The sequence below is a fragment of the Abramis brama genome, assembly GCF_963993115.1.
Source record: "Abramis brama genome assembly, chromosome: 22".
NCBI lineage: Eukaryota > Metazoa > Chordata > Actinopteri > Cypriniformes > Leuciscidae > Abramis > Abramis brama.
Window position 1 is genome coordinate 6,950,132 of NC_139984.1, and position 67,189 is coordinate 7,017,320.

At 36.8% G+C, this 67,189-nt stretch overlaps 3 protein-coding genes and 1 long non-coding RNA gene across 5 annotated transcripts in view; 3 read left to right on the forward strand and 1 right to left on the reverse strand.

Annotated features, from left to right (window-relative positions):
• The window catches only part of tgm1 (transglutaminase 1, K polypeptide), a 9,483-nt gene extending 5,882 nt beyond the window's left edge, over nt 1-3,601 (forward strand). For both annotated transcript variants that reach the window (XM_084099424.1, XM_084099425.1), the window contains 7 exons: nt 1-80; nt 276-468; nt 554-707; nt 1,843-2,127; nt 2,233-2,393; nt 2,583-2,722; nt 3,181-3,601. The exon at nt 1-80 is cut by the window's left edge and continues 59 nt beyond it. In XM_084099424.1, coding sequence (XP_083955550.1) covers nt 1-80; nt 276-468; nt 554-707; nt 1,843-2,127; nt 2,233-2,393; nt 2,583-2,722; nt 3,181-3,325 — 1,158 coding nt within the window. In that variant the 3' untranslated portion in view covers nt 3,326-3,601. The remainder of the gene's footprint in view (nt 81-275; nt 469-553; nt 708-1,842; nt 2,128-2,232; nt 2,394-2,582; nt 2,723-3,180) is intronic.
• A 10,209-nt stretch (nt 3,602-13,810) lies between these two features.
• Nucleotides 13,811-26,584, forward strand: LOC311073146 (alpha-2,8-sialyltransferase 8E-like; the record flags this gene model as incomplete). The annotated part of the gene is made up of 6 exons (XM_084098629.1): nt 13,811-13,890; nt 14,082-14,239; nt 18,516-18,628; nt 19,587-19,699; nt 19,982-20,065; nt 26,122-26,584. The coding sequence occupies 6 exons, from the start codon at nt 13,811-13,813 to the stop codon at nt 26,582-26,584; spliced, it is 1,011 nt and encodes a 336-aa protein (XP_083954755.1).
• Nucleotides 26,585-31,163: 4,579 nt separating this feature from the next.
• Nucleotides 31,164-32,461, reverse strand: LOC311073769. The gene is made up of 3 exons (XR_014604211.1): nt 32,395-32,461; nt 31,700-31,877; nt 31,164-31,279 (listed from the first exon to the last, which is right to left on the reverse strand). It is a non-coding gene; the product is annotated as an uncharacterized lncRNA (long non-coding RNA).
• Nucleotides 32,462-32,936: 475 nt separating this feature from the next.
• Nucleotides 32,937-60,704, forward strand: LOC311073190 (protein NLRC3-like). Its single transcript, XM_084098679.1, has 14 exons — nt 32,937-33,109; nt 33,201-33,279; nt 33,598-33,711; nt 34,120-34,177; nt 34,306-34,510; nt 38,285-40,040; nt 40,420-40,593; nt 40,775-40,948; nt 41,123-41,296; nt 48,352-48,525; nt 57,924-58,097; nt 58,570-58,743; nt 59,216-59,389; nt 59,509-60,704. Exons 2-14 carry the CDS (start codon nt 33,227-33,229, stop codon nt 59,513-59,515), a joined length of 3,411 nt encoding a protein of 1,136 aa, XP_083954805.1. The 5' UTR covers nt 32,937-33,109; nt 33,201-33,226; the 3' UTR covers nt 59,516-60,704.
• The last annotated feature ends 6,485 nt before the right edge of the window (nt 60,705-67,189 follow it).

Sequence of the window (67,189 nt, forward strand, 5' to 3'; positions counted from 1 at the left end):
ACAGATGTTTCCTTGACAACAGATGTGTATTTAGATGAGAATTATGAGCCGATTGAGGAGCTTAATCGAGATTCTGTCTGGTTAGCTCAAATTTCATTTACAATATTTTAAGCAACTTTAAACAAATCTAGACAAGTACGGAGTACACTGTAATGTTAAATAGCTTAACCTATAACTGTTACTCCCAAATGCTGCACCATTCAAACCTGTAATAGGATCAGCGTCAAACTAAACATGGCAGTAAACTTACAATTGTCCCTGTCTTGTCTCTGCAGGAACTTCCATGTGTGGAATGACTGCTGGATGGCCCGTCCAGATCTACCCGCGGGTTTGGGGGGGTGGCAGGCAGTAGATGCCACCCCTCAAGAGACCAGTCAGGGCGTCTTTCGCTGTGGTCCCTCTTCTGTCGCAGCTGTCCGGAATGGACAAGTGTACCTCAAGCATGACACGCCATTTGTATTTGCCGAGGTATACCTAAAACTTCTGATTTATCACTTAATTTTTAAAGGAGGCCCAAAGAGGCTTACTAATCAATTCTTTTCTTTTTTTCAAGGTGAACAGTGATAAAGTCTACTGGCATCGGACTGCTGATGGCACCTTCACTCCTGTCCAAGTTAAGAAGAACGCAGTCGGTCACTGCATCAGCACTAAAGCAGTTGGCTCTGATGAACGAGAAGACATCACGCACCTCTACAAATACCCGGAAGGTAAAAAAAAAAAAAAAGAAATGAAAAGGGTTGTCAATTGAAAACAGTCTGACTGATGGACAATTATAAACCCTGAATAGAAGATGGGTGGAGAAATGTTGAATGTTCCTGATGTTATAATAAGGGGATTTTTTTTATTTTATTTCCAGGTTCTTTCACACAGCTGTAAATTCTTATCAAGTTTAAATCTAAATCTAGTTAAAAACACATGCGCAAATATCTTATACTTGTATTCATCAGTGGTGGATGATCAAGTACTTGAGTAAAAGTACAGATACCTTCATAAAATGTTACTCCAGTAAAAGTATGTGCCAATTTTCAAATTGAGTAAAAATACAAAATTACTTTATTTTTAATCTGCTTAATAAGACATGAATCAGTGAGTGAGTTAGCTGGAGGAGACTTGCTCTGACCAGATCACTGAATCAGTGAGTTGTTGACTCAAGAACAGATCAATCCAATTTTCAAATGAGTCAGTGCAGAATCAATGGGTTCATTGAAAACAATTGTCTCGTTCATTTGAATCGGAGAGGGTGTTGGTTTCTTCGAAATAACAGGGAAGGTGTGATATTAGTGTCCTAAAGAAATCAAAGTAAAAAAACAAAACAACTTAAGTATAGTAAAAAGTAATAATATTGTGTTATTCTCCATAGAAAATATTTTACACCATTTTCAAGAAGTTACAATTAGTGTTACAATTAAGTGGCTCTAAAAATGTCATGTGGTGTAACCAGCAAGTAAAAAGTAATAATTACATTTCCCTTTCACCTTGAATACATGCAAGAGCAAATACCTTAATCATTAACAGTTTTTAAATATGTATTTTTTATGTTTTTGTTAAACAAATATAAATATTATTAAAAAATATAATTTTAGCATGTAACATAAATTATTAATTCATTCAGTTTTTGGGAAGTCGCTCCACATGACACATCCTGAGCTAACCATGCCTTGTCATAAAAAGTGTTTACGTCATTTTGAATTTTAATTCAGAAAATAAAAACAAGCTCACCATACAATAGTTATATATTCAAGTCTTTGTATGAATGAAATGCATTTTTTTAATGTACTTATGAATAAATGAAAAAAACCCATACATAACAATGAGCGTCACATCACTATGCCTTTGTTTTAGATTCAGAGGAAGAACGCATAGCTGTGGAAACAGCCTGTCAGTATGGCTCTAAATCAGGGATCTACGACATCTCCAGTGCTAATGACGTCACCGTCCAGATCACCATGGATGGAGAAGAGCCTCAGCTTGGTGCAGACGCTACACTGGTCGTCACGGTGAAGAACACAAGTGCAGAACAGCGCACTTTCAACCTCCACAGCCAGGTGGCGGTTATGTACTATACTGGAGTGTATAAATCTACAGTAAAGAAAGACCAGGTACCTATGGAACTCCAACCTAATGAAGGTGAGAGACCTTAACAGAGTGCATTCATGCAATAATGCAGCGTTTAATTCATATTGGATTATTGATGCCAATTAGAGATTAATTTTTCGCTCTTACTCATCATAGTCGAGACTGTGGAGTGGTGTCTGCCCTACGATCACTATAAAGACCATCTGGTGGACCAGGCCATGCTGATGCTCACTCTCACTGGACGGGTCACACAGACCAAACAGGTTCTGGCTACCCAGTTTCGCTTCAGACTGCGCACACCAGACATAATCATCAAAGTGAGTTTAAAAGACGTCTCTGTTTTAAACTCAAAATGATTCACGTGTATATATGGAGACTAATATGTGTGGTAAATTAAGGTTAGAACAAGCAAAGCCACTTTTAGGTTTTATTGGGTGAATTAGATTCATGAGATCTCACTTTATGTCATGACACTTGTTGTAAATGTGTGCTCCTCTACCTTTCAGCCTGATGGGGATACTGCAGTAGTTGGGAAAGAGTTGAAGGTCGCGATCATTTTCCAGAACCCACTTAAGCGCACACTGAAGAATGTGAAGTTTCGCATTGAAGGACTGGGATTGCAGAGTGTCAGGGAGGTTTCCTACGGGTAAGATGCTCCATATCAAATGTACATCAGATGTGGTTGTCCTCATTATGGTCTGTGACTGCTTTCAATACACAGTTGTTAGAACAACTGTCTCTCAAAAGTTTCGGGTCCGTAAGAGGTTTTAATGCTTTTAAAATAATTATCTTATGTTCAACAAAGTTGCATTTATTTGATAAAAAAAAAAAAAAAAACAGTATTACCATTTAAAATAACTGTCTATTTGAATATATTTTAAAAATGCAATTTATTCATGTGATGGCAAAACAGAAAAAGGCAAACTATATTTCCAAAATCATACACAAGGTATAAATTTAATACATTTTGTTAACCGTTTCACAGCCTAGTAACTGATATAACATTGTAAGAATATTTAGAAATTTTATGCAGTGTAACAAATCAATTCAAAAACATGGAAGGATGTTTTTTTCTCACTCTCTATTGTTTATATTTTTTCTCAGAGATATAAAAAGCTTGGCCACGGTGACACTGACAGAGAAGTTTATTCCCTCTGAGGCTGGGCCACAGAAACTTCTAGCTTCACTTGACTGCCGTCAACTTCCTCAGGTGCATGGAGTCGCCAACATCGATGTCAAAGCAATGTGAACAGTCTCTTCAAGAGGAGAATGCCGCACTGCACTGGAACCTCAGTGGCTCTGAATCTCATCTGGAAGATCTCCGTCCAGGACATTCTTTCCTAGCCATGTCTGAAGATTTGCTTTTTTCTAGAAAATGCCTTTTTGCTCCAAAATCTCAAGACATTACATAATACTTGAACCATATAAGACCAAAAACAGCTGACTTTTTAATAGTGTAGTACAATAACCACCTGTTAATGTTTTAAATGTTTTTACTTTAACAATTGAGAATATAATTTATTTGAAAATAGAAAAAACTATATGATAAATATGAATATGTAACATATTATTATTATTATTATTATTATTATTATTACACATCATAAAACCCTAAAGAAAATGACAGATATCAATAAAAACATCAAAGAATATTTGTACTTGATTCAATGAATCGATTCACTAAAAACATTCATTTATGGATTTGTTAGGTGACTTGTTTTTTTGTTTACATCATTACACCAGTAGGTGGCAGCCAGTGTCTTTTGTGTGTGTAAGTCATCTTTCATTCAAAAGATTTATTCAAACACTCTTTTCCATACAACAACAATTCATAGCCATCACTTCTGGCATCCTCCAAAACTAAAAACATACCCTAAAATATTGCACAAGTACACATGACTCATGTGCTACAGTATATTTGTTTTAAGACATACAATGGATTTGTGAGAATAGACCAATGCTATGTGCATGTGCTAGGTATTTTAATTCAGGGTGTTATTCCTATTTATTCCTGTTTAGTTTTTTGAAAAAGTGTACTCTGTGATCTCTGTGAATTTTTCTTTTTTCAAAGATGCAAGTTTTACACATTAGGAAATAAATTGTGATTGTGAATAGTCATGTTAACGATGTGCACTAATGAAATTCGCTATGTTGATCTGTTTCAACCTCATTCTGACAGTCATGCCCGAGACCACTGGAGAGAGAAGTGTGTGTGTGTGTGTGTGTGGCCTGGTAAACCTTACATTATGGGGACAAAATGTCCCCATAAGGATGGCAATATCCGAAATCCTTGTTCGTGTGGGGACATTTTTTGGCCCCAATGAGGAAAACGGCTTATAAATCAAAAAAGTGATGTTTTTTTGAAAATGTAAAATTGCAGAAAGTTTTCTGTGATGGGTAGGTTTAGGGATAAGGTTAGTGTAAGGGAATAGAATATACAGTTTGTACCGTATAAAAATCATTATGTCTATGGAAAGTCCCCATAAAACATGAAAACACAACATGTGTGCGTGACCACTGGAGGGAGAAGTGTGTGTGTGTGTGCGTGTGTGTGTGTGTGTGTGTTGTCGAATCAACTAATTGCATCTAACATAAACGTTTTTGTTTACATGATATATTTGTTTGTATATATATATATATATGAAGTATGTGGGAATATATATATGCAGACATGCACATACACACACACATACATGTATATATATATATATACACACACACACACACATATATATATATATATATATATATATATATATATATATATGAGGGGAGACCGGGTATGGTTGTCCTGTGAGTCCTATGAACATTTTATTATTTAACCACCTACTCCCAGAACCCATATGAATGGTTCTCAAGGCAGTAAATAGGTTTGTGCAGATTTTATGAAAAAAAAAAGTTTGGAAACCAAAAATTCTTTGGTAAGAATGTAATTTTTTGGACATTGTTTAGTACTTAAACTTTTGCAGATAATATCATACAGTTTTAATCAACCCCCATTATTCAACCCCCAATTATTCAACCCCCATTGCAAATCAGGTTTACTGGCAAAATGTACAGACTTTCAGCTGTTTGCAATGAACAAATCAAACAAAGGTAATTGAAATAGCTCAACGCAACAAATGTTTCAAGTGGTTTCCCCAAATTCAACTGAAAATGCAACTTGTAATTGTACTGAAATATTGTCATTATTCAGCTCAACTTAGTTCAATGTTGATTCGATTTATTTGAAAACAATGTGAATGTTGCAAAGCTCATCTCTGTAACTCCTTTCATTAGAAAATTAGCATGTTTTGGCAAAATAAATATTTGTCATTTAGCTCCAATCACATTTAGCTATTTTTCAGTTTTTCTTAACCAAAAGAAAACATCTCTCTGAATAAAACACGTATTTTATTTATATATATATATATAGAGAGAGAGAGAGAGAGAGAGAGAGAGAGAGAGAGAGACTTTTTCAACCATAGAAAACCTTAAAGAAAAGGCTTTATGTACTAAGACAGTTTTAAGAAGACCAAATTCAGTCATGTCACTTGACCCCTCCCATCTCTGACCCAAACACTCTGAAAGAGGTTAAAAAAAAAACCTCTCTCTCTTTCTCTCTGAAAGCTGCACCTGTATCCTCCCTTACACAGACATGTTACAGAGGAATATGGCGTATATTAAGTGGATCTTGAGGCTGTTTGCTGTTTTAATCATATTGAATTGCGTGGTTTTGGTCTATTACAAGAACCACAACACCTCTGGGTAAGTAATACATTTGATCCTAATGATTTTACAGATGATAGCAATCTCCATCAACAAAAAGGGAACCCGTCGGCTTTTTGTTTATTGCAAACAAGAAGCTCTGTTATCAACAAAAGTTTATGATACTTAATCATGATTTATCCATCAATATAATTTTCAATGTTTTAAATTTTCATTGGTTTATGAATTCTGCCCAAATACAATTAGTAGAAGTTAAAAAGCCTAAGGTTAACAAACTGGGTGAAAGGTTGCCTAACTAGTTTGCTCCATTTTTCTAAAATTTTTCTTCATTTTTTTCTACTTTCTTAGTAGCCATAGTAGCAAACTACACTTTCACATGCATATGACATTTCACTACGCACTGAAATTGCGTAGGCACCTCTTGAAATCGTTGTCATTCTTATTTTTCTTCTTCTTCTTTATGGAAGTCTATAGCAGCCCATAGAACCGCTTGCGGGAAAATTATGAAATTTGGCACACTGATATAAGACAGTCTGAACAGTAAACATAGCAAATTTGGAGTCTCTAACTCAATCCCTCTAGCGCCACCAACTGTCCAAAATTTCACTCATGTTTATGCTAAAAACTTTTGAACCATAAAGAAACACAAATCTTGTTTCCTCTGATTACGTGGCTCAAGACGATTCGATTGGGTGCCTATGATGTCATTTTCTGTCATGGAAATCTTTCCGCCATTTTGAATTCTCAGATACTCCTCCAAGACGGTCGCTCCAATTTTCACGAAAACTAAACCAGATCATCTTCAGACGATGAAGACAAAAAGTTAAGGAATTCAAGTTGATTCGTCAAACCGATCTCAAATACAGCGCAAACTAATTTTACGTAGCGCTTGTGAAAACAGACTTAAGGCTGTATGTCCGCAACGCTTTATCGTATTCAGACCAAACTTGGTACATGTCTTCACAAGCATGACCTGAAGCTACATGCTGCGTTTCGGCGCAGTGCCAACTACTGATCCGGAAATACGAAAAATGGCTATTTTTGCTTATAACTTCTGAACGATTTGTCCAAAAATCATAAAAGTGGTCTCGTTAGATTCAGGGCATCATGCCGAGTTGACTAATATCCAATGTTCCCATATCGCCCATTTTGAATTTTGTACTAAAATGCTGTATTTTACAGGGGGGTAATCCAGCACCCGGAAAGCGTACCATGCCCGGGGGCCGCGATTGGCTAACAAGCCATCACCTGCTGTTAGCATCCCATTGACTCCCATTCATTTTGGCGTCAATTTGACAGCGAATAACTTTACATCTGAGGCGTTTAAAGACTCCATTTGTCCATTGTATATTTCTAAAGAAACACGACAATGTGTAAAAGGCTCCATTACCTTGTATCTTACGTTATGGCCCCGTAGAAGCAGTTTTTGTAAAAATAGGCTAACGATTGCGTCATAACCACGCGACTCTCTGGAAATTACCATATAGACAGGAGGAGAAGCTTGCAGTCAATCGGGGGGACGTGGAGGCATAAAGTCCGATAAAGTCAAGGGAGAAGCCCATAGAGAGTCATAAAGTTGCTCCTGCTCCTAGCTCATGGACAGCTCCTACTCACGCTCTCCGCAAGATTCAGAAGGGAATGATTCAGATTTCTCTTGGCACAGCTACTAGAAGACTTACAACTGTCAGACAGGTTGCTCACGTCACATCTACGTCATCAAGCTCAGTTTGAGTCTGTGCAGTACGCTCAGCCATCAGGAAGTGAGTGCTTCTAATTTGCGTCACTTTTCTCTGTTGAATCCTATGGGGTCGCTGTGTCCATTTCTTTTACTGTCTATGGTATTTTATGAACACATGAACGTATCGTTACGAAACTCAGTATGGGTCATCAATACGATGCCCTGAAGGAGCCTGAAAAGTTTTGAACCTGCGCCACCTGGTGGTAAAATGTATTTTTCAAATGCTTATAACTCTAGGTGTAGTTGACTTATTTTCACTCAAATCATCTCCTTAGGTTTCTGAATCCTTGTCGAATCCAAAGATTCCAAACATGCTAGGTTTTGCCTTACTGTTTTTGTAGCATTGTAATTTAGCACTTAAAAAACATTTGCCAATATCTTCAAAACCGTTAGACCGATCGAGGCGAAACCACCGTAGGAAGTTTGGAAACATGGGTCGTTGGCTAAATACTAATACCCAAATGTCAAAATATTAATAGTAAGTGGCAAGAAAATGCAAACAAAGTCAGGTGTTGGTCATTTTTTATATGTTTATACATATAAATGTCTATAACTCCAAACGAAATGAGATATTTTCACCAAATTTGACACACCCATGTATGGGCTCACTATGAGGACACTCTTGTTGGCGCTATAATAGAACAAAACATGAAATTGCTATTGACTTCAATACAGTATTGTGATATAAAATGCTATACTTAACGAATGCATTGGTGTCACTTACATTCACTAAAATATTGAAACGTTATCGATACTGATTCAAAACGCCAGTGCCAGTGATTGAATGTCAAAGCAAACTGGAAGTTTTGATTGGTTTTGCACCCGATTCAGACCTGTCTGCTATTGGCTGAAGTGCAGGGCTTTTTCACGGTTTGAAAAGGTCCATGGCACTTTTCTGTGTTTTAATCCCCATAATGTCTTTGGTCCTCTCACTTACCCTTCTTTGCTTTTGCCCTTCTTGCAATCAAATGATCTCACTTGGACTTCATTTTCAAAATTATTAATAAATCAATCGCTCTCGGCAACAGGGATTGCTTATGTTTGCTCAGCATAGCGTCAAACATGACAATTTAACCAGACATCATCTGACATTCACACACTCACACAAAACACAGCATAACAAGTGATTTATATAAGCTATTTTTTGTAGGCCGGTCATTTTTGACCAGGAACACCACATGTGTGACTCTGTGCCAATTTTTAAAAAAAAAAAGGTTTTTCAAAACAAACTTCCTGGTGAAACATTAAAGTGGACTCGTGTGATTTTTCATATTTTATTTAATATTTCCAAAATCATTCAAAAATAATGCTTTTTTACTAAAAAAATTAGATGCCTACTCTCAGATAAATGAGGACTATGATTAATCAGATGCAAAAATAAATATAAAACTAGTCCTAATTGAAAGAGAACAAGTTGACAAAAAGATTGAATCCAATATTGGGTGATGATATAGCATAACAAGTGTATCATAGGAACCCGCCCCAGACCCCCAGACTAGAGTGTTACCAGTCCTAATCATATCAGCATAACTATTCAAAGAATGGGACTGGAGCTCCAAGAGCCATTAAAGACAAAAGGTGAAAGTCTCAGTAATCTGACTCATTTGACAATAAAGAGAACAGGACTGACAGGAATCTCTTGCTGGAAACTTTTCTTAACCCCTTAGCTGTCACCCCCCTTTTTGAGAATGGACATTAAAATGCACTATTCTTAAATGGTTGTAATTCAAGAATGCTTTGGAGTATAGACCCAAGTTTGGTCTTGTTTTAAAGGGAAAAAAATGCAGATTATTTATAAATGCAGAGGTGAAAGCACTTCAAAAAATTAAAGTATGAAAAAGTTATGGAAGTTTAAATTTACATTAAATCAAATATAATTTATTTAATATTTTTCTTTTATATAAAATATATATTTTACAAAATATGTTTTACAAAAAAATTACTATAAAATCAAAGCTATATATCTAACCAAGTTGTGTTCCAAATTTGAAGTTGATAGGTAGGTGATTCTCTGCAATCACTCTGTTAAGTTGTCTAAATGTATTTTTGTAAATGGGTCAATGACGTATAAGGATTTTCGACAGGTCAATTTTAAAATACAAAAATTGTTCAAACAATTGTACACCTAAATGTTGTGTACACCTAAATTCATTAAAAAAAAATAATTTAAGTGATTTTAGTGTTTTTTCATCTAGATGAATTGTCCGTAGCCTTAAAAAATGTCATGTGGTGCGACTGTGATTTATCTTTAAATTAATTAATTTCCTTAACATGCTTAAACATTTTTTTTACAAGTTCTTAGTAATTAAAGTGTTTAGAAACCAAGTTTTGCATTTCTTTTGAGTTTTTTGTTCTATAATTTCTGAGTTGCCTTCTTAAATCTAGTTAACAGACTTTTCCTGTAAATCACATAAAACTGATATAAATGTTTTAAAAATATCATTTACTAAAGCATACTGTATCAGTGATTCATATTTCAGCCACAGAAATAAGATATTTTATTTTACATTTAATACAGTGATTACTTTTATTGGCCGCACCACATGATAAGTGGTCGCTCCAAATGACACGAAGACCTTATATAGTTAAAAATCTATTTAAAGAGATCAATGAACAATACATTTTATACAAAAAAAATGATTTAAACCAGATTTCATACAAATTTCACAGAATTTTCCTGAACATAAACTTTTTTTTAAAATAAAAATCACATCACAAACACAAGTGCACCATTTCTTTTAACTTGACTTAGAATTTCTTTCTAACAAATAATAATGTTATAGATATAAATTATTTCATAAAATTATTGTATACAGGTAACATTTGGGGTCAATAGTTTTTTTAAGTAATTAATACTTTTATTAATCAAGGACACATTCAGTTGATAAAAAGTGACAGTAAAGATATTTAGGCTATAATGTTACGAAATATTCTATTTCAAATAAATGCTGTTCTTTTGAACTTTCTATTCATCAAATAATCCTGACATATAAAATGTATCAGAGTTTCCACAAAAATATGAACATTGATAATAATCAGAAGTGTTTCTTGAGCAGCAAATCATTAGTGTCCCTGGATCACAAAAACAGTCACAAGTTGCACAGGATATATTTGTGGCAATAGCCAACAATACATTGTATGGGTCAAAATTATCGATTTTTCTTTTATTCCAAAAATCATTAGGATATTAAATAAAGATCATGTTTCATATTTTGTAAATGTCCTACCATAAATATATAAAATATTTATTTTTGATGAGTGAATATAGCAATATCGCAAACATAAATGGACAACTTTAAAGGCGATTTTCTCAATGTTTCGATTTTTTTGCACCCTCAGATTCCAGATTTTCAGTTGTATCGGCCAAATATTGTTCTATCTTAACAAACCATACATCAATGGAAAGCTTATTTTTTCAGCTTTCATATGATGTATAAATCTCAATTTAAAAAAATTGACCCATGTGACTGGTTTTGTGGTCCAGGGTTACATATTAGAATGATTTCTGAAGGATCATGTGACACTGAAGACTGGATTAAAGATGCTGAAGATTAAATTTAGCTTTGATCACAGGAATAAATTACAGTTTACTATATGTTCACATAGAAAACAGATATTTTATACTGTAATAATATTTCACTCTTCTCCTGTCAAGGTACTCCGCTCTTGCTGCAGGGTCAGAATTTTTTCGCTTGGCAGTGGCATCTGTAAAATAGATTCAAATAGTTTTAAATAAATAAATAGGCAATAATAAATACACTACTAATAAATGCATAATTACTAAACTGAAATAACATGCTCTAATTTTTTGTTGTTGCATTTTTCTCATATTGTACAAAGAGTAAACAAACTTGAAATATATGAAGAAAATATCCCAAATTGCATAAAAATCTGTTCCAAAATCTATTCCAAATTACTACTGTACCAAATATTAACATTGATTTTCTCAGGTGTTCAAATACTTATTTGCAGCTGAATCATACAAATAAATAGTTAAAAAAACATATATTGTGATTTCTGGATTTTTTTTTTTTAGATTATGTCTCTCACAGTGGACATGCACCTACGATGACAATTTCAGACCCCTCCATGATTTCCAAGTGGGAGAACTTGCAAAATAGCAGGGTGTTCAAATACTTATTTTCCTCACTGTATATACATATTAATAAATATATATATAAATAATCCAAATATAAATGAAAGTCAAAAGCACATTTTTAGTACATAGTCATACCTGGAAACAAATCCTGTTCAAATAGGCTATATGGCTATAAAAAAATATATATATATATTTTTCCACAATTGTTTTATACATGCAAATTTTATAATATCCAAGGTAAACATTTCTAGTAATTGTGCAGTTAATTCTCATACTGTATTTTCAGAAAGTTTTGGAATATATCCTCTCCCCAAATGTGTCACTTATAAAAAACAATAATAAATAATTTAATGAGAAGGCTTATATTGACCTATTAAGATTTTTTTTACATCTACCTTGTAAATATATATTTTTTGCTATTTTATTAAAAAGTGTTCACATGTAAATCAACAACAATTACAATTTTAACAATATTTCAAGTGTAATCTTTCTTTTTTTAAAGTATACATTTTATCATACGTATTTCAAAGTTAAGGATTCATTAGTTTGATAATAGCCTACATTGGAACAGACATTAACATCTTAGTTGATGAGTTTATTTTTGACAAAACATACTATATATTTAACATATGAGCAGAAACTGGCAAACAAAAGCTTATTTGATGTGGCAGTAGTCTATTTTACAGTAAAAACTTTATAATCTATCCAAAACTAGTCAACGAAATGTTGTCTTTCATATTTCGTCTGTAACATCACAACAGTGCACCTGTGCCGTTCATCATTCACACACAGAAACGCGATTCAAATTTAAACAGTCTTTTTGCAGTTTACAGACACTATTCCATATCGCGATTAGAACAGAGCACTTAAGAAAAGAAAAAAAACGTACTATTCACAATCCTCAGCGGGATCTGTTGCTCCTCTAAATTAAACAAGCACTTCTGAGGTAAATTTCCCAGGATTATTCCTCACAGCCTCGCAAGAAGACATAAAGTACAATAATCTGATTAAACTTGATGTGTTGTATTGAGTTGATGTGGTCGTTGATAGGTTTGCATGGATTGGGCTCAGATCATTTGCGTTTGAATAGCACGCTCTCCGTGGGCGTGTTCACATTAACTGATAATGAACTAATGAGCTGAAATGAGAAGGACTGACATCTCTCTCTTTTCATATAGATTACATAAACAGAGAATATTTGTTTTCATTTCGAATTAGATAATTTAAAAGTACTTTAAAGATTTTAAAGATATGTGAATCACACCTAATATTAAAATTGAATCAAATAAACATCTTTACATTCACCCCCAGGGTCCAGAAACCATTTTATACATTTTAAAGTAAGCCCTACAAACCACCATTTCAAAACTGCATTTAGCAGGAATATTAAAGGGATACTTCACCGATTAGCATTAAGCTTTGTATCAGTAGAAACCCAGTAGTATTTTCGAATGACCGTGCTTCCCTCCCTCATGTCCCCCTGAGACGAGAGATTTCTGTATTGTGTGTCTGGAAAAAAAACTTAGATGACGCAAAAATCTTCATTTTGCATAATCTGAGGCTTTTTTTGGCCAGAGGCGAGAGACTACAGCCAGTAGGAGGAGCTTGTTCCGCATGTTTTCAACCCGCCCATAGGGGGATCTCACGATAAAATGCCGTCTTTTCAGTTTCGAGTCAGCTAGTAGCCTATTGTATCATTTCTTCCAATACTGCCCTCTGTAACCGGTAGGCGTGGCTTGGGAGTGGCCTCATATAGGGCAGCGAAGAAAGTGCATTCTGGGAGTTGTTGTCTTTCATCCAAATGAGCCAAAAATTTATTTTCTGGCTTTTCTCAGTCTAGAAGGCACCAACTTCTAAAATAATTTCACATTTCTACTACATAAATTACCCATTCAATACACATTCATCTTTCCAGCTGTGAAATATCCCTTTAATTTTGTCTAATATTGTTATGAGTGTGTTTGTGAGATGTTTGTTGTTCTTTTTCATGAGAGATGAGACGGGAGATGTTTCACAGTTGCGCTGCACAACAGTCCGTAAGATATTTTCCATCATCACTCCAGCAAGGTTAGTCCAATTTCATTTCCATGCCTTTTCACACATTATATCAATGTTTTCATCAATTGACAGCTAACATCCTACAGATAATTTCTCTCATTATTTATGATAGCAGTAATTTTAGTACTGATATGACGAGCTTCTCTGAGAAAGTCTCTGAGTTACTGACCTGCCCATACAAGTCCAATATCACCCAAAAAGAGCTGAATAGGTGAGTGGATCTTCCTCTCTGTCTCTCTCTCATGTAAACATGCTTGGTTCAATTAATTTATTCACCATTTCACACATCAACACACACTGACTCTGTTTCAAAAGCTACTAAGGTGCTGCCTTCAGCATATTGGCAGCTACTTATTTTACCATTTACTGCACTTTGTTATCCTTCTCGTTATTTCCCTTTAGTCTCACACATTCACAGAAAATAGCTTACTTCCGCATTGGAAAAAAAGGTGGATATATAACCGTGTTTCCACCGCAGGAACTTCCCCTGGAACTAGGGACTTTGGGTTGGTACTTGGTGTGTTTCCAGCGCAGGAACCAGGGTCTAAATGAAGTTCTGGGTAAAAATCCCTGCTCGCAAAGTAGTACTTTTTCAAAGTTCAGGAACTTTTGGGGATGGGACTGTTAGGCCGCTGTCGGTAGCCTAAAAGAGGCCTAGAAATAGGGTTTCGTTCCACCAAGTGGGGCACTAACTACTTTTTTTTATATTTAACATCAGAAATATATAGAGATTCCTTAGGAAAAAGTTATCCACACACAACCTTTTTTTTTTTTTTAGAAGTTTTTGAGAAAAATGATGCTAAAGGTGCCCATTTTGAAAAAAGGGAAAACATAGGGAATTTTGCACTTTCAAACCTGTTTATCATATAAACCCAAAAATGCCGAATTACCACTTGAAGTACAAAATAAACCAGTTTGAAATGTGTTATATACCTGAAGTTGCTATCTAGGGACAGTAAACATGATAAGATTATTAAGAAAACTTCTACTGTAGCATTAACATCCCAATTACTTCTCATTATGTTGTTCCAATTCAAAGGTAATATTTGAGGTAAAATCTGAATAACAAATAGAATTAAGCCAAAATATAATAATATTCAGAGCTGCCAACTCTCACGCAATCACCGTGAGACACACGCACGCTCTCACGCCACACATCCATTTTCTCACGCACAGAAAAATCGCGAAGCAAAGAGGACATGGAGACCAACAGACTAGACAGAGCAGGTTAGTTATGATATGAAAAAAATCTCAGCTCTCAGATTCTGTCAATTTTATTACGAAATTCAAACAATAAATACCGTTTTGGCGTTTGTAATTGTGACGCGACAGATCCCTAGTGGCACGTGAACCGATCATCTCTAGCTAATAGTAAATAAACACGAATGAACAATGTTGAAAGAAACATTACAGCTTACCGAAATGTATATTCTTCATACATAATATCGATCAATCAATCAAACAAACAAAGGGGTCAATAAAACAGCTGGAGAACAATTATGTCACATAACATTTACCTCAGGAAAGCCATTTAATGACCATAATATAGGCACGTTATAGTTGGCTAGAAAAAGAGCTATAGAGAGTATTTTGCTAAATATGTGTACTATATTACATATTTATTATATTTGTACTTATATCATTAAATAAAGTTGTTATTATAATAAAAAACGCATTATATTTAATTTGAGTTATTTTTAACCTTAAATACTACCAGCTGATAGGGCTGTCTGTATGTAGCCTAGCCTATGTATTTTTTTTCTTGAGAAAAATTAACGCCTATCTTGTGTACCTAATATTTATCCAAATGAGTCAGTATTAAATCAAATTACAAGAATTGAATTGAAATCGTGAAATTTGTTTCAAGAAATTTGTAAAAAAAAAAAAAAAAACGTAGCTTACCAGAAATTTTACCATATAAACACTGTAACATGTTGTCACTAAACCTAATAAAATTCAGTTTAGTTACTAAAATGTTTTGTCAATCACAATACACTTATTGTGATGCAAGTTTTTTTTGCAAACCCCCCCTAATCTCCCCAAATCTCACTCCAAGTTAAACTCAAAAGTATTAAAAAAAAAAAAAAACTTTTAAAAATGACACATTTAATGGTGAATTGTTAATTTGCATACACGAGCAGTAACTGCACTATATGTACATATTCACAGGAATGATTATTGTAAACAAGATTTAATTTTGATTTATTTATTTACCTACCCATCTCTCTCTCACACACACACACACACACACACACACACACACTAACCCGACCCCTAAACCTACCCATCTCTCTCTCTCTCACACACACACACACACACTAACCCGATCCCTAAACCTACCCATCTCTCTCACACACACACACTAACCCGACCCCTAAACCTACCCATCTCTCTCACACACACACACTAACCCGACCCCTAAACCTACCCATCTCTCTCTCTCTCTCTCACACACACACACACACACACACACACACACTAACCCGACCCCTAAACCTACCCATCTCTCTCTCTCTCTCTCACACACACACACACACACACACACACACACACACTAACCCGACCCCTAAACCTACCCATCTCTCTCTCTCTCTCTCTCTCTCTCTCTCACACACACACACTAACCCGACCCCTAAACCTACCCATCTCTCTCTCTCTCTCTCTCTCTCTCTCTCTCTTTGTCCAGGAGGGCAACATTAGCAATAGCTAACGTTAGCTCCGTAGTGTCCGTTTTGAGCCATTCCTACGCACATTGCTTGATTTTTTCCCATCGGACTTCAGTAAAGGGCTGCGGACCTTTCCCACCATCTTTTCCGACATGAAGAATACACTTTACGGGTGTTAATCGAGCTTGATCGCCGCTATCAGATGAAGATGCGCTGCTTACGTCCTCCTCCATGTTTACATGTGCGTAGTGATATTGGCTTGATTTCGGCTCTGACCTACTTACATTTTCGATGCTGATTGGTTGAAAATCTAGCTCAACAGTTTTATATCTCTCAATACGCAGTCAATATAGTGCGCCAATAAATTACACTTTTCTCATTAACTGCAGGATAATGCGTGGAGAACTTTTTGCTTGGATACCTTTTATTAACGTTGAACATATTGAGCAAAAGAAAAAGTAGTGCCCCATTTGTCGGAATGAAACTGAACGATACAGCTCACGTACAGCGGCCTATGTGGCCTGTATAAATATCACTGCCCCACTGTCTGCGAGTACGTCTCTTTGGCCCCATTGGTGCAGTGTCTGGGGTTATGGCTAGCGCTCCCCAGCCCGTCCTGCTGGCTCATTCGCACCATCAGACTTGGCTATGCGTTTCAGGTCGCTTGGCGTCCCCCTAAGTTCAGGGCCGTCCAGTTTACCTATGTGCAGGATGCGATCAAGCTGGTCCCTCCAGTTGTTACAAAGGGTTTTACAGCCCTTACTTCACTGTACCCAAGAATAGCAGTGGGTTAGGGCCAATCTTGGACCAGTGAGTTCTGAACCGGGCCCTTGACCAGCCACCGTTCCAAATGTTGACGCAGAAACACATTTTCAGATGCAACACCAATATTAGTTTGCAGCGATCGACCTGAAGGACGCATACTTTTATGTCTGGATTCTCCCCTCAACACAGGCCTTTTCTACGCTTTGCGTTCAAGGTTCGAGCATATCAGTACAAAGTCCTACCCTTTGGGTAAAAAAATTTCCAGATAATTTCGGTGGAAATGCGGTTTATGCGTGATCTCAATCGTGAAGATTGACTTTTCACAGATTCATTATGCGTCAGGAAGCTCACGCTGCAGACTGACTGTCATGAATGCGCTCATTTTTCTCAATCCCCTGTGGATTACAGGTAATAATGTTTCTTGCACAGAGCGATCATTTCACTTCATAAGACCCCATTGTATCGTCAGGAGCCACGGGTATTGATTTTTTTTTTTAACTCTCAAAGTGATGAATAAAAAATGTGAAGAAAAAATGTGGGGGGGGGGAAAGGTTCAGTACAATGTACTTGTAATTGTGTTGATGTTGTATTACAGGTTTGGTGGTATGGTTAGGTTTTTTATGCATTACAGCTGTAATTACATGCAGGGATTTTTATATTTTTTATATTTGTACAATGAAAAAACATGCATGTACACATAAGTGCATTGTATCAAATTATTTATTTCAATCTAAGTAGTTCAACCACTTCATATAAAGTGGCACCCAAAAAGCACAGACACTTAAAATAAATATAAATATCTCCTTTTGTGTTCATTCAAGAAAGAGGGTGATGACAAAAAAAAATTATGTTAGGATAAACTATTCTTTTAAAATCCTGCAGGAAGCTCACTAGTTTGTAGTTTATGGAAAAGAGTGATAGACAATATGCCAGTACATTGTTGTAACACATGCATGTAGACAGGCAGATGAAGACAAGGATGAATAAATTTCCAACACACGGTTTAATAGAATAATCCCAACAGGTATGAGTCTAAACAGGCAGCAGGGTACACACACATAACTTGAAACGTAGACCGAACAGAGAATGAATGTGAGGGATGAACTTATAAAGCAAACACAAACGAGGATAATTAATAGAACACAGCTGACACGGATGAACTAATAATGACTGTATCCAAGGAGATAGATGAGTGGCGGGAATCTGAACAAAGACATGTGACAAATGACAACAACCTGAAAGTCCATGAAAACAACACTAAACATAATCTGACAATTGCAGGGCAACATTTGCTATTTTAAATTATACATTTTAAGCATTATATGTATTTAATTTATTTTTCTCTCTTGCTCTCTCTTCCTCTCTCCATAAAGAGTATTGTTGCGTTTTTGTTGTAATGCCTCAGGCCATTTATACCTGACGAAGCAAAACACAGCCGTGCATCAAATAATTCCCTATGAGTCTGACGTATATCCCAACTACACAATGAATGCAGCACTTCACAACATGCTACCTGAGGTATGTGTCATATACAGCCAAAATAATCACCAGCTTCCTAAAATATGAACTCTTTTAAACTTAGTAGTATATTTATATTTATACAGGCCACAGTGATAGAAAATGTATATAATGGGCCCTATCATATACCTAGCGCAATGCGGCGCCAGGCGCAAGTGTTTTTTGTTAGTTTCAGCCCGACGCAGTTTTCATTTTCACGTCCTGTGCCACATTGTTTAAATAGCAAATGCATTTGCACCCATTTGTTCACCCCTGGACGGCTGGTCTGAAAACGAGGTGTGTTCAGGCGCATTGTTGGCGCGTTGCTATTTCGAGGAAACTGAAATAGACTGTGCCATTGAGCAACTGAAACCTGGTCTAAAGTCAATGGAGCAATATTTTTTTTAAATTATTATTTGATTATTTAAAGAGCGCGTTAGTAATGTGTGCCTATAGGCAGGTCTACAACACGAGAACACTCAGCTTATTACACACTCTGCTTATTACACACACAGGGACGCACAGCAGCACACAAACTAGCCAAATATAAAAAATAAAAGGATAACAATGTAAAAGATTAATATTGTGTACATAAAGATATGATGGAATCCGGCTTGTCCCATAGATCTTCTGCTTGCGCTTTAACCTCGCGCACAGGCAAATCCGTTTCCTCTCTGAAGAAGCGTTCAGTCTTTCCGCTTACAAATCCACCATGGCGCGAGCACAACTGGCTTTTAAAGGGAATGGGAGATGAGACTCTGATTGGTTTATTGCATGTTACGGCCAAAGCACACCCTTTACTCATTAAGATAATAGGAACAACCCTTTTAGGCCGCCGACCATTTTTCCTGTCATTAAACTAGCAAAAGTGGATTCGGACACGCCATAAGTGCACTTGCGCCGTGCGCTTTAGACCATGCACTTAGATCATTAAAACAGAGCCCAATGTGTTTAATGGACTCATTGATTTGGTCTGAAGGCCTTTCCCTGGAGTGAGCGTCGTCTGGGTCGATGTGCTGTGGTGGGCAGTGGAGGGATTCTGAAGAACAGCAATTGTGGAAGAGAGATTGATAGCGCTGACTATGTCATCAGGTACTACCCATCTGTTGCACTCTACACAGAAAGTGTATAAAAGTAGCAACTAACTTGACTACATTTTTGAGTATGTTAGCCCAGCTTAGTTTCTGAATGACAGCAAAGGTCAGTTCAACAACCCCCACATTTTAGTGGAATGTTTGGTAAAGCAGGGTGTAGCAATGATGAAGTACTCGTCTCTTTCAGGCATTAGTCTTTTGTTGAAAGGCTTTGTTGTTTTGTGCAGTACTCTCTGGCATTTGATCAATCTTAACCAATGAACTTTTCCGTTTGTTGCAGGTTTAATATGGCACCCGTTAATGACAGTGATGTTGGGCTAAAGACTGATTTAATCACAGTCAATCCCAGTCAGATCCGGAGAGGGTGAGAAACCATTTACAAAAGAATATACACAATTTAAACATTTTATAGTTTATATATATTTTTTATATTATGTTCTTGATAGTGAATCTAAAACTTAGTGAGCTGCTTACGAAGGTTAAATGTTAAAGATATAGTTCACTCAGAAATTTAAATTCTGTCATGATTTTCAACGATAACTCAGAACTTTTACTACTGTGAGCTATGAGGCTGTTATCAATGGTAAATGCCTCGGGTCAGCAACCTTATGGCACGCGGACGGATCATTACTGAAGCGAATGGTTTTGTCGGGTCTGTATGCTAGCGCAGGTTAAAATCTCACACTGTGGTGAAAATCAAGTTTTTAATGTTGTTTATATGTCAATGTGGTGTTTTAATATGCCTTAAAGTCCCCCTGTAGTCAATCATTGTATCCCTTAAACTTCCTCTTTGATCACCAAAATGGCATATTTAAACTTTTTATTTAGTATGCGTGGATTCATGAATATGCAAATGAGCCCCACCTCCACTCACTCATACTTTCTGCACTGACGTTCTAGCAAGCAAATTTTATTTATATAGCTCTTTTCCAAACAAATCAATGCAGTTCAAAGTGCTTTATAGGCACATAAATTAAAAAGAGAGAGAGAAAAAAAAAATACAAGAATAAAAAATAAAATTTATGAGGATTTATTAAAATTCAGAAAAACATTAAATAATTAAATTAAAAACTATTAATATTAAAAACTAAAAATATTATAGGAAGGCCAGACTAAAGAGATATGTTTTTAAATTTAGACTTAAAACTATTTATATTTTCAGCACGTCTTACTTCTTCTAGAAGGTTATTCCAGAGGCGAGGATCGTAGCGGCTAAAAGCAGCATCACCAAATCTTTTAGTTCTACTGTGTGGTACTATTAAAAGAAAATAATCTGATGATCTGAGAGTCCTTACAGGTTCATATAATGTAAACATTTTTAAAAGATAGTCTGGAGCAAGTCCATGCAGTGCCTTATAAACTAAAAAGGTTTTTAAAATCAACACGAAAACTAACAGGTAACCAATGTAATGATATTAGTATAGGTGTAATGTGTTCTCTCTTCTTGGTCTTTGTCAATACTCGAGCAGCAGAGTTTTGTATTAATTGTAGTTGATTAATTGTAGTCTTTGGTAGGCCAGAAAAGAGGGCATTACAGTAGTCAAGCCTGCTAGTTATAAATGTATGCATTAATTTTTCTGTATTGCTCAGAGAGAGAAATGGTCTTATTTTAGCAATGTTCTTTAGATTATAAAATGCTATTTTAGTAATATTACATACATGCGCTTTAAAATTAAAATCAGAGTCAAAGACAACACCTACATTTTTTACCACTTTGCTTGGGTTTAATCCCAGGATATTTAGTTTAGGGGTAATTTTTTCTCCCTGCGCTTTTGATCCAATTATCAAAACTTCTGTTTTGTCTTTGTTGAGTTGTAAGAAATTTTGCGACATCCAGTCATTTATGTCTTGGATGCAATTTTCAAGTGAATCAATTTGCCCAGTGTCATCAGGAGATAATTCAGCATAACTGTGAAAAGAGATACCATGTAGGTAACATATATAGATTAAAAAGTAGTGGTCCTAAAATTGATCACTGAGGAACTCCACACATTACCATTATGTTCAGAGAAGGTATTATTAATAGATACTACAAATGTTCTTCCGCTAAGATATGATGAAAACCAATTTAAAACGGTTTCAGATAGGCCAACAGACTCGCTAAATCTATTTAAGAGAATCTGGTGATCCACTGTATCAAATGCAGCGCTCAAGTCAAGCAGCACCAGAACTGAAGGCCAATTTCTAGTTTATTCTTATGTCATTTACTACTTTAATAAGGGCGGTCTCTGTGCTATGATGTTTTTTAAAACCTGACTGAAACATCTCTAATATTGAATGTGTATTTAAAAATGTATTCAACTGATTAAAAACAATTTTCTCTAATATTTTACTTAAAAATGCGAGATTTGAAATGGGTCTATAATTACTAGGAGTTAAAATATCTGAATTCCCTTTTTTATGTACAGGTTTTACTAGGGCCAATTTAAGATCACACAGAAAAATGCCAAGCTGTAGGGAGTGATTTACTATCACAAGGATATCATTAGAATTAAAGACCAATTTAAAAAGAGAGGTAGGAATTGGATCAAGTGGACAAATGGATGGTTTTAGTTCTGTTACTACCTTTCTTAGGGTCTCAACATCAACCAAAGTAAACCTTTCCATTTGGAGAGTATTCTGTGCGCTAGGCAAAGGAGGGAGCATAGTAATCTTGTTTTTGTTTACTGAGTAGATTCCTGATCTAATATTTATAACTTTATCTCTGAAGTAGCCAGCAAACTCTTCGCATTTGGAACTTGGTAATGCAGAACTGCAATAAATTTTGTGATTTATTAGTGAATCTATGGTACTAAATAAGAATTGTGGGTTATTAATATTTTCATCACAGGACGATGGTAAAATATTCTTTTCGTAAGTCTTATAATGCATTGTGAAATTTTCTGCTACTTCAGAGGTAATAAAACGTTTTTTAACAATACGTTCAGTTGTGTAAGGCACAGAAGGATCAATACTATTAAAGAAAACACAAAAGTGATCAGATAATGCCAGATCAACAACAGAAGTTAAATTGACGTTTAATCCATATGCTATGACTAAATCCAATGTGTGACCATGTTTGTGGGTCGGTATGTTTACATGCTGTTTAAACGACATTCATTCTAGCAGTTCCAAGAATTCATTTGCTCTGATATCTGACAAATTGTCATCATGTATATTAAAATCCCCAATTAAAACACAGTTGTCATGATTCATATGAATAACAGATAGCATGTCAGACAAATCCTTTATGAAGGGAGATATAGGTAATTTTGGAGATCTGTATAGTGTCACTGCAAGAAGACGTGGTTGGAAGTTTAAAAGAATAGCATTATATTCAGAGGTACTAAATGTCCCTTCCCTTTAGGGTTTTTCTGTAGATTGCTGCAGTCCCTCCACCTTTTTTTCCCTTTCTAGTTGAAAATGAATAAGTAAAGTCGGGTGGACAGGTCTCAATCAGTGTGGCCGGTGCATCTGTGCCAAGCCATGTCTCAGTAAGAAAAAGACAGTCCAAGTTATAATCACTAATGAGATCACTGATACAAAATGATTTGTTTGTTAATGCCCTTACATTAAAAAGAGCCATGTTAATGTTTGTTTTGTTTCCATAGGTGATAATGTGCAGGAACATACTACTGGAATTTTCAGTAAATTGTTCATATTTATTCCCACTGTGTTTTTCTTAGCACTAATGTGACAAACTGATATGATAGGTTTTATAAAATCTTCAGAAGTGCATTTGATAGGTAGTCATGTTAAAATATGTTGTTCGATATGATGTGCAAGCATGTGAGAGCCCCTGTGATTTGGGTGCAGGCCATCCCACCTAAAAAGCTCTGGACGGCCCCAAAACAAATCAAAATGATCTATAAAAATGACCTTGAAATTTCCACATGTAGTTTTTAACCATGAGTTCAAGGAAAGCTGACAACTACATTGTGCACTATCATAGTGTTCGCATTTGCATGTTTTCCAAGCACGTCAGAAAGTTTTGTGTTTATGTCCAGTACCTTAGCTCTGGGAAAACAGTGGATTGCTGCTTTACTTCGGTGGGAAGGGAGTGAAAGTCCCCGGATGATAGAATCACCGATCACCACAGTAGAGACAGGCGATGGCAGTGAAAGTGGAGGAGACGTAGGAGGTAGAGCAATAGGAGTTTGGTCATGAACAGGGGATGAGTCATGAATCAACACCTCAAAACGATTTGCCAGCTTTAGTTCCTGAGTTGGCCACGTTCCACATATTCCTCGTTTTCCTCCGCCAACCACCCGTTTCCATTTTTATCCCCTTGAGCATGGTGTTGAGCAGGAATCAGTTGAGCTTCTCACAACCGGGGCAGTAGCGTTGGAGATCAGTGGTGGTCAGAGTTCCTCTGCCGATGTCCCCTCTTGAACCGGAAGAGTTGATGCGAGAAGTGCCGAGTTTTGCACACCCATGCCAGCAGATCCAATTAATACAGTAGAATTAAAAGTATCTTGTATTTTTGAAGCCTCATTTAAAACGCCGTTTAGCTCAGTCATTCGCGGGAGTTTCATGTGCACGTCGATTAGTTTCTCTTGTAATTCTTTAATCTGGTTACATTTGGAGCAGATCAAATTTTCCACAAAATCCTCTGCACTAGTGATTAAAAACATCTCACAAAGTTCAAATTTTTGAGCCCTCCTGTCCTCAGATGTAGGTTGCTCTGCTGTAGTTTGTTTCGTTACTTGCTCCGCCATAGTCAATTCAAAAACGGTTTGTCATTTCAAGAAGCCTTGAGTAGATGGATCTAGGAATGAGTGCGGTGGAATACAGAGTTGTTCAAAGCTAAACTAAGAATACTAAGTTGTTCAAAGCGTTTCTAAGGATGCTGATTTTTATAAGGCAGACGGAGATGGCGAAGAAGAACATTGTTTGTGTGTAACATTAGCAACACATTATTAATCATATGTGGCTAATCATATGAATTACCATTTGTCTGACGTTGTAGAGAGCGGTACATAAAACGCATTACCATTCTGATACATATAATTATATTATTTGTATAATTCACTCTTCCACTTCTTCTTCTGAATCAATTTCTTGTTCAAACATATATGGCTGAATTAAACCAGTAATTCCACTTGCCATTGTGCAGTGTTTACTACAGTAAAATTGGCCGAGTGGATCAGGCAGTCCAAGCTGGTGTGAGTGAGTGGAGGTGGGGCTAATTTGCATATTCATTAATTCATGTATACTAAATGAAGCAAGGGTGTAGAGTTAAATTCAAGCTATTTTAAGGTATGAAGAAATGTTTTTGACAGGATTGTTTTTTGTCATTTTGGTGATCAAAGTTGAGTTTTAATGGATAGAATAATTGAGGAACTTTATTTAATTAAACATACACCTCTTCAGCTATTGTCATGTGCCAGTGATTATCCCTCCCTACATAGGGTGCCAACCCCTATTATATGCTTTTGTTGAAGCCATCAGCTGCATTATAGGGCTGGGCGATATGACGATACTATCGTATATCGACGATGTCTCGCAAGTATCGTGAAGTCGATTATAACAGTCTGTTTCCAGGCAATAATCATCAATACCAAAAAATGACATTTCTTCCATAGCCCTATAGTTATACACATACAAAATCGATTCTTCTTGATAGCATTCTTTAAGCGCAAGACGCAAGAGGACACGTCTGCATGCACGCTGTTTTCTGTGCAGCGTTGTTGTTTTCTAAGTGACGCACGGCCAGGCCAACCACAGGTAACTAAGGTCATGTATGCTGTAGACTGCTGTGGCTTGGTGATGCTCACAAGTAAGGTAAATAAAACACCTGTAATGATGGTGATAAATTATTTGTTATTAAAGCATAAACATTCACAAACCACTGTTAATTTAACATGAAAGCAAGCATAGGCTACTGCGTGCATGGTTTGGCATGACAAAAATACTGCAAAGTGCGCTCCCTTAATAATTCCTAAAAAGCTGATATCTCAGTTCATCGCGATCTCACAAAGCTCCGTTATTATCAATGAAGCTGAACAATAAATCATTCATAATGTCAACACAACCAAAACAGCTCTGAACGACCGCCCACTTCCATGAAGCACTGCGAATGAATTTCCACAGAATTTCAAATGACATATTTGTATTCATAATATGAATATTTAGCAGTAAACATAACATATATTGATTTTACATATATAATCAATATTTTTAAATCAATTATTTTATATTTCTCTATCGTTTTTAATTCATTTGCCATTCGCAATGTTTTTCACATTGTAGTTCTTTTTCTCATTAAAGTCATTAAGTACACAATCTTGTACTTTTTTGTTTTGTTTTTTTTTCAAATCAAAGTTTGTAATGTGATTTAACCTGTATCTGGTTGATTTTATTCATAACTTACCATTATAATGAAAGAAATTGTTGTTGTATTTGCCTTAATATGTTGGTTGTTTGTGTGTGTCTCTGCAGCTACAGCAATGCTCAAAAGAAACCAGGTCCATTAATGCGGCGTGTGAGTGTCTACGGTAATGCATCTCTGATCATGCCTGCTTTTGCAAGCCCGTTAAACACTCGATTGTCAGTCAGCACTCTCAAAGCGCTCTGGCCTCCCAACCCTGAGATGCGGGTGGTCTTCTTTAGCTCCAGCTACCTCAAGAAATTGGACCATTTTTGGAAAGGGCGTGGCCTGAATGGGAGACGCCTCTCCACAGGTTTTATGCTGATTAATGTTGCACTAGAGCTGTGTGATCATGTGCACGTTTATGGATTCTGGCCGTTTGAGATCAATCTGGAAAAGCAGATTGTTCCACATCACTATTTTGACAACATAGGACCCAAAATTGGTATTCACTCCATGCCTGAGGAATTTCTCCGCTTGCTACAGCTCCACAGCCAGGGGGCGCTAACACTGCACCTGCAGCCCTGCTCATAATCTGCATGGTTTGCATTAGTGATGCGCGGGTCGGCTTTTTTTCCAACCCGCGGGTCCCGCTTTTATGAAATTATTTGGCCCGCCCCAGCCCGCCCCAGCCCGCCCCAGCCCGCCCCGCACCACTGTATCTATTTTTACAACCCGCCCCGCCCCGCACCCGCGATCATTAAATAGACATACTAGGCATTGTAATGTAAATGAAAACAGCCTTTATTTCAGCCTGAAAGTGCTTGGAAACATCGCCATGTAAACTGGCAATAACAGACGATTCTGAATATGAACCATAAATCAGGTCATATTAATAAGATAATGATTTAAGCATTTTCAATATTTACAATGCAGTGTTTGTATTCATCTAATTCATCATTCACCTTTTTTTCTTTTAATTATGTAAAATCCCGACCTCAATTTCTCCCGCACCTCATCTTCCATCTTCACTTTTATTTCTCCGTCTTTGTTGTTGTGGCTGGCGGGGGGAGCTGCTTGGCGCGAGCTGCTTTGCGCGAGCTGTGTCACGTGACGCCAAAGGTTTGGGGAAATCACGCAAGTTGCATTGCTACGGCCTTATCAAAGAACCTACTAAAATATGATTAGATTGATATTCCCAAATATTTAATATAGGCTGGACATTGCATGCAACATATATGGATTTTTATTTTATTTTGTTTTTAATGACCCGCCCCGCAAATAAAGTGACAATTTCTTTACCCGCCGCAACCCGATCCGCGGTTATGAGACGACCCGCGCATTTGCATATAGACTGAACTGTGCTTTGTCTCTCATCGTTATTTTTAATAATAAAAAATAATTCTTTCTATAAAATTTACAGGGGGTAAATGAGCTGTACATGGGCACTTTATTGGCTTGATGTGTACTTGACCTGTTGTGGTTGATTTTAAACAAAAATGTTAATCATTGGTGTTTAATGATTCTGCTATTTCATTTTTGAATAAAATAAAAAGTCTGAGATTTGAAGTACTTTTGTACCTATTTACTACAAAATTTTTCAACTACACCATTAGCATGCATATGAAATATTACATTTTTATGAAGAAAAAAACCAAACAAAAAAACATTAATGATGATCCAAATAAAATATGAGTTGTTTGTGGATATTGATCTAGGTGTTACATGCATAATTCTGCCATCGGCTGGTTAGAATTTGTGCAGATAATACTTCCAGCAGAGGCCCAATAGTGATCCATTCATTTTTTCTGGATGTGACTTACTGCTCTTAAAACAGCTTTTGTGATGACTCTATATATTTAAACATTTTAAAATAACATAAAAAAATATATATAAAAAAGTTTTTGTCAAAGTTTAGAATTTTTTGTTGTTGTTTGAGGTCTTTTGAAGTCTCTTGTTATTGTAATAATGCCAAATAAATTTGCAATAATGCCACTTAAGTTGCCACTAAAAGAAAAGACTTGATTGCAATTACATATTATTTATTTCAATAACACAAATGTATAAAATGATTATCATGTTCATTCCACATTGCTTCTGTGTTCTAGTACCAGGCCTTCATTTATGTGTGAACATTTTTAGATTCATGGTGGAATTATTGATTTTATTTGCCAATTTCAATAAAAATGCTCTCTATTGCTGTCACATCTGTTTGTGTGTGTGTGTGTGTGTGTGTGTGTGTGTTCGTTCCACATTGCATTTGCTCTAGTACCAGGCCTTCATTGTGGTATGGACATTTTTAGATTTATTCTAGATGTATTGACTTTTTTTTTTTTTTGCTGTTCCTAATCATGTCAATGTGGGGTCATATTGACCCCAAAGACCAGATTTGTGAATTTTTTTTTTTTTTACATACCTTTAGAACAACGGAATGAAGGGGGTTTTTTTTGTGTGTGTGTGTGTGTGTGTGTGTGTGTATAGATAGATAATGTAGACAAAGTGACAACATTTTATGCAACTAAGATGAAGGGAACCATGTATATTAACTATGGAAAAAGTCGATTGGGGTCATATATGACAGGATGAGAGTTAACACTCTTGAGTGTGGAGCCAAATAAACTCCCAGGAGAGTGTGTTTAACACTGGAGTGTTTGCTGTGCATAGTGTCTGAACAGGTTAGTGTTGAGCTGGTTTTTAGATTTGTTTTTTTGCAAAGTGAGTGATATACTCGATAATGTCAGCTTCCACACTGTTACAATTGTATTGTAGTTGATACATATTGCACACCCCTATTTTCAAGCTCCAAAAAGGACGCAAAAGCACCACAAGTATGATAAAGTAGTCCTTGTGCACCACAGTTCAAGTTTTCTTAAGTATATGATAGCATTTTTGAGAGAATCCAGTTTTAACAAGGTGCTTTTCTAATGTATAATTGGGTCATTCCATGAAATCGGTGCCTTTTGTGTCCCTAAGATATAATAAGACATAGAATCACTATAACAAAATATAAAATTGTGATTTAAAAACATAATAATACTATGTATTATTTCCTCAATACTACAGTCACTTTAATATTATGTTAAATAATTAAAATTGCATTTATGCTGATAAGGGTAGGTTTTTGGCCTGTCCCTCGCTATGATTGTTCTTTTTCAGCAGGACTTTTAATTAGCAAATTGAAGGCAAAATGATACAAAATCACATTTGCATATTGTACTAAGTAAAGTCTCATTGTTAAGCAATGTTTTGGCATAAGTATTCATTATTTTTTATAAAATATAAATCATTTTATCCGTGTCCCCTGATTTCATGTAAGCCCTGTTACCCTCACCAAAAACCCTTGTAAAATAATGGTACATTCCAGTGACATCAATTCCAGGAAGTTACATCATCTCTCGATCATGATTCCAACAGTTAAAACACAAGGAAGTTTCTCTCTCTCTTCTATAATGTCCTATTTTTGATGATTTATGAGGTTTGACTGAGGTGGGGACATCATGCAATGGCAAAACTGTTACTATTTTTAAAGTATAAATTTGAACAATTATTTAATTAACTTGATGTAATCAATATCTACAAGTAATATCCTTTCATATAGTGTACAACATGTGCTTTGTGCCTTGCCCTATTATCTAGCAATTTGCAAATTAGCTTGAATTCGTCAAACCTGTTACTTTTCTATAGTAACAGGTTTTGACGTGGGTGACATAGATTAGGTGTCACCTTAGCCACACTGTTTTTAAAGTTTATCTGTGTAAAATGCAAACATTTTTAAAGGTCATCCTGGGTGTATAATTGAGCTAATGCCTATATCATTCAGTGTGGGTGGCATATGAGCATCAGCTACATTTTTAGTTAGTATTGTGGGTACATGCACTGCAAAAAAAATACTTTTTTTTACATAGTATTTTTGTCTTGTTTCCAGTCCAAATATCTTAAAAACGAGAAAAGTAATCTGAATTCAGATGGAAAATAAGAAAAAATAATCTTCATTTCATTTATCTTAATAACAAACAAGAAAGGTGACTGCAGACCCTCGCCCCAATCTTGCAATGTTCAAGAAAGTGTAACCAAATTTTAGCATCAAGATCTTGGGTCTTCAGATGATCATAGGAAGACCAAGATCTGATCATCTTTCTTGCCTAATAATTTAACCAGATCTGTAGGCCTATATTTTAAGTTCTGTGAGGGGGCATACTCACACAGACAAACAGATGGACAGGCACATGGGTCTAATTATAATACAATTAAAACATTAGATCTCTTACAAATGTAATGTGCTTCACTAATACAACTATACAAAGTGAGTGCAAAACATTTAAATGCTATTTAAAATTGTAAAACTTTACAATATTATTTAAACAAATATGTGCAGTGTATGCTGAAGAATGTGTGTCCTGTCATCCCTGTTACTGTCATTAAAAGTTTTTCCATTGTAATCTTATCTACAGTATATAGTATCTTTGACAAAGCCCTTTAAATATCTCTCTTGCAAAAATATATATAGGTTATTTTCTTAATTGACATGTGATCACCCTCCAAAATGTAAATTGTATGTTCTTGGTCATCTGAATGACAAATATAAGACTAAAAAAAAAAAAAAAAAAAAAAAAAAATTCCAAAATTTGAAACAATCCCAGTGAAAAGAGGGACTAAAACACTGCGCATATATGTGAAAACTATAACATAGTTCTATACTTAAAACTATAGTATATAGAAACGCTTGTGTCTGTAACAGGGATGACAAAAATATCAAAACATGAGGTAGATAAATAGTCATAAAATCAAAAATGACATAGCCTAAGATGGCACAATACAATTTCTGGTCATTTTAAGCTGTCTTCATTTCATAGATATTAAAAAAATAGATTGAACTTATTTTATATTTCAATTTTTCAAAGTTGAAAAGTCACCGATTTCGTGGAATGACCCAATTATGATAAATCAGTGATGGCCCACTTTACCTGAAATGACCATTTGTCTGGAATGCATGGCCCCAAAATGTTTATTGGTCGGCATATATCTGCCAAATAACAAATAACTGATTTTAAATAAATTTAAAATATTTGTCTACAAAACTGGACCTTAACGTTAACAAAGAGAGTCAAGAAAAGAAACAAAATAACCTTTGGGTATCTAAGTTACACGTTTAACAAAAAGTGTCCCACTTTACCTGAATTCACCCTACCTCAGTGATGGTTCTGTCAGGAGTCAAGACGGGATTTAGTTGCAGGCTCAAACAAAAGTTTATTGACTGAACAACAGCCCCAAAAATATGGAGGACCAAACCTACAGAAATGAATGAATGAATGAATGAATGAGATAATAAGTATGGAATGCCAAACCTGACTAAATAAATAAATACATAAATAAGTATGCGAAGAAATATGGCCAAAATCTTATATCACGGTTTATGTCCTTGGCTTTAATATCACCCTAACTGTATGTTCATGTGGCAAGTGGCACTAAGGGAACTGACTACGCCACCCGCGGAATTTCACCCCGGGAAGTAGAGTTAAATTAGTTGGATAATTAAACCTCCAAATTTACAAAAAGCTCACAGGTTCGATTCATGCACGAAGCCAGAGACGTAATTCCAGTAAAACAACAATAATTTTATTTATACCATTAAAATGAACAGCAAGAATAAAACACCATTCACACTAAATAAAGAGAATAAAGAAAAAAAGGGGAGTGCTGAGGCCTTACCAGTGGAGGAAACCGGGTCAAAGGTTTGGGATCTCAGGGGTTAAGGATTCCCTGATCACACATAAGCACACACAAAAAAATAACCAAACTCAAAATACACCAAAAAGGGAAAAACACAGCACACAGGAGGAGACACCACCACCGAGGACACCGACACCACCACTTCCGGCACTCAGCACTAAAAGAAAAACATTCAGTTAATAAAGAATAAAAAAAAAAAAAACATCAATCAATGAAAACAACCACAAAGAAAATCTTCGTTATAAACACTTGAATCAAAAGAAAATATAAACTAATCAAACGTCACTCAATCAATAATAAAGTAAATTTAAAGAATTAAACAAGAAACCATAAGTCAATGGAAACAACCACAAAGAAAAACTTCTTTATAAACACTTAAATCAAAAGAAAATATAAACTAATCATAATCACTTAATCATAATCAAACAACAAAACCCTCACAAACACACACACACACACACACACACACACACACACACACACATAAATAAACACAGGCGGGCCCCAGAAAGGCAAAGTTATCTTCTGTGTAACAGTCACTAAAATACAAACAGGTCGAACGCCCAATTGCGCGTCGAGTCCCGCGCTGTAAAGTGCGTCGAGGCACATTGTAATGCCCATCGCAACACTAACAAGGTCTCTAAGCAGTGAGAGAGTTAACCACGCTATATTACCCGTCCAATAACCACGACTGCCCCACAAACGCGAGAGGACCCACAGCGGAAGTACGCCTCTGACAACAACACCGTAGTGTCACGAGCGCTCACCCTCTGCCCATATAGCACGCAGCTACGTCCTGATTGGTCCAAAGGGTGTGATGACACCACTACAACCAATCAACCTGCTACATTAACATGTTTACTAGGCTACTATGGGGCTGTTACCATTAAAATAAAATGAAGATGTGGTGCAATTCCTTATTATTCCTTATATTGTTGTTCATTCCTTCATAAAAGTATACAGTCTTGTTTTTTGTTTTGTTTTTCTTAATTTTTATATACTTTTTGCTCTAGTGTGGTTCATGGCAAAGAGTACTTTAAGTAACTTTTTTTTAAATAAACAACTTTTATTGAATAATTTTCTTAAAAAAACCCTATAGGAAAAATGAATATGAAAAATACTAAAGGAACCAAGGCTGCTGAAAAAGTGCTGTGAACAGTGAAAAAGTCACTGTTGTACCCTGGGGAATCTAAACCGGTCATACCACCTTAAGGTCGAATCAAAAGTGAAGAAAGCATGAGAGACATGTTTTCCTTGTTTGTGATCGAAACAAGGAGAGACACACTGAGGGACAAAAACAGTGAAGATATCTTTGATGTGAACACTGGACAACTTGCAAGATCAAACAACATATCTTTAATTCTAGATTTCTGCTGAGGACTAGCAGAGGTGAGGTGATGTTATTCAGCTAAACTGATGTATTATTCATATTGTAATAGTGTGTGATTAATACCTACACAATGTTTGCATGTGATTGCAGGTATGCAGTCCAGTTAGCAAGGAATCATGACCTCCAGATTTAAGCTTTCATCGAAACATAAAAGTGAATCATTGAAGAGGTTAGAATATGATTTTTGTACAGTGAATATAGCACCCTAAAAAGTATTTAGACTTTTTTTTTTTTTTTTTAAGATCTATGTCTCTTATTTTGGACAGTATATCTATTGTTTCATCATTTGTTCTTCATGTAAAAATGTTTGTTTGAAAAGTGTGCTTGTGCTATCTTTCTTTGTAATAAATGCCATGCAGTTTGATGTTTTATTTCACAATAAAGTGTGGCTTAAATACTTGTTACAAAGATAAAATTGAAATACACACACAGAAGCACACATGTATTTGTGTATGTCTGCAAATGTAATGGATGTTTTCTATACTAGTCCAATTCAGGTAAAATCATACCAATCTGACCGCAGTTGTGCGTCCCTGAAGAGTGACCAGTCAAGGGATCTTGATACTAATTTCAGTGAGGAAAACTCTTCTGCTAAGAAGAGGTCAGAATTGTGGTTTAATGGGTTAAATATGTTTTTCTAGTATGTATTTTCTGAGGTGGAACCTGTGGTATCTGAACTGTGTTGTGAAGGTTCCCAAATGTAAAAATGTTTTAGTAAAAGGACTGAAATATAGATATGCTTATCTTTTCATTATTGACTGATTTTGTTTAGAATAGATAGAGCCACTATTTTTTTTTTCCAAATGGGTTTGTGGCTTGTGGAAATGTATATTGCTATGTACACATACTGTACATATGGTATTTGTGACAATGATCTACAAGCATATACATTACAATACCTATACAATTTGTAATATAGATAGATAGACTGTAGTCTGCAGACATACAGCACTGTGCAAAATGTTTTATGAAGCATCTAATGTGTCTAAGATAGTTATTTTTGCTTTAGTGACAATCAAGATGGACTTCATTCCTCAAGAGGAAAGCTAAAGAATGTCGTCTTTAAGGTGTGTAGTTGTCTGCCTTTATGTGTGATTGCCTATTTGTAATATACAGTAATAAACACAAACACCCACACATTTTATGTAATTATATTGACTTTAATTGATTATTGTTCATTGAACTTTAATTTTAGAGGCTTGAGCACAAAGTAATTTCGCTAGTGAAGAAAGAACTAAAGAGGTTCAAGACACAACTGAGCCCAGATTACCCAGCACGCTCTGAAAGAGAGGAAGAGGAGGATGAAGGTCAGAGCAATGTCAGAGATGGGGTTCTGAAGATCACACTGCATGTCCTGAGGAAGATGAACGAGACAGACCTCGCCAACACACTACAGACCAGTAAGAGCTCTGGGTCATATAATCAGTACATCTATTTTACTTTATAGGAAGGATCACAATTCACAGTCTTACATGATTATTTTCATATTGTTTTTTAGGACTGTTTTGCAAGTTACTGATCAGTACAGCCACACTAATTTCCCTATTAAAAAAAATATAACCCTACAAGGTAACAAAACATAAAAGAAAAAAAGAATGTGACCATTTAGGCCAAACTAGGGGTGGGTGATTTGACCAAAATCATAATTCACTTTATTTTTCACTTATTTCATTTTTTTTATATTGTATTTGACATATATATATATATATATATATATATATATATATATATATATATATATATATATATATATATATATATATATATATATATATATATATATTACACACACACACACACACACACACACACACACACACACACATACAGTGGTGGTCATAATTAATGGCACCCCTGGTAAATATGATCAAAAATGGCTGTAAAAAAATAAACCTGCATTGTTTATCCTTTTGATCTTTCATTAAAAAAAACAGCAAAAATGTAACGTTTCATTGAAGTAAAAGAATTGAAATTGGGGAGGAAATCACATTATGAAATAAATGTTTTTCTCCAAAACACGTCGGCCACAATTAATGGCACCCCTAGAATTTTTTACGAGTAAAATATCTCTGAAGTATATTCCCATTAATATTTACCTTTATTTAGCACACCAGGGTGACTAGGAACATGAAATTGTCCAGCCATGACTTCTTGTTTCACAGGAGTTTAAATATGACGAATACACAAAGGCCAAATTCCCTTAATCATCCATCACGATGAGTAAAACCAAAGAATATTGTTCTGATGTGCAGAAAAAGATTGTTGAGCTTCACAAAATAGAAAGTGGCTGTAAGAAAATAGCTAAAGAATTGAAAATCCCCATTTTGACCATCAGGGCAATAATTAAGAAGTTCCAATCAACTAAAGATGTTACGAATCTGCCAGGAAGAGGACGTGCGTTCTGTATGGAGGAATGCTCTCTGATCTCTTGTCAGTTATTCTCCAAACTCATCAGGCATTATAGAAGAAAACTCAGATCTGTTATCTTGGCAAAAGGAGGTTGCAAAAAGTATTTCACGAGTTCACATCTACATATAATAAATACAATAAGTTTATGCGTATTTGGCGTGCTGTCCGGGGGGAGGGCTCCGAGCTCGGAGTTAGGCCCGAACCCAAAGTACTCCCCCCAGTTGGTAAGTGTAGATGGAAAAGGAAGTGTAGATGGAACTGGAAGTGAGGAGATGGGGTGGAGGAGGGATGCTGACAAACTTTCAATGAACAGAGATAGGTCTGCTGTGAATTTATACTCTGTCATTGAGTTGATTACTGATTAATCAACAGCTGTGCATGATTTGGTTAATTATCTGAACCTGCTCCTCCCGAACTTTGTTAAATAAAACCTCATTTAATAACAGGGAGTCAATAATTATGGCCAGCGTGTTTTGGAGAAAAGCTTTTATTTCATAATGTGATTTACCCCCCACTTTCAATTATTTTACTTCAATGAAAGGTTAGATTTTTGCGAATTTTTATATATATAAAGAAATAAGGAAAAAGATACAAATTAGAACAATCTGACAAATACGTTATAAGAATGATACAAATGAAATACATGGTGCTTTAAATTTAATAAGGTACAAATTATTTAACAGTAGCATTCATGTAAGGAATTAAATATCATATGTAAAAATAAGACTGTATAGTCTTTACTGTATATAAATATACACTGATTCTTATTAAAGTTACTGAAGTTATTCAGTCAAGAGCAGTGAGTGATTTGTTTTCTATTAGATGCATTAATAAAACAGACGGCAGCAGGTATTAGAGTGATGTCACTTTAAGATCTAATGCACAAATCTAATGTACTGACACACAACTGCGAATATGTTTTTTGGAACCTTGTGTTTTTGACATTATTAGTATTAGACAGTTTAAGCGTAATAATTCGGGAAAGAGAACTTAGTTCAGTTCTCACACACTGTCTGACAGCTTGTATTCTGTATGTGCGCTTGTCAGAGTTATGTTCTGTTTTGGCCATGTTTCTTTGTGTTTTGGTTCTCCTTCCAAACTGCTAGTTTGACCCAGTTTCTCAGCTTGTTGATTATTACAGGGATTAAAGTTTTCCGTCGCTACGATGGATTTCCGTTAATTGCAGCAAGTCTATGACGGATTTCTGTCAATTGCAGGGTTCCCGCCTGTCCTTATGTCTTAAATTCACTTTTCATAATTTTAAGGCCGTAAATATGCTTACATTTCTCAAATAGTGTAATAAATGTCTTAATTTCAGTTTGAATAGGTCTTAAATTAAGGAAAGATAAGGTGTATTCACCCTGCTGAGGGGGATGTGATCAAAGCCTGGAGTGGAGCGAAAGCGCGTTCCTCTCTGCACCATAAGCATTCTGTAATCGATCCACTCTGAGTCCACTCCGGTTTTTCCATTCCCGCTCATGGAAAAACTGCTCTGTGTTCACTCCATTTGAAAAGTTATTCTAATATGTTTATTTTTGATCATGAACCTCTGAATTTATAATACTATATGTAACGGTTTGGAAAGTATTCTACAAGTTTAATAAATATAATTACACAAAAATGTCCAAATGTAGTGAACGCGCCTATTGAGAGAAATGCACATTTTATACAGATTACATAAGAGAGTAGTCTGTTTCTATTCATTTTGAATTGTTTTGTTTAAAGGAACACGCCGACTTTTTGGGACTTTAGCTTATTCACCGTATCCCCCAGAGTTAGATAAGTCCATACATACCCTTTTCATTTCCGTGCGCGCCGTAACTCTGTCTGACACACCCACCGCTAGCCTAGCTTAGCACAAAGACTGGAGGTAAACAGCTCCAGCTAGCATACTGCTCCCAATAAGTGACAAAATAATGCCAACATTTTCCTATTTACATGTTGTGATTTGTATCTCTTAGTTACTGTGTTACTGTAATTATCTTAGTGTATTTATACTCCCTGTTCTGCTCAGGTCTTTGTCCTGTCTACGTCAATGATGTTGAGGTGTGTTAATCTGTTTCCCTGAGCGTTTCCTGCCTGTTCCATGAGTTTTGGATTAAAGATTATTTGTATTATCTTCTCCTACGTTGCTTAATTCTGAGCAACCACCCATGGCAACACTTTGGGTGTGTACGCTCAGAAAACCGTATACCAGAACAGTGTGGGAGAAAAATCGTTTGAAAAGCAAATAATAAACTTTCATGATGAATAAGAATTGCAATGTCCCATGGCGTAACCGCAATGTACATGAAATTTCTTCCTGTTGTCACATTTTTCATTTCTACTGGTTTATCATGTCTACTGGTATAGACTCCCACCTCTACCACTACGTTACTAAATAGGAGTTGTGAATGTATATTGCATTCTATGTTGGGTCTTGGGTGCCACAAACAATCTCTCTGTAAATGCATTTTAATTTTAAGACATTTAAAACATTTTAATTTGTCACAATCTAATATCCTCATTGCACACCACTACCTTAATGTCAACATGAAATGCTATTAACAACCCATTTTGCACTTGTAATGTGACATTTCTGAGTGAAACAGATAATTTAAAAAATTCAGGGTGGGACTTGATTTTATTAATCAGGAATTGATTGATTCACATCTAAAATTACATAGGATAATAAAAGAAAGCCTTTGATACATTAGAGCTTAATGCACACAAAACTTTACCAAGCATGCCTGAATATAATTCTGTGTTATCACTCTGCCTAACAGAACTAACACCCATGAGTCATCAAGTACTAAAATCCAACCTGAGGGCAAAGTTTCATAGAATTCATGAAGGAATTTCACTGCAAGGAAACACAACTCTTCTGAATGAGATCTACACAGAGCTCTACGTCACAGAAGGAGGGAGTGGGGCAATCAATTATGACCATGAATTGAGACAGATTGAGACAGCTCCCAGAACAACTTGTGTGCTGGACACACCAATCAAATGCAATGACATCTTTAAACCCTCACCTGGACAAGACAAACCCAACAGAACTGTACTGACTAAAGGAGTTGCTGGAATTGGAAAAACAATCTCTGTGCAGAAATTCATTCTGGATTGGGCAGAAGGAAAAGCAAATCAGGATGTACACTTAATTTTTCCACTTCCTTTCAGAGAGCTCAATTTAATGAAGGACAAAAACATTAGTCTGATGGAGCTTCTGCATCGTTTTTTTGCAAAGCTGAGATTACCAAGTTGTGATGACTGTAAAATCATCTTCATTTTTGACGGTTTGGATGAGTGTCGACTTCCTCTAGATTTTTCAAACAATGATAGCTTGTTTGATGAAACAGAATCAGCCTCAGTGGATGTGCTGCTGACCAACCTCATCAAGGGGAATCTGCTCCCTTCTGCTCTCCTCTGGATCACCTCTCGGCCAGCAGCAGCCAGTCAGATCCCTCCTGATTGTGTCGACCAGGTCACAGAGGTACGAGGGTTCAATGATGCTCAGAAAGACGAGTATTTCAGGAAGAAAATTAATGATCAGAGTATAGCCAACCGAATTATCACACACATCAAATCATCAAGGAGCCTCCACATCATGTGTCACATCCCAGTGTTCTGCTGGATCTCAGCCTCTGTTCTTGAGAAGATGTTGAGTGAAGCAGAGAGTGCAGAGGTCCCAAAGACTCTCACTCAAATGTTCACACACTTCCTGATCTACCAGATCAAACAAAGAAGCCAGAAGTACCAAGGAAATGCTGAAGTAGATCTTCAGCAGACAACAGAGAACATGTTTTCCCTGGGAAAACTGGCTTTTCAAGAGCTAGAAAGGGGCAACCTGATCTTCTATGAGGAAGACCTCAGAAAATGTGGTATTGATGTCAGAGAAGTGTCAGTGTATTCAGGACTGTGCACCCAGATCTTCAGAGAGGAGTTTGGATTGTACCTAGGAAAGGTATACAGCTTTGTTCATCTGAGCTTTCAGGAGTTTCTTGCTGCTTTATTCAAATTTCTTTATTTTATCCAAAGAACTGACAAGCATCTAAAACTTCTTAGCTCCACAATGACCAATTTGCTAAAAGGAGAAGTAGACAGGGCCTTACAGAGTGAGAATGGACACCTGGACCTTTACCTTCGTTTCCTTTTGGGTCTCTCATTGGAGTCAAATCAACGTCTCTTACAAGGCCTGCTGACACTTACAGGGAATGTCTATAAAAATGAACAAAAAATAATTAAATATGTCAAGGAAAAGATCAAGGATAATCCCTCTCCAGAGAAATCCATCAATCTGTTCCACTGTCTGAATGAACTGAATGATCATTCTCTACTGCAGGAAGTTCAAACATACCTGAAGGAAAAAGGTCCCAGTGGTCTCTCTGGAGTCAAACTCTCACCTGCTCAGTGGTCGGCTCTGGGGTTTGTGTTGCTGAACTCAGAAGAGGAGCTGGATGAGTTTAAACTGAGCAAATATGATCAATCAGAAGAATGTCTTCTGAGACTGCTGCCAGTGGTCAAAGTTTCTAGAAAAGCTGAGTGAGTATATAAATATAAATTAATTAATAAATAACTATATATATATATATATATATATATATATATATATAGAGAGAGAGAGAGAGAGAGAGAGAGAGAGAGAGAGAGAGAGAGAGAGAGAAAAGGTACAGGCAGAAAATTGGAGTTGTAGAATTGTAGGATAATTGGATATAAGTTGTAGATGAGTAGAATGTAAATGAATGAACGATATGATAAAGTAAATTGTTTAATGAAAGCTTTAGTTGCACAGCTCCTTGACATACAAACTAAGGTGTACAGTCCGCTGAAAATGAAAATCAGCATAATTTAAGATGACAATAATAACAGCAAAAATAAAGATTATTGCTAAAATTAAATATTGCCATAATTTCGCTCCCAGGCTTTATGATTCTAATCTGACAGAGAAAAGCTGCTCAGCACTGGCCTCAGCTCTCAGTTCACACTCCTCAAGTCTGAGAGAGCTAAACCTCAGCTACAACAACCTACAGGATTCTGGAGTGAAGCTACTATCTGCTGGACTGAAGAATCCGCAATGTAAACTGGAAATATTGCAGTATGTTATATCACATTTTATAATGATGCAGTATATGTACAGTATGTATCTCCACCCAATGTATGTATGTATTTCCACCCAGTTTTAGTTTAGCTGAAGATTCTGGAGGGGTATTTAAGAGCAAAGATACAACATTCATATGAATACATAACATTAAAATGAAGAGACATTCTCTTTGCAGGTTGTCAAACTGTAGTATTACAGAAGAAGGTTGCGCAGCTCTGGCCTCTGCTCTCATGGAAAATCCCTCACACCTGAAAGAACTCAATCTGAACTGCAATGAACCAACAGACACAGGAGTGAAACTTCTCTCATGTCTACTGAAGGATCCACAATGTAAACTAGAGAAATTTAAGTAAGAACCAGAAGCTCTTTCAACATTTTCAGTGCTATAATGGATGTGCTATTTTAAATAGGTAGTTTTTACACATCACTTGTACCATCAAAACAAAATTATAATCATCAGTATTAATATAAGATCAGCCAAAACTTAAAAGTATTGTGCTATAAATGTGGTGTTTTCTTCTAGGTTGCATAACTGCAGCATTACAGAAGACGGCTGTGCTGCTCTGGTTTCAGCTCTGAAATCAAACCCTTCACACTTGAGAGAACTCAATCTGAGTGAGAATAAACTAGGAGACTCAGGATTAAACCTGATGTCTGATCTACTGGAGGATCCACACTGCAAACTGGGCAACCTATAGTGAGTATCATTATCATAATAACTATTAGATTGTATATACTGTATGTATAGCCATTGGTATAAAGTAACATACTACTAATATTTTGTCACTTTACTTTTTTCTGCCTATTTGTTTGTATTTTAATTTGTTGAAACTTTTACTTCGCTACATTATTTTATCCAATTTAATTTTCTCTCATTAATAGGGTTGGGTATCATTTAGTTTTTTTCGATACCAGTGCCAAATCAATACTTTTAAAACGGTTCCGGTGCCTAAACAGTGCCTGAACCGATACTTTAAAAAAAGAGCCTCAAAACGATGGTGAATGACATTAAAGAATGACTTTTTTTTTATTGAAGAATAAATACAAAATTTTAAGTATACCTAAATATATAAATATAATTAAATACAAAACACAACACATTTACATAGCAAATTCACAATAAAACCTAAGCCACCTAACCCAACTACAATAATTTAACACTTAATAACACTAAATAACAGTTACAGTACTAATAACAGCTAAGTAGTCTGTAGTCTTGGTATGCTACAAACCAGCTTTAAATTGCAGCAATTCCTCTGCAGAAATATGACCACTTTTTTTTGCTTTCTCTGGCAAAATACGACACCTCTCCTGACTTACTGCATGTCCTGCACACGGTGAGCGTTATTTTAGAATGCATCACATTAAATGCCGTGATGGCGAAACCCCTCGTGGAAGAAGAATGCCATCATGTTTACAACTGTGACAATGAGCGCTCATAACATTTTTGAATGAATAATTTATTAGATCTGTCAGTCTGTTATTTTTTAGGGACATAGATTTTACATGTGTTACATCCATAGGGACATAAGTTATTCTGTCTTGTATGATTAAATTAACAATTGTGTTTACTCTGTGTGTGTGTGTATGTATGTAGACTGTGATCTTATGTTTAGAATAAGATGTCTGTCAACGAGAGCTGCAGGTTTTGTTCATCGAATTTAAGAGTTCAAGGAACAATTGTAAATTCTAAATGTATATTTGACACTAAGGACAGTGATGTATCCAGTCAACTAACAACTAACAACAGTCGAAGCTGGGTCTAATCATTAGGGATAGTTCACTTTGAAATTAAATTTTGGTATGTTTTAGCTTACTTCAAGGGCATCCAAGATGTAGGTGTCTTTTTTTCCGCAGTAGTTTCAATTTTGATATTTTTAGGTCAAACCGTTCTTGTCTGTCAGTCATTTAATGCAGGTCTGTGGTCACTGTCTAAGAGCATGCACAGAGTCCAAATTAAAACAATTTCCCATCGTCCAAATTAAACAATTCCCCATCGTAAGTACACATTGATGGCCTAAGACACGAAACGAGCGGTTTGTGTGAGAAAACTAACAGTATTTATATCGTTTTTACCTCTTATACACAACCACATCCAAGTGATCTGAGGGCGCGCGCGCATCCTGGTGTGTGACGTGTATGCAGACTGGTGCATAGATATATACACTAGAAGTCGCCTTGTCTATGGCAGTTCATTGGAACGAATGTCTTTAAGGCGACATCTAGTGTGTATATCTATGCCGCTGCGGTCGTTTCGGATCTGCCGCAAATGCTGTGATCACCGTCCAAAAGGTCACGGTCATCGTGCACGCCGAGCTGCCCAGCACAAACTCCTAACTTTTCTGCCTCCTTCACTTGGTCCTCCATTAGTGCAACAAGAGGGGAGACGACAACGACTATCGGCTTTGCATCCCTATCGTTCGCCACTAGCGGAGTGAGCTGGAAAATCAAACTTTCCCCGAACCCCGTGGGGAGGAGGGCCACAACATCATGGACACCAACAAAACTTAGCAAACATTGTTCTAGCTCCGGCTTTAACTTCTATATATTCGGCAGTTTTGCAACAACGGACCGAATAGCTTTTCTCACATCTTTCTCCGCTGCCATTACTGAACTCAAACTGACGCACTACATCAACGTCATCGTTCTCAGCCACTCCCTCTGTTCGCTGATTGGTCCTACAAAAAATTGGTTTCTGGAAACCTAAGAATATACAGCAGTCCCAGACGTAGTACTGAAGGAAAATAAAATTGAGCGGAAGTGCGTAGGAGGGCGCAGCCAGGCTAAAGGTGTTCCACCCTTGCAACTGCCATCTTCCAGTTCCAGCGTTGTGATTTAAGCTCTGGTTTAAACTCTTGTCTATCTAAGTGTTTGTTGATTGCTTCACCTATAGTGTTAACGTGAAGTTTTTGAGATCTACCTAAGCGTTTGTTGATTGCTTCACCTATAGTGTTAACGTGAAGTAGTGAGGGTATCAGAGTGTTTCAGTTTTATTTAATTTTTTTTGTAACCGCTTAAGTGGAAGTGGAATATTTTTCTTGTAGGGAGGTGGATGTCATTTATTTTAGAAATTACTTTTTTTCTCCTGTGTTTGAGTTAGAGAAGGAGTCAGGGAAGTATCTCTGTTTTATTTTTATTTTATTTTGATAGGTAAGTTATTTCTTAAAACCTTAGTCAGAGGAACCTTTTTGTTTGTTGGTTTTGACCTTTCCCCTCCTGAAGCCTTAAGTATTTTATTCACATTCTGTTAAATAAAAATACCTTTGTTTGTTTGCTCAAACTGGTGTTACTGAGCTTTCTTGTGTGTCAGCCCTGGAACTTGGAGACGGCAGTTCTCTCAGTCTCTCCCCACCGTTTATTTGTTATACCCCTTTCACCCCTAGATCTCTTTTTTTTTAAAAAGGGGTACGTAACACATGCAAGGTCCTGACTCTCTATGGTCATTAAAAATGTCCTTTGAAAAAGATTAGGGGTGTAACCCCGGCATCCTGGCCAAATTTGCCATTGGCCCCTGTCCATCATGGCCTCCTAATCATCCCCATATATACTGATTGGCTTCATCACTGTCTCCTCTCCACCAGTAAGCTGGTGTGTGGTGGGCCTTCTGGCGCAATATGGCTGCCGTCGCATCATCCAGGTGGATGCTGCACATTGGTGCTGGTTGAGGAGATTCTCCCCTTCCATATGTGAAGCGCTTTGAGGACCCAGAAAAGCGCTATATAAATGTAACAAATTATTATTATTATTTTTATTATTATTACATTTTCACATTAAACATGACGCGGAACAAAACAAACCTTAATTGGTTGCGTTAACAGACAAGAGATAAATGCCCTGCCTAGAGGAATGATACTCATAGCAAAATTTAGGTGAACGAACAGAGAAGCATATAAGGCTTAGAATTTTTTTTTTTTTTTTTTTTTTTTCAAGGATGATGTGACTGAATTACACACACATTAAATATATCAACATATAAAACAGGATTTGAATCTTATCTTGCAGACCCCAACTTATGAACGGAAGTGAATCAACCTGCCAGTTCGTTCATTTTGGACAATATTTGAGCCTTTTTTTTATATTCTAAAACACGTCATGGATTAAATCTGACTTCTTAATGCAATACTTACCTGAAGTAAGGTGACGGCGTCCCGTCAAGAAGCTACTATCACTACCTCGATGACACTTTGATGATCTGTTGTCTTTTGAGCGTAGAATCCATTTCTCAGCTGTGCAGCATATACCTGACATGGCTGCCAAGTTGCTCTTTGAAGAAATAGTTTTATTCATTTTTTATTCACAACCAATTGAGTCTCTTGAATAGAAAGATACATGAACATTTCAAATCATACGGTTGAGTAAAAACAATGTCACTCGAGTCTTCTTCACTGTGATTAGTTCCTGTGATTGGTTTGATATGATAAAAACTAATCATATGACTGTTAGTTCTACTGTGTTAAGCAATTTTTGGCTAAGTATATGTGGCCTTTGACCAGAGCATCCTTAGTCTGCATTTCTCTGTACATTTAATGTGGAAATGCCCATCACATAAAATATTTCTATCACACATATCAATGGATTAAAGTAGTCACCAGGAAAGGTTGTGTGTTACAGCGATTGTACTACATTTTCTAATATTGTAGATCTAAATTTTAAGTATTAAAGGGGAACTATGCAGTGTTTTTTTAATTAGATTTTTTTTAGAGAGTCACCAACGAGTTTTTACAACAGTATTGTCAAATATCTATTCCGAAAGCTGTGGGGGGAACCCTATAGAGAAACCTGCGAGCAAAAAGCGAAAAAACAGCGAAGAAATTACCAAAACTGCATAGCGCCGCTTTAAATGACCTTAATAATATGAATATTAAGTAAATATGGTGTAAAAAAGTTGTTTGTGAAATTTCAACACTTATGTAAATATGTCATTAACTGCCATTGTAGATATATCTTCTACGGCATATGAATAACAGCAAATGACCAACTAGCTCTCTTTTAGCTCAGCTTCTTTCCTTTTTCAGATTTTTTTTTTTTTAAACATTAACACACTGTTTTTGTCATTGGTTAGGATTTTTCCATTAATTTAGTTGTTTTGTAAACTTAATATATTTAACAGTATTGATGCTGTTCTTTTATGTTTAGAGATATTTGCAGAAACGATCGTGATATTCATAAAATATGCCCCCTGTGTCTGGTTAACCCTCTGGAGTCTGAGGGGTGTTTGGGGTCCTTGAGATGTTCTGACATGCCCTGACATGCCCTGACATTTGTGCTTTTTTCAGTTGCTTATAAACATATTAATGGCAAAGGTGTAAATTCACTCTATTTAGCACAAACAGGGCTACCATAATATGTGAACAACTTGCATGTACATGTTTGTATTTTTGATAGAATAATGTTTATGCATGGTTTTTAAAAAAACAAAAAACTAAAGTTTCTGAAATAAGGCCATAAAACACATTCTAAATATATGTAAATAAGACTTTTGACTAATGGATGTCGTTGCCTAGAATTTTTTCTTCAAAATTATGTGAAAATCATCCTGCCTAATCATTCACATAACACAATACATTGATTTAAATCTTGTAAAACACTTTTTGTTTGGAAAGGCCATATGCGGGTGGGCGTGATTCACACCTGAGGAGTCAATGGGCCCCTGCATAATGAGGCTGCATACGTAATGAGCCTTTCATTCAGGTGTGTGAATGAGCCACAAGAATGCAAGGACAATATATAACTGGTTTGTTGTTTTTTCCACAAATTTTGCTTGCAAATTGTATAATATCCAAGGTAAACATTTCTAGTAATTGTGCAGTTAATTGTTCTCATACTGTATTTTCAGATTTGGAATATATTCTCTTCCCAAATGTGTCACTAATAAAGCATAATAAAATTATTTAAAGATAAGGCTTATAATGACCTTTTAAGATTTTGTTTACATCTATCCTTATATATATATATATATATATATATATATATATATATATATATATATATATATATATATATATATATATATATATATATATATATATATATATATATATATATATATATATATATATATAGCCTATATATATATATATATATATATTTTTTTTATTTTTTTTTTAAGGTTATACAATTACAACAACATTTAAAATTGTAACAATATTTCCAGTGTAATCTTTCTTTGTATTCGCGATTCATATTAAAACAGTATTTTTGCCAGCTGTAGAAGCTCCACAACAGCGCGCATCTTTGCGTTCATTTATTCCGATTAGAACAAAGCAAACAGAACTGACCTAATTCCTCAGCGGGATCCGTTTGCTCCTCGAAATGATACTTCCAGAACTTCTGAGGTAAATTTCTGCAGGATTATTATCAAGACAGTATTATTCCTCACAGCATCGTAAAGTACATAAGTCTGAAAGTGAACTCGCGGTGTGTGTTATCCAGCTGATGGGCGTTTTACAGGTTTGTTTGGATCGGCTCACATTTGCGTTTGAATAGCGCGCGCTCTCCGTGGGCGGAGCACATTAAAACTTAATTAGCTGAGATGAGAACGACTGACATCTCTCTCTTTGCATACATATTACATAAACTGTGAATATTTGTTTTTTATAAAAAATACTTCGTTTAAAAGAAGAGAATTCAAGCTTCATGCCTGTATGTCTGAATGCCTGTTTGACTGAGTATTCGCTGAGTTATGGTTCATTTTCGGACGCGTTTCAGAATGGACTACACTGACGGAGAGGAGGCAGAACTCGCTTCGTGTTTATTTTTCTTTATTTGGCAAAAAGCACAACACTTTGTTTTTATTGTGAGTATACACAAAAATAATACACATTTAACAGAATCGATTGATGTATGAAACTCCAATGGAAAATCAAAGTCAACCGAGTATTTTTGAGTTTCTTTTACACTGCTAAAAAAAAAGCGAGCTGGTATCGCCGGCGATACCGCCGACCTCTGGGGGTTAAAGTCTTCAAAATCTTCCCGGCGATTGGGAAGTGATTGGTAAATAACATATCTGTAAATGCCAAAGCAATAACAAATTCATAGAAGGGCATGTAACAAGTTGAATTAGTTACTGCTCCTTTAAGGTGGAACGCACTCTCTCAGTTGTGAGTGAGCAGACGCATGAGGAGCGCGACCTGTGAATATGGCATATGCATATAAAGCCAGTTTAATATTTCTGTTACTCTTAAGCTTGTTTTATTTCTATTCAGTTATGCAGTTGTTAGTGAGTATTTTGCAAACTGCCCATGTGAGCGTGGGATCGATGACACTGATATTACTAGATTACCACTGCACTGTGGAATATCAGTAACGTGAATCTTGGCATACACTTTGTTTCTATGCAGACTCTATTGGCTAACCGTTTGCTTTCGTATTCAATATAAGATACTCCTTATCATATTCAAAGCACTCCATGGTCTTGCGCCCCTGTATATTTCTGATCTCAGTCATACCTACCCCCCAGTTTGCACACTTAGATCTTCTGATACCAGTCTATCGTTGATTCCACGGCACAAACTACCATAATTTGGTGGAAGGGCATTTTATATCGCTGCCCCCACTCTCTGGAATTCCATTCCCCAACACATTTGCAACCTTTCATCATTAAAAAGTTGAAAAAGTTAACATGAGATTAACAACATAACACATAGTTGTATATACACTGTTCAAGAAGTTTAATAAAACATTCAATCAATCAATGATGATTTTGTGTTTGTTGAGCAATAAATGAGAAGTTTTATCTTCTTCGTTCTGTAGCTTGTCTAACTGTGCTATTGGAGAAGAAGGCTTTGCAGCTTTGGCTTCGGCGCTGAAGTCAAATCCCCCATACCTGAGAGAGCTGGATCTGAGTATGAATAAACCAGGAGATTCAGGGGTTAAGCTGCTCTCTGATCTACTGGAAGATCAACAATGTAAATTGGAGAAACTAAAGTAAGTTAAAGATATACTCTTTTCATTAGCAATGCTTCCATCCAAAGTTGCAAATGTAACTTATGTGCAAAATTGAAATATCACATAAAACATTTGCGAATAAAGCAGTGTTCAAGAAAACAAAATCGTCACTTCCTAAAAAATTTCCACAAAATATCTGTAATAAAAATGGAAGTTTCTGCAATCGGTGAAGCCACCGTGGCTACATCATAAATGACTTGCGTCTCAGAGTGTGCAGTCGAAGCACAATAAACTGTCATGTCATCTCGCATTCCGATGCCTGGTTTTTAAGAATGCAATCATGTGAGACACTTCATAAGTGGATTTGTCATTCTGATGACAGGACTTTGATCAAACCAACATTTGAGATACTGTTCAATGAAATTGTTCTGCTGGTTAGTCCAGTTATCCAATTACATCCACTGTTGAGGCAAAGATTTTTGTTTCACATCAAGAAATTTATTCAGTTAATGTGTTTCTAATTGGATAAAAAATGATCCGCCTCAATTTAGCACATACGGTTTTTATGCACATTTTAAGGAATTTGTGTGGTTTTTCTATCAAGTGTTTTTTTCATGCGATATCTCAAAATGGGAGAGGAGAGAATCTAATTGCAAGTAGTCGTTATAACAATTTAATACAACAACATTCAGGAACAATAGGAGAACCAACCCGAACACTGACCAGAACAGACAAAGAACTGAGCCAAACAGGAATTCTGTCAGGACCACTACCGTCAAATACAATTGACAATTAGCACACAGTTAGGATTGGTGGTATGGTTCCGTTCTTGGCGAGAACTCCCTGCGCATCCATGCAGCCTAGCATGGATAAGAGCAGGGAGAGCAGCAATAACCCCCCAAAACAAAACCATATGCCAATATCCCCCAAACCCAACTGACAGCGCAATCTGGATGCTTTTGTAGTTACCTGAGTGAGCCAAGGCAACAAGCATGTTGCCAATACCTGAAAAGCTTGAGCAACAGCATGTTACCAACAATACCGAAAAGCCTTAAGCAACAAACTTATGTTGCCCTTACCTAGATGACCTAAACGAGTATGTTGCCAATACCCACATAAGCCATAGCAACAAGCATGCTGTTAATACCCGAAATGCTTAGCAGTAAACATGCATATTACAATGAATGACATACCACCTGAAATGAAGAAGTGAAAATTGAGATATCAAAATGAATCAGCTGCTTGCTTGTTGTATATCCGCAGTCCAGTTCCAGTTTCTTTGAGTGACGCCTGTGAGCTAGAGATGAGAGATGGAGATTTCCTTTTCAAGTATCTTTTTTTCAAGAAAAAATATATATATATCTTTTTTACACACTACCCCACCACGACTGAGGCTGATAGAATGGTTACATCCTGATGTTAGCATCATATGTTGAGCACTATAGATCCAATCTTATGGGGGAAGCATCACCGCAAGCTGGACCATGCAAGGACACACTGCAACAAGCGTGTTGCTGTAGCCATTTTAACAATTGTATGGGATCTATTGGGGGAAGCTTACACCCCTAGTGGCAGCAAAATCTGATACAACAAGCATGTTGTATAATCGTGGAACTATTGCTAAAACTAGTGTCGTTTGGCAGGGGAAGCATACACCCTACAGCAATAGCTATGACTAGTGGCAACAAACTGATACAACAAGCATGTTGTATAAATCACAGAACTATTGCTAAAACTAGTGTAGTTTGGCAGGGGAAGCATACACCCTACAGCAATAGCTCAGACTAGCAGCAACAAAACTGATACAACTAGCTTGTTTGTATAACCATAGGACTAGTATTAAAACTAGTGTAGTCCAGTCGGAGAAGCATACACCCTCTAGCTCTGAGTCAGATGCAGTCCGCAGCTAAGCAATGAAATACAGTGTGCTTCCTCATTCATGAACATGATTTCTGCTCCCGTCCTATGAATTCCATCGGCTGTGGAGGTGAAGATGACGACTCCCATGATTCCGCACTCCTTCACAGGACCATCAAGCTACGATGTTGTTAGTGTTGTTGAATACCAGACCTCTGCGGTGTATGTACTGTGTATTTTGCACAAGTATGTTACCGATATCTAGATAGCTTTAGCCACAAGCATGTGGTAACTTTAACACAGCATGTTGCAGTAATCAGACAGAATAAAGAACAGGCATTTTTCCAATGCAACCAGATAAGCATAAAACAACGCTTGATTACTACAGCATGTTGCTGAGGACAGCATGCATATTCGATAACATTGCACTAGCAACCACCATATGGTACTGATAGCAATGTTGCTGAAATGATAGCATATTGTTGATGCCTGATAAGCTTAGCACAGCATGTGACAATGACACCAGGTATAAGCCTAAAACACAGCCATGTTCCAAATAACGACCTTAAAAGTAAAACAACCATGTTACCAATAGCAACTAACAGCTTTTAAAGCAAGCAGTTTTCAATAGCCACTAGATAGCCTTTAGAACAAGCAGTGTTTCAATAATATATATATATAATTTTTTTTTTTATACACAGCTTAAATATACCACCATGTTGAATTTCAGCCTATAAAAATGCAATCCCTTAAAAAACAATGCATTAAAATGAAAGCACGGTATACAATACACCAGGGTGGGAATTATGTAATTTTAGGGGCAAGGCCATTTGGCCTCCACCTTTTTTTTTTTTTTTAGGGGCACCAAGGCCATATGACAGGGCACAAAGGCCATCGTACAATTCGATGGTTTTCCCATTCAGATTGATACCATAACATCCTAATTTGGAATAAGACATGGATTATGACTTTTTTAATAAAAAAAAACATTTTTTAATGAGAGAGAGAGAGAGCGCCATTACATCCAGAAGGTATACACCCTCACACAACAATAGAAACAACATAAATGCCAATAAAAGCATTCAGAAACACCACAAATGCCAATAAAAGCATTCAGAAACACCACAAATGGCAATAAAAGCATTCAGAAACAACACAAATGCCAATAAATTAATAATTTCCTGCATTGTCGAACGCTCTTCTTCATGTGTTTCAAATATGGACTATAATGTTCAGTAGAGGCTGCTGGTATGAATTGAAAACACAGCACATCAGTATACAGCGCTCATAATGATTACATCGACGCATTTGGCTATAAATTCAATAAAATATTATTCCTGTCAATAGAAATCTGATGTAAACTGAGAATATATCAATATTTCTCCAAATCTGCACACTTTTGAGCTAAAAGCCGTGAGGGACGTTGTTTTGTGAATCGCTTTCATGACGACAGCACAGGAGTTTTTTTATGAATGGGAGCGTCTGACGCTCATAATTCATATTAAAGGTATCGACTCATTTTTGCATTTCATAACTCCTGACACAAATTAAGACATAACTGTCAATATAAATTTCTCAGAATACAATAGTGGTCAAATACTGAAACGTGAGTCTTATATCTTTTTAATGATGTAAGTTATAGTTTGTCAAGGTAATAACATTAAATCTTATAGTAACTTTGAACTATTAAAAAAAAAACGCTTCAGTGCGCCGACGCCGTTACCTCTGGAACCTTGCATAGGGCCCTTTTCTGAAAAGGGCACTTATCTACTAGCAAATAGATTTTGATATTTTTAGGTCAAACCGTTCTTGTCTGTCAGTCATATAATGCAGGTCTATGGTCACGGTCTCAAAGAGCAACCAGAGTCCAAATTAAAACAATTCCCCATCGTCCAAATTAAACAATTCCCCATCGTAAGTACACATTGATGGCCTAAGACACGAAACGAGCGGTTTGTGTGAGAAAACGAACAGTATTTATATCGTTTTTACCTCTTGTAACACAGCGACGTCCAAGTGATCTGAGGGCGCCCGCGCTTCCTGCTGTGTGACGTGTGCGCAGACTGGTGCATAGATAGACATATAGATTTCGCCTTGGCTACGGCAGTTCATGAACGAATGCCGTAGCCAAGGCGAAATCTAGTGTATATATCTATGCACCAGTGTCGACAACAGAGTGTCGTTCTTCTGTTGGTGCTGACGTTACATGCTTCTTGCACTGCTGTTTTGATGCGTGAGATCATCGATGTGATTATGACACTGCACCTGCGCGAATCCACAAACTAATTGAAGTTCAGAGACTACTTGGGTGGAACTTGGACAGGGCCAGGGCACACAGGCCACTGTGGCCGTACGATGATTTTTTTTTTCACGGGGCATGAAGGCCAAAGTGTAGGGCAACGGCGGCCATGGCCGCGTGGCCGCGGTATAATTCCCACCCTGCAATACACTATAGCTTTAAGAACGCTGTTTCCAAGAACTAGATAGACCAAGCGTGTCTGATAACGCTGAAGTGACTCAACTGAATAGTGACTGTTTACTATGTCTTTTTTACAGGGTTCCTGCAGGTTTCAGTTAGTCAAATTTAAGACCTTTTTAAGACATTTTAAGACCATAAAGATTGAAATTTAAGACCTACACGACGCATTGCCAAAAAATATTCAAATCAAAGAATTCATTTTATTTAAATGAATTCAGTAATTGAAAAAGCATTAACTTAATTTACAGATAAAGCAATCACATTAGTAACCTTCCAGACCCAACAACGCGTGTCAGAGAAAAGAACAGAATCAGATAAAATTGTACTTTGCATATTATAGGCCTACTGTAAAAAACACATAATTAGTTGATTTTAGTTGATCATAGTTGATCAAAACTAGAGATGAAATGGCATGAACATTTCATTTAATTATTATAGTGCCAAAAATTATCACTTATCACAGAATCCTGTTCAAAAAGTACTAATACTACACAATGAAATCAATTCACCAAGTTTTATGTCGAAAAACAGCAAATAACAAATAAAATTAGCATCAATACGCACTAACATAAACATTTAAATAATACGATTAAAAATGATAGCCAGATTTTAAAAGTGTCTTGCAACATGTTATATACTAACATGTACAAGTTCAAATAAAGTTGACAAAAAAGGTTTTTATAAAAAGATAAACCTCACATATTTCATACTTTAATTTATCTTTTTTGACTCATTCTTTTTTATAAAAAATGATTTAGTGACATTTACAATACACTTTAGCTTATCTTTTATTATTAATAGTAAAATTCGGTCCGATTTTCCCGTGGCGTCTGTCGTTGCTATGCAACTCCACAATGACAAAAAAGTTTTAGTGGCTAATGGATTTCCACCGCCGAAAAACGCTTGCTGTAGCTCTGTTACAAGATTTATTTACGGAGAAGAGAAAAACACCCGTAGTGTTTGGGTGCACCCCCATCCTTCATGTCTTTTTTCATGTTGCTGCGCCTGGAAAAAAAACGAGCGCGTCGCTTCAATTATAAGTGCGCTTACCGCGCGCCTACATTTGAATGAACTTGAGCGCGAAAAAGACGCGATATGTGAACTGCCTCTTGGCGAGCGACTTCGATACTTTTTTGCTACTTTGTAATAACTTAATGCGGCCAGCGTTTCTGGAAATGAACGAGGGTAAAATCTTTTTTAAGACCTGACTAAATGAAATTTAAGACCGCGGATGAAAATCTGGCTGTTTTTAAGACGTTTTAAGGCCTTAAATTTAAAGTTCAGAATTTAAGACATTTTAAGACTTTTTAAGACCCCGCGGGAACCCTGTTTTTAAAGCTGTGCCACAGCAGAATTATTCCATTTGCATCATGAATTGTTAATTCCTATCAAGCAAACTGCTTGAATCTGTGCTGCATAGAACATTAAAACACAGCGTGTGCAACACGATCAGTTGCCAATGACAACACATAGTAACACACATAGCCAATATGATCGCATAAGCCTAGCAAGAGCATTTAATGAAAACGACTAAGTTAGATAAGACCAAGCCACACGTATAGCATTAGCAACAAGCATGTTGCCAATGCCATGATAGCTTTTAGCAATGAGTATTAAAAGGGACTTAGCTTAGCTTTGTGAAGACTTTCAGAGATGAATGGAGAATGAATCACGTCGAGTCCTGTGTCAATAATGCAGCGATGCGAGCAGCAATGCAGACTGAGGTCACTTCCAAATCAGGCAACTTAGGATCAATGCGGCAAATCCCGTGTTCAAGTTTAAGATGAATCTGAGGTGAAATCCTTGTGGGGATCGAATTCCTCTTGCTAAATTCCCGATTACACGATTCCTTGTGAGATGATGTTGTTTGCCTGCCAAATTTCACCATTTAATTACCTCCTGAGAAACAAGATAGCTGCTCATAATACTGAAGGAGCTTATATATGTATACAGTGATAGGCATTGTATTCCTATAGATAGATGTGGATCAGCTGAGAGTCAGCTGATGCGAGCTTGACTAACATGACCTGCCAGAACTAACTCTATGCTTGATTATAAATACACACGATAATGAGGGGTAAAACAAGGCACAGGTGGGACTGATCAGTGAACTAATTAGGAACCAAAGTACAAAGGACACAGGGACTAAACAAGGCAAATTAAACTAGACTTAATTAACCAAAAACACTGACAATAAGTGGCACATTTAGGGAACATTTTTACATATTATATTCCTCATTCCTCAAATCAGTGGTCTCAAACTTAATTCCTGGAGGGCCACAGCTTGCTCCAACCCTAATCAAATACACCTGATCCAGCTAATCAAGGTTTTCAGGATTACTAGAAACTTCCTTGCAGGTGTGAGTTGGAGCTGGTTGGAGCTTAACTGTGCAGAGCAGTGGCCCTCCAGGAATTGAGTTTGAGACCACTGCCTTAAATGTTCTTAGTTTCTCTTAAAAAAGGTCTTCAAAAAGTCTTAATGTACTCTTATAAAACTTGCAAAAAAAAAACTGAAAAAGGGGAAACACAGACTAGAACTCAAAGACTAGAAGATTCAATGGCTCGGAGGTAGGGATGGGTATCGTTTACATTTTATCAATATCGATACAGATACCACTTATCGATACCGGTACTTATTGATACTGTTCCCTTTCAAAAGCTACAATCGATGCTGTGCTGATCAGCGCACTGGGAACGTCTTTAACGTGACCAGCTGTGAATATGTGTGCAACACATCAATGAAATTGACCAGGTACTTTTATAGCCTCGGCTATAAATAGATGAGCCACAGCTGCATAGACAGGTATTTTGTCTTCAGATCATACTGTGATGTGTGAGCTTCTCAAGCTCTCAAAAACTCTCTGTTTCCTCTGATAGGAGTTAGTTTTTGCTAGGCAGTGCGCGGAAAAATCTCTCTCTTTTTCCTCTACACTGTCTGACAAGTGAAAAACAAAACAAACGGTGTGTGCCTCCATGTTCACGTCCTAAGGCTGAATCAGACACACATCAACGCTGTTTTGTTTGTTTGGGGAAATAGCATTTTGGCCTTGCGTTTGAGCATGGTGATTGCGAGCACTGTGGAATGTTCACAGCTAAAGTGCTTCACGTTCGCTTTGCTTATTTCAAAGGGGTAGCACCCACAATGTGATTGTGGGGTTCACGTGTCGATCTGGCTGAGGAGCGAGGAGCTCTCTTTCCAGATCACAATGTCAGCGGGTCAGGCTGGTACTGCGCTGCACACCATGGCTGTTACAGGCATACCTCTAAAGCAGAGTGTGGCGAGTTGCACTCCCCCTCGTAAAGACTGGGGACCAGCTCGCTGTGCACAGCAGCCTCATAATGGACCTGAGACAAAAATCCTGAGGTTTTTTTTTTGTCCCAGGTCTGTGGGGGTGTGCCCCTTCGGGACAGAGCATGTCAAATACACCAATCAGCTCCTACCTGACACCCCCACGAAACCACTGTAACATCCCTTGTTTGGCAGCGGTTTCCAGCGAAATGTTGAATGTTCTGTTGTTTCCTGTTATCGCCCCGGAACAGAACATTTAACATTCACCCAACAGGAAATATTAAAATTGGTACCCCTTTAAAGAGACTTTGGCAACATGAAAGCTACTGCCGAGTATCTCTCTTTGCGTCCTAAAGACAGTAAAAAGGAATACGTTGCCCTCCTCATTTTAACGGTGTGGTTCCCACTACCATGAAACAGGTCTAGGCACATCTGCTGTCACAAAAGAAGAAATGAGGGACTGCGTCCGTTTTTAGATCTTTGAGGCTTCAACCATTCTGTCAGAACGCTCAAGTTCAAGATGCTAACTATCAAGAAGATTGTGTTGCAAATTCAACATCGCGATTGGTTCTTCACGGTCGATCTTAAAGACACATATTTTCACATAGAAATATTGCCACAACACAGGAAGTTCCTGAGGTTTGCTTTGGGGGGCGAAGCTTACCAATACCGGGTCCTTCCATTCGACCAAGCCATGTTACATAGATAGACGATTGATGCAACAGGATTAAAGTTAATCTATCTTAAATACAAATTAAATCTAGGATCAAAATGATGGTTTAAATGTAAACCTGCTTATTTTTGAACGAGGTTTAAAGTTTGGTGCAATGGAATTAATAGATAAACCTTGATTTAATCTAGATTTAAGATTAATCCTTGTTGGTGCAAACCACCCTCAGTGTACCTATAAAGTACTTGCATTTAAGTATGATTTTCTTTAGTTTTTACAAACTGGGGGCCCTATTTTAACGATCTGAAATGCAAGTATCAGACGCGAAACACAAGTAACTTTGTGGGCGGATCTCGGATCTATTATACCGGCAGGATAAATGACTCTTGCGCCCGACGCAAATCTAAAATGGGTTGGTCTGAAGTAGCAGACATTAAAAAGTGACATTGTATGGGGATGGGAGAAACCCACCCAAATTAGCTTTGGTTAAACAGGCGTATAATAATTTTGGTAAATGTGTAAGCTAGATTTATGCCTATTTTTTCACATCTTCATGGACACCACAATGATTTCCCTCATGTGGAATATTTATGTAATTTATTGTAATTATGTATGGTTTGCAGAAATGGCAACTTCTGCGTCTATGTGTAGATGAGAGAAGCAAAGTGTATGTGTGTTGTGCACACGCTACATTATGGCCAAGTATGCGCCCTTAAAATAGCATCTGAACGCGCCACTGAAAATGCACCACTGACTTTAGACTAGGTTTTTCCTGGTCTGTGGCGGAATTGTTTTCTGGAACTGCAAAATAGCACCAGGGAACATTTGCGCCGGAACACGCCTCCTCTTTCCGCTGAACCGCCCCTGGGAGCGCAAGTTCATTCCCTAATTTACCGACGTGCGCCTGTGGAGGGAAAAGTCTGCTGTGCGTCGGGTGCAAAATAGGAATGATACATGTGTCGGTGTACAAAGTAAATTGCTCTGGGTGCAAGATAGGGCCTTGGGAGTCAAATTAAAGTCATTTTCAGTGGTAATTGGAAAGAAAAGTGTTACAGATGCTGCTGATTGAGTTTAATGTGGAACATTCCTTTAAAATATCAATGCATCTACATTAAGCTGTGTGAAATGTTGTCTCTCTTCAGGCTGTCTAAGTGCAGTATTGGAGAAGAAGGCTGTGCTCGTCTAGCATCAGTTCTGAGATCAAACCCCTCACACATGAGAGAACTGGATCTGAGTGGGAATGAACCAGGAGACTTAGGAGTGAATATGCTCTCTGATTTACTGGAGGATTCAAACTGTAAACTGGAGACATTGAAGTGAGTGTAACAGTCATACAGAATGGTGAAGCATAAGCCGCGTTTAATTACCCAGAACAATTTGTTCCAGGAACTTTTTTTCCCCAGACCTTTAGCTGTCTGCATTTCCATCGGGTTCTAAAGTATTGTGAAGATTAGGCAAATTAGTCCGGTGACGTAGGACTGCACGTTACTTTCCAGTTCCCGCTGGATTTCATGGTTTCAAATGATTTTATTTCAATTATTAATTGCATAAAGTTTCATATTTATGTGTTACATCAGACGTGTGCTTGTAATTGTTCTAATGTTGATGAATGATGAATATTATTTCAAATTAGGTAGTAACTAGCACAATACATGCCAAAATTATCATCATTTAATGGTTTTGAGGACTTAGACTGTCCAATGTCAAATAATTCCACTCTGTCATTTACTGTATGTCACTGTTTGTTTATCTAAAAGTGTGAAATGTTTTTTTTCCTTATTTATGCAGACTATCTAACTGCAGTATTGGAGAGGAAGGTTGTGCCGTTCTGGTGACAGCTCTGTGGTCAAACCCCTCACACCTGAGAGAGTTTGATCTCAGTTGGAACAAACCTCAAGATTCAGCAGTTATTCTGCTGTCAGATATACTGAAGAATCCACTTTGTAAACTAGTGAAACTTAAGTGAGATTTATACATAAAAATCACTAAACTATTACATACACTGTGTAACATCAATGACAAATCATCAAATACTTTTGAAAGATTATCCAGCAATTATTTCCACTTTTTATTCAATTGCATGGTATTGTATTGCATTGCCTTTGAATATTGAAAATAATGTACGACATGAATATGTTAAAATTAGAAACAAACACACACACACACACACACTTGAAATATAAAACACTTCAGTACATTTTGAGAAGTTACATTAGCAAAAAGTTATTTATTACTGTATAACAACAGTTATAATTACTGTATATATTTCAATTTAAAAAACTGTTGTTTAAGAAAAAGCTGCATCCAAAATCACATATTTTCAGAGATTTCAATGAAGATTTTCAATGAATTAATTATGCAAGTGTGCAGTAAGAATACATATACAGTGCATAATACATATCACTCATTAACAGCATTTTACTTTTCTTTGCAGGTTGTGTAACTGCAGTATTAGAGAGGAAGGTTGTTCTGCTCTGGCTTCAGCTTTGAAATCAAACCCCTCATACCTGCGGGAACTCAATCTGAGGTGGAATAAACCTGGAATAAACTCAGTGAAATTATTGTCTGATCTACTGGAGGATGCAATTTGCAAACTTGAGTCCCTAAAGTGAGTTTTAAGTTGCTGTTACATTGATTGTTTTGATATTTGAATAACTAGTACTGAAATCATAATTATGTCTCTTACTCTTTAATGTATCCTGTGTCTTTTTTCCCCCTGTTAAACAGACTCTAGACTCCATCCATTTATCCTACAGTGTAGTTTCTGTCCTGAACTCCATTACCTACAATATTTTCCATCCAGACTGCTTCAGTCAGAGGACCCTATGTGATCCAGCTCTCTGCTATTTTTAGACAAAACATATTCACCCACTTAAATTTCATAATAATGTTGCAGTAATTAACGTATTAACCATGAATGCTGACACAAAGACAGAAACTTCTTTAATACTACAAATAGCAATATGAAGATCACAGACACTCAGTACTCCATTTACCCTTATAGTTAAACCAAATGTTATTCATGATTGTTTTTATTATAAGTTGATATAAAAAGAATATCTGCCAATAAAATGCAACACGTTTGATCAATTAAGTGATTGAAGTATTCCATTTGTTGCATCATTAATTTGTTTTTATTGAACATATTTTCATAGCTTTATAGAGTGTCTGATTGAATTAATCTTACATAGAAGTTAATTACTTTTTCCATTTGTTTGTATATTAGTGTTTTCTTGTTTAACTTTGTGAGATTGTGTAAAGTTGTGATGTTCTCATGTTCACTATAACTTTAAAAGCCAGAGTGTTTTTCTTCATGCCTTAAAATAGCTTGAATGTAACTCTACACCCTTGCCTCATTTAGTATATGCAGTTCTATACATACATGCAAATTATCCCAGCCTCCACTCACTCACAGCAGCTCAGAGGATCACACGTTGACAATCATACATTGATCTGATTGGTTACAAGTGTTGTATTACAAATGTATTAAATGTTTAATTTAGGTTCCAATACAATAGAATATAAACTGAGAAAGTTGAGTAGATTGAATTTAGCATTTGAGGTATAGATGATGATTATATCAGCTGTTAAGCAGAGTTTCCAGCAAGAGATCCCTGCTCTATTGTAAGTTAAATGAGTCAGATTACTGAGACTCTCACCCTTTGTCTTTAATGGCTCTTGGAGCCCCAGCCCCAGTCATTGAATAGTTATGATGATTGGATTAGGATTGGTAACACTCTAGAGTCTAGGGTGGGTTCCTAAACCTGTATACTTCATTTACATGCTTTGTTCAGAGTGTCTCCACCTCTCCACCTGTAAATCCCTCCCCCTAAATGTTTTTAAATTGCAATGTAAAGTTCCTTTAGTCAGACTTGATGACTGCAGCTACCGACAGCTCGTGTTCTCAATAAAGAATCCTGCTGAAGAAACAACCAAGTCTCCTGGTCTTCGCTTCTGAGTTTCCTACACAATGACATCAGAAACACCAGCGATTTCAAACCGTGTTTTTGAGACTGTCTTTGGTTCACTGCAGTTTTAAGGAGAAAATACTCAGCAATGGTGTTGACTTATGAATTTCCACATAGTTTGTCTTAAAGCATATTAAAAACACCACATAGACATATAAACAACATGAAAACCTTGATTTTCAATAAAACAGTTTTTAAATAGTTATTATTGAATTTTGTGTATAGATAATTAGATATATGAATTATGTAACATATCATGTATCATGTAACATCAATGCATCATATTATATGTATAATTTACTTGTATTCATACAGACTTTTTTAAAAGGTTCACACACACTCTAACAAAGTCAAACATGATAATAGAGCCCAAACATTGGTTGTTCTCACTCACATTTGCATGTTTTTCTATGCATGGCAATACCTGGATTGACATTCCATTACTCTGTCATGGCGGAACAACTGTACATTCCATGATGTCACAATGAACAGTGCCTGTACATTTGCACAGTTAATTCAATTTGATTCCAGTTGTTTTTCAGCTAGTATACTTGGAGTGCTGATGAACAGTCTTGTCTCTTTATAAGTATTATATAACTTTATAACTATATTTATAACTAAATATTATGGGAATAATAGAAATATTGTGCAAAGTAACGCCATTGTGCTGCAGGGTAAGTAGCCTTCCTGACCTAAATCAGTATTCTTAACTAATCAATTCATCTTCAGAACTGATTGAATCTCGCAAAGAAATATCAAGGTCATATTTCACCTTTAAAAATTAAAATGTATATTTTTCCTATTTTTAGGACCATTCAATTATTTTAGATGCATTTTACTCTCATTGTAAAATGTATGACACAATTTTAAGCTTAGACATAATACCTGATTAAAAATGCTACAATGATGTATAAATACTTTACAATTTAAATGTTATCATTAGTTTAATGCCAAGGAAAAACTTAATAGTCACAGGCCTCCCTTTCTTTAGGCAAAATTTAATCCCCTAATTAATTTACTTGCTTGTTTTTTTTGGGTGAAATATGACCCATTTTTTTTTAAGGTGAAATATGTATTTCAATGAAATTGTAAGTTTTGTGTTCATCACATCAGTTCATCTTTTTGCTTTGTATTACATACTAAACTTTCAGTTGCTCTCATTTCTTTGCAGACTAATATTGATGGTTCAGATACAACATATGCTCATGCAGATGGTGGAGTTTTTGGAAAAATATGGTAAGAGGTGTGAGTGTTTTTGAAAGTGCTCAGTTTATTGTTTCCTTCTTTAAATACATGATGTAAGCTAACTGCATGATTTGTATTATCTTAGAACTGTACATTTCTGAAATACATTACTTGGACACATTTACCTTCTGATAACAGATCACTCTTAATTGTAATGTAGAAACATGCATTTTCTGTAAAGCTGCTTTGAAACGATATAAGCATTGTGAAAAGCGCTATACCAATAAATGTAAAATGAAATATGATTTGTGTTTGAAGGTCTCCATCAGCGTGAATTGTTCCGTGCCAGCGGATCAGAGGCACGGCGCATTGCGTTGAGGGAAAGTCTGTATCGTGGTGAAGTTCCGGCTTTTCGCCGCGATGATGTCCACGCCGTGGCCTCTCTGCTGATTCTCTTCAGAGAACTGCCCCATGGACTCATTCCAGGCAGGGACGCCAGATGGCTCTTGAGAGTCTATACAAGTGCGTTCACATTCGAGAATATTCTTATTTTCTCATCAAGATTTCTGCAAATAGGACCAAATCTGTTTTGATTCTCTGTCGACCCTGCAGAAACCAAAGGGATGGCTTTGAACCTCAAGCGTGCAAAGAAAGTCCTGTACAGTTACGCACCTGAAACCTTCAACATCCTATCCCTGCTCATCCACTTCCTGTCCCGGGTCACTGCCCAGTGTCATGCCAACCACATTTCATCAAAGCACTTGTCCAAAGCACTAGTGAACTATCCCTTTAATGTTACCTTGTTGTAAAGTGTTTCCTCATTTCCTGTGTTTGCAGTGTTCCTGACAGCTGCATCAAGCTAGTGGAACAGGAGCTGTGCACTTATCTTACACAGCACCTTATAGACAGCGTCACATTCCTGCTTCCCAACATGTACCCTCCCGAACCCCGCTATAATGCGCTCTCCACAGGGGACTGCGCCCCGCCACCAGCGCTACCCTCCAGTCTGAGTGTGGGTGGAGCCAAGAGGGCAAATTCACCTGTCTCATCCATCAGGTATGAACTCAGCAGCTCAGCTATCTGCTTACATTTTATTATTATGTTAGTAAATGTCAGCAGGCAAGATGTCTTCGCAGGAAGTGAGTCTTCTTTCTTCTCTCACTTTTAGATTCCATCTTTTAGATATGGAATAGATTTATTTACTACTGGTAAACTGGGTTTGTATGCCAAGACTCACGATTATCTCTCTTCTTTCAGGCCTGTTGCAGAAGAATGTGCGTAGGACCGTGCTGCAAATAAGCACAAACAGTCTTTGCACAGAAAAAAAAGACCCCCAGCACATTTACAAAAATAAAATAAAAAACAAAAAAATTAACCATTTCGATAAAATGATTAATATATTGTAACTAATAATATACTGTCATTTAGTCTAATCACAACATGGGAACCTTTCAAATCAGGCAATTTAAAGGATGATAAGGATTCTCTTGAAATTTATTGTTGAAAACAGTGAATTTACACAAGCCCTACTGTGATAACCTTAAGACTGTAAGCAGTGGAGCCTTAAATGCCCTTATTGGTTCAAATATTATTATCATAAACATAAGTGAAACTTTGGACAGTTGGTGGCGCTAGAAGGATTGAGTTAGAGACTCCAAAATTGTTAAGGTTAATGTTGAGACTGACCTCTAGTTGTGTGCCAAATTTCATAATTTTCCTGCGAGCGGTTCTATGGGCGGCCAAATGCCATAGACTCCCATGGTGGAAGAAGAAGAAGAAGCCAATAAATTGAGACATAAATAAAAATATGATTAGATTAAAAAAAAAAAAAAAAAAAAGCTGTTGCCTGGAGAGCTCAGTGGCTCAGAAAATCAATCCTCCACTGGGTCGCATTCATATCTCAGTGTGTTTTATTTTTATTTTATTTTTTTGCTGGATGTATTTAGACATAAACGAATTGTAATGTAGATACACAAAAAAAAAAAAAAAAATGAAAAAGACGGCCGACCGAGAGGGCCCATGTAGCTTCCGACGGGAGCAGCTCACGGCTTCGGGCTGGTGGGTCCTACCAGTCAACGGCGGAGTGACCAAATTTGGAAGCCCAGCTGGGAGATTTCTTGCTGTGTCTGCTGGGAAATCGATACCTGCTGGATGGGAGAGAGGAAACATAGATGAATGCTACATCCACTGGGAGACCAATGCTCGCTGGATGGAGAAAGAGAAAACAGATGCATGTTACGTCCGCTGGGAGACCAATGCTCACTGGACAGAGAAAGAGGAGACCTAGATGCATGCTATGTCCGCTGGGAGACCAATGCTCACTGGACAGAGAAAGGGGAAGCCTAGATGCATGCTACATCCGCTGGGAGACCAATGCTCACTGGACGGAGAAAGGGGAAGCCTAGATGCATGCTACATCCGCTGGGAGACCAATGCTCACTGGACGGAGAAAGGGGAAGCCTAGATGCATGATACGTCTGTAGCGACTGGGCTATTTGAATCATTCGTTCGTTTGGTCTGAATTAACAAATTCGGACTCTCTGGTGTTTCTAAGCACATTTCTTCTAAAAACATTATTTGCTAAGCTTACTAAAGCTTTTAACCTCCGGACTCCCAAATACAAATCATACGCCGGCTCCAGAGAGACTGGAGCAAATGGACTTTTACGACACTAAATTGCACCTCAGAGACACTCCAGAACCTGAAACCAACATTCTTCGTCCCCTGTGGGGAGCCTCAAACAGACCCACAGAGAGATAACAAAACTTTCTGGTAACACATTTACACACAAACATCCTTTGTGTTTAACCTAGGATAGAAATATCCCTTTTAATGTATGTAACTCAGACTTGTATCGGACCTTCCTGTATGCATGTTTGATTAAGTGTTGTTTTGATCATATAGTGATGATCTTCGAGTGTTTGGCTCTGAAATCTACTCTTGAAGAATGTTTTTCCAGTAGAAATCGCATCCCGTAACCCGATCTCATTGGCAGGTCATAAAGTTTGACCACCAAGCTCATCCAGCTCCTCTCAAGAGAGATAACGGGAGCGCAACATTCCAACACACACATTAAACGCACACACATACATGAACTTTGAACATTAAACTTAGAATATAAGCATGTCATATTTCATATACTCCTGTGTGTTTCCTAGGTTATATTCACTTTGTTTATGATGTTTATTTGAAGGAACAAACTTTAAATGTGTGTTAATCAAACTTTAAAATGTTTGTAAGATGCATACCGTATGTAACTTTGTGTTCCTATAATCTCCAAATGACGTGTTTCATATCTCTGTAATTCTCTCAATCTAACGGAGTTGAATTTCGATAACCAACTGCAGTAATTTGTATCATTTGACACATTTCATATGTCTTGAGCAAATCTTCTCAAATTTGACAACACCATAACTCACTCGAGTGGGTGTTTCCCCAGAGACAAAAGAAGCTTTCCCGCTTCAGATCTTTGGATGTTCATTGGTTGTTCGCCCGAACAGAGGCGTGAACCCATCTTTTTCCATAAAAGACCAACTCATGAAATCTTCGGAGAGCACTTTTTCGGTGAGAGGTTTTCAAGATCCATGGCTCGTTCGGGAGCTTTTCTCAGTTTTCTCTTTTATTTTCTTTAAGTCTTTTCTTTATTTTCGTCTTTGGACTCTCCTATGTTCAGTGAAATGAACAGCCGGCAACTTCAACTTTAAAGAGACTTGAACATCCCGCGATCGCGCTTGCCAGGAAGAGACGAAAGAGCATGCCCGCTCTTAAGGAAACCCACGCGTCACTCCCGACCTATCTTTTCTTTCCTTTACTAAGTTTTATTTCCATATTTGCCTCTCCCTCCACAAAGGGAGATGAACTCTGAATCATGTTTCTGGCAACTTCACGTTCGGTGAACCTTTAAACTTCGCGCGAGTCTGCTCGCCCCAAAGACACGAGGAAACACGCCCCGCTCTAAAAAGAGCTCTTCTTCAGCAAATACAATGAGAACCATACGCAAGTAATGATTTTTGATTTGATTGATGTGATTTCTTGTTGTCTCTCTCAAAAGGTTACTGTCTGTGATTTTTGCCTAACTGTGATCTTTCTCTGATCGCACATGTTGCTTTCACTTTCGCTCGCTCATCCTCTCCATCTCTCTCATTTTCTCTCTCTCTCTCTCTCTCTCTCTCTCTCTCTCTCTCTCTCTCTCTCTCTCATTTTCGTTATTCGTTTAGTCTTGTATTTGTTTACGTGTTCTGTATATACATATATTCTGTGTGAAATGTAGTTCGATGTATTCCTTAGTTTGCAATGATTAAAATTCAATATATCCTTGATTGTCTCTGTTTTAAATGCCCATATAACCAAGTCAATGAGATGTTTCGATCTTAAGCTACATGCTTTATCTTGTTACGATTTCAGTAACCTAAATTGTATAAGGACAGGAGAGTTGTTTCAATGGCCAGAAAACAGCTTTCTTTGAATTATAAGAAGTGATAACTTTATTGAGAAGTTGATAAGTTAATCTTATGGCTGGTTGCTGGACAAACAACTGTTTGATAATTACATTAATTTCCATTAAGGATTATCTCAAATAAATCGATCTGAGATAAGACTATTGATATATGAATGAGGAATTATAATTCGTTGTAATTGATTATTCATATGCAATCGATCTATTTTCAACTTCGATAAATTTAATGTAACTGTAAATATTTAATATATTAATCATATTCATGATTAATTATTAAAATTCCCTATAGAACATTTGAGCTATTTGTTAATGTACAACCCAGTGCGGTTACACGTCTGCTGGGAGACCAATGCTCGCTGGACAGAGAAAGGGGAAGCCTAGATGCATGCTACGTCCGCTGGGAGACCAATGCTCACTGGACAGAGAAAGGGGAAGCCTAGATGCATGCTACGTCCGCTGGGAGACCAATGCTCACTGGACGGAGAAAGGGGAAGCCTAGATGCATGCTACATCCGCTGGGAGACCAATGCTCACTGGACGGAGAAAGGGGAAGCCTAGATGCATGATACGACTGCTGGGAGACCAATGCTCACTGGACGGAGAAAGGGGAAGCCTAGATGCATGATACGACTGCTGGGAGACCAATGCTCGCTGGACGGAGAAAGGGGAAGCCTAGATGCATGATACGACTGCTGGGAGACCAATGCTCACTGGACAGAGAAAGGGGAAGCCTAGATGCATGCTACATCCACTGGGAGACCAATGCTCACTGGACGGAGAAAGGGGAAGCCTAGATGCA

Bases quoted from the DNA above. Each gene is read 5' to 3' on its own strand.
- LOC311073190 (XM_084098679.1), top strand. From the start codon at position 33,227: ATGACCTCCAGATTTAAGCTTTCATCGAAACATAAAAGTGAATCATTG. The intron at 34,511-38,284 runs GTAAGAGCTCTG...TCTGCCTAACAG, and splicing joins CGCCAACACACTACAGACCA to AACTAACACCCATGAGTCAT. The intron at 58,098-58,569 runs GTGAGTGTAACA...TTATTTATGCAG, and splicing joins TGTAAACTGGAGACATTGAA to ACTATCTAACTGCAGTATTG.